Raw genomic sequence first — 60,948 nt, 5'->3', positions numbered from 1 at the left:
ATCTTGTTTTCCACCCTGGAATAATAATATAAAACAATAGCACAAAAACAACGTTAATATTAATAATAAGTGGTGGTTCAGTGGTAAAAACTTGGGATCAAAAGGTTTGTTCTCTTTGTGGTCTCAGGTTCGAGCTCTGTGGTTGCTCATATGATGGCCACTGGAGGCTTACATGGTTGTTAACTTCAGGGCCCGTGGGATTAGTCGAGGTGCGCGCAAACTATCCCGGATACCCACATTAAACTAAAAAAAAAAAAAAAAGGCAACAATACACATCGCTATCAAAGTTCCTGTCTGTCTGTCCTTTCTTTCTTCTGTTTTTTAACTTGATTTCATTATACATTTTATTTTATATTACTTCACTAGGGTTTCAAAAATTAGATTCGATCATATCGATCCTTTCTCGATCTTAACCCCCTTTCAAAATTTCTTGTTTTTGGAATTTTATTTCTATTCATTTTTCTAACCCCCTAGGGTTTCTATTTATTTCCCCCAATTTCCATTCCCATTGTGCGTGCGTAGATTTCAAAATCCCCTATCCGAAGCTTCTTTAGAGCTTCAATCCTGGTGAGTCTATTCTCTTTAATTTGAACAATTAGGGGTTTTCCGTACATTTGAGTTTGTTTAGGCAAGTTCTTAACTGGGTTGTTGCAAATTTTGATTTTTTTTTTTTGCTTTGCAGCGAATAAATTTCAAGGTGCATAATTTAGAAAATTTGCATCTTTTTTTGTTGTGAATTTTGGTATTTATTGAATTGGGTTGGGATTATTGTGTGCTTTGAGCATGGAATCTGTGAGAGAAGCTGGTGGTGGAGTTACTGGTGCCGTGTTAATGAGGTTTGTTTGGACTCATGGAGGTCGAAATGTATTTCTCAGTGGTTCTTTTAATAGGTGATGATACTCAATTTTAAATACTCTTTGTCCGAGGTTAATTGTTTTAGGAGCAACCCAATTTTCTTCATAGTGGTACTGATTGATAGGTTGTGTTTTTTGGGTTTTTGTGAAGATGGGGTGAGCTTATACCTATGTCGCCAGTTGAAGGTTGCCCTAATGTATTTCAGGCTATTTATGGTATTACACACGGAAATCACCAGGTAGGTTGGTTTTGTTGGGCTTTTGATCAATTTGAATTGTTGTACATGTAGTTCAATTTATTCTATTTAAAGAAATGTTTAGTAATTGTTCTAGGATGCACTAGTTTGGTCAACGATATGCTCATACTTGTGACATGCTTCTAGAGTTTACTACACATTGTGAGAGTGCTAAAAAAGAAAAGAAGAAAGAACAAGTCCAGGGTAGCACATAACTTTATACAAACTTCATTAGCAATGAACTCGTCTTGAAGGCTACTTATAATGGAGGCATTTTCTGTATACAATAATAACTATCATTAGCTTATTTTGTAATGACAGCCTTTTTGTTTTTCAAAGTATGCTCTTATATGATAGGGTTGAAGTACTTTGACTATCATTAGCTTATTTCCTACTTATAATGGAATTGTTTGGATTCAAGTGATCTCAGAAAGATTTAAAATTGACTAGGAAATGCTTTTATGAATATGTTCTGTGCCTGCGAATGGTTCTATGTCTGTACTGATATATATATATATATATATGGATATTGCAATTCATGCATTTGATATTTACATGCAGTACAAGTTTTTAGTTGATGGAGAATGGCGACATGATGAACTCCAACCTTACACAACAACCGAATATGGGATACTGAATACTATCCAGTTTAACATGGAAGCCAATTTTAATCCAGAGATGATTCCAGGATCTAGTATGGAATTGGATAATGAGGCCTTTACCCGTTTGGTGAGATACATACTACTTCTATAATAGACATCATGACTGCTGGAAATTGTTCTGTTTTGTTAACGTAATTTTCGTCATTCAGAAATTAAGATTTCTTCTCACTAGCTGCCAATTATATGCATTCTAAGGATCATGGATCTGGGGCTTTCTGTTCCATCATTTGAAAAACTTGAAGTGTCTTCGTATGAAAACATTTGTTTTTGGTTGCTTATATTTACGTGGCTGTCTTACCCTGTCTCACCTTACTGTTACAATATTCTAGTTTTCATCAATACTTTTCCCTTTTACAAGTTTTGGAATGTAACGAGGTTTTTATTTACAATGCAGGTCAGTGTATCAGATGGTACGTTGACTGGTGGCGTGCTAAGCATATCAGAGGCTGACTTACAGGTCTCTCGTCACCGGATTTCTGTGTTTTTAACTACACACACTGCATATGAGCTACTTCCCCAGTCAGGCAAGGTTTGGATCCTTTACCAATGGTCTTCATTGTGGCACTCATATTTTGGCTTTTTACTTGGATTTGAAATCAGCAAATCTATATTCTCCTAATTTAGAAAATGCAACTTACAGGTAGTTGCCTTGGATGTTGATTTACCGGTAAAGCAAGCCTTTCATATTTTGTTCGAGCAGGTATCAAACCTTTTTTTTTGTATGCCTTTACCGGTAAAGCAAGCCTTTCATATAATGTTACATGCCTTTGTGATGGAATGCATAATTGGCATGTTTTAGTTGTTGCTTTCATGATTCAGTTCATCATGTATTCTTACCTTTCGGTGCTGATTGTGAGTTTGTGACCATCATTTCTTCTTTTGAACTAGGTTTGTAATTTTTCTTGGTAGTTCCTTCACTTGTTTTGTTAGGATATCTAACTAGATCATCATAGAATTACTCGGATCCATGAGCAGATCAATAAGGCTTTAACTATACCACACCTTCCACACTTACTTCACCACCCACAGTAATCTCCGTATGTTAGCATAGATATTTATTTCCTTCGCATGTTGAAGCATCCATCTTTTATGACATTTCTAAAGGAATTTATCAGCCTGAAATAACAACAGCCAAAACTACTTAATTTCTTCCATGTTCTCCTTGCCAAACAGAAAGGCAGCCATCTCTGATATTGTACCCAGCTTGCCTGCTCCAGAATATCAACACCTGTGGTCAGCTTATTATGATTCCTCTTTTATAAAATGAATTTCCTTATTTAACCCTTCTCAGTGAGTAAGATATTGAGCACTGGATCAGGAAAAAGACATCTTACTCGGCAAGAAACAAATGTCAGTTGGGTGCCTAATTTTAGATACAAAGTAGATGTGGCTGTGATTACTTCAGTTCTCATTTATTGAACCCTTCTCAATGAGTAAGATATTGAGCACTGGATCAGGGAAAGACATCTTACTTAGCAAGAAACAAATGTCAACAGGGTGCCTAATTTTAGAATAAAAAGTATATGCAGCTGTGATTACTTCAGTACTCATTTATGGAAATCCAAGGTGTTAATTTCATATTTGTGCTGTTTGCAATGCAATGCATTTTCCAATCTAAAAGGAGAAGAAAATAAAAAGTCATGCTGCACATGTGCTAAAGTAAATAGTCAGTTTCAAGCTGGCTTAAGTCCTGCCTTCAGGCTTAGTCTGTTCCATGATATGAGCTTTGCATACTTATTATTTACAATTGTTGGTTGTTATGCATATTTACTTGTTGCTGATTAAGAGCTTGGGTATGTATGCCTTCTAAGTTAGCTGTTTCCAGGGAATCCCTATGGCTCCTCTTTGGGACTTCTCTAGGGGCCAGTTTGTTGGAGTGCTTAGTGCCCTGGACTTCATATTGATATTGAGAGAGGTATGTGCATCTAAAATCATGTCTTCTTTCAACAGTGAATCTTCTAAATACAAATATTTATTCGTTCATTGATTTTCGCTGTGCAAATTTATATGCATCAGAGATGCATATAGATAAACAATGCAACAACACAAGGTTCCTTTTCCTTTAGGGTAAAAGTAAACAAATTTTTATACAGCTTTGTTTTCCATATGGCATGATATCCATTTATCTTCTTTGAAGTTTGACCCCAAATGTTTGGGGATAGGTTTTGATTCGGGGACAAGAACCCAAATGTAATTGATGGCTTTTGGGATATTCATGGATATTGGGAGAAATTTACATGCTTTCTAAAACAGGCAACAAGCTTGAATAATTTATGTTTGGATGCTACTGTTCTTGATAAGAAGTCTTTGTGGACATAAATATACTGTTTGCATGTTTCTATAACACTGATTACTTTTACTTGCAGCTTGGAAATAACGGATCAGATTTTACGGAGGAAGAACTTGATACACACACGATATCCGCTTGGAAAGAGGGAAAATCATATCTGAATAGGCAGATAGATGGACATGTCCGGGCTCTACCTAGACATCTCATACATGTAAGTGATCTCTCAGGCATGCTTGTATCTGTAGCATGTAAACGACCCCCTAATTTGTTTTTCGCCATTCATGCATCAAGTGGAGTGTAATTATTCTTGGTGCTTCATTTTTGTGCGGCACTTATAGGAAGCATTCAAATGGCTTTATCTTGAGTTACTATATATATAACAAAAATGTTTGATGTGGCTCTTGTCCATTGATCTGGATTTTGGCTAATGTGCAGGCTGGGCCATATGACAACTTGAAAGAGGTTGCTTTGAGAATATTGCAGAATGAGGTGGCTACAGTTCCCATTATCCATTCATCATCAGAAGACGGCTCATTTCCTCAATTACTGCATCTTGCCTCACTCTCTGGAATACTGAAATGTAAGGCTTTTTGGTTAGCTTGCTAAGTAGCTACACATAGTTTATTACTAACCATAGGATGTTAATTTCCAGGTATTTGCAGGTACTTTAGACATTGTTCTGGCACTGTGCCCATGCTCCAACTGCCGATTGGTGCAATACCAATGGGTTCATGGGTTCCAAGTATTGGAGAGCCTAGTGGGCGCCCCTTGGCCATGTTGAGACCAAGTGCTTCTCTTAGTTCAGCTTTAAACTTGTTAATTCAAGGTATGTTTGTAATTTCTGTAAAGTGCAGACAGAAGGAAAATAAATTATCAACAGAAGAATTCGTGTATGTTTTGGAAGTAGAAGTTCAAATTCTTAGTGGCAAATATTTCTAGCAAACTACTTGAAACTGCTTTACATGTATTACACTTAAAAGTTACACGGAACTTTTGAAAATCTTATTGATTGGATGAGGTGCATATGAGTACACTATTTGATAAATTTCTTGAATTGCCAAAAATTGAAATAAAATTGACGAGGATCTATTTTATCAACTAATAAATTATTCATTTTTTGTGTCTCCTATTTTATGACTCACCTGAACCTCCCTCCTTTTGGATCTGATGGCTGGGCCCTGTGATTGGGTATTTCTCCTACTTAAACCCCTTACCACTGGTGTGCCTAAAATTGGATTCTATGTTTCTGGTATGATGCCCAGAGATTTCACTGGCTCAGGTAGTTATGTGGGGGATAGTTTAGTTGTTTGGACCAAATACATTGTTTCCTTTTGGGGTAGTTTTCTATGGTTTCAGCTAGACAAGAATATACTTCAGCTATACATCTTGATCTTCTTGTAATTTTAATCCCTGGTATTTTTTTTATCACCTTCTGTACTTGCAGCTCAAGTAAGTTCAATACCAATAGTTGATGAGAATGACTCGTTAATAGACATATATTGTCGGAGGTAACTTGTTCTTCTGGGTTTGATATTCTTAAAACCATATTTTGCAACTCTTCTTCGATTCCGAGGCTAATTATGTGTTATCATTTGTACAGTGACATAACAGCTTTGGCGAAGGACAAAATTTATACTCATATTAATCTTAATGAAATGACTATTAATCAGGTATCTTCTCTTTCTGTGCCCCCAGCCCTTCATTTTCCCTTGAACATGTTTTATGAAGCTACTTCGTGGTACTTATTAATTGGAAAGTAATGGCTTTAGTTTGTTGATATTTTTAATAGGATGGCATGAATGTCTTGATTTTTTTATCATTATTTATTTTTCATAATTTTGTTTATGAAAACTTTGTGTCATTGTGGGCATGAAGAGGATATTAACTCTGTTGTTGTAAGAATATTTGATACAAGATTGAGGGTTTGATGAGTAGATGGATAGATGGTGGGGCACCATTTGGTTTTAACTTTAAAGGATAAAGAGAGATGGGACATGGGGGCTGGATCTTTACAGAATGCTTTCTTGTTGAGATTTAAAAGACTAGCTGAAAATGGATGTAATGATGATAGTATAAACTCCTATATAATTTTCATTGGAATTGTGTTCAGTGTGGAAGTGACTCGTGATGTTATGGTCTTGAAGGTTACCTCTGGGTGTTATCTTGTTGCACTTGGACCAAGTGAATCCTTTTCACTTCACATGTGTCACATCAAAGTGTTAATCGCTTGCTTGGGCAGGCTACATAAAATTATTTGAAGTGTTTGACTTTGTTTAGTGTATATGTTGCCCCATTGTTTCAAAATGTAATTTATAATTTAAAAATGGTGCTTGACGTTTGCTGATCATGGTTTTTCTTAGGCTTTGCAACTGGGACAAGATGTCTATTCTTCTTATGATCTGAGAAGTCAAAGATGTCAGATGTGTTTGCGCTCTGATACATTGCATAAAGTGATGGAGCGATTGGCAAACCCTGGTAATCTGAATTTCTCTCCTTTACTGAGAATGAAGATCCTGTTAAATATCTTCCAATATGACTTTTTGGAGTGCCTGGTTGTTGAGTAGGTTGGAAATATTATTTTTGTAGTATGTGTTGGTCATTAGGATATTAGTTCTTTTGATTTACTTTCCTCGTGATCACCCAAACTGCAGTTCCCGTCCTTTGTCTTTGCTTCTTTCAAGCAGCCTGAGCTGTCATCCTTCAACTTTTGTTGAATAATTTATTTGTAATGTTAAAGTGCTTGGAGGACTTTTAAAGAACCAACAAAGCCTTTGCCAAAAAAAGATACTTTGGTTACAAACAGCCCTGTTAAATATGATTGTGGTTAAATTTTTTCCTGAAATGATGTCTCTGTTATTGTTGTTGTTTTCATAGAACTTTTGCATAAGCTCTTTTTTTTTTCTCTTCTGAAAATTCACGTGGCACATTTTTTAAAATTCGTTCGCCAAGTTTCACCAAGTTAATGGTCCTCAATCCCTGGGTTTTCAGGTGTTAGGCGTCTTGTCATTGTGGAGGCTGGCAGTAATCGTGTGGAAGGCATTGTGACACTGAGTGACATTTTCAGATTTCTACTTGGCTAGTTTGAAGCGGTAAGTTATTAATGGAAAGAGATGTATGGAGTGGTTTTGGACAACCTCCACCCATGTTATTGCAGTATCTACAGCCCTGTTCCAATGTTACTCCAGCACTTTCCATGGTCATATGACCCAGTGATTTGAAACCTACATTGGATTATTTGAAATCTCCAGCCTGCTTGGCCTCCTGTTTTAGAATTTTAGGCTAAAAAGAAAGGGCTAATTCCCAAATTTGTTAATTTCCTCCCTTCCATGTATTATGAATAACTTCAAGCTGTCGTAGATTCCATGTATATGAGGAGCATGGTATCTGTTATGTACTATGATGCCACTAACTGAGAAAGGAGATGGGGAGGAGGTGAATGCTTATTGTCTGCTACAGCTTCATTGAGCTGTGATTCCTCAGGAAAATCTGGTAAAGATGGCATTTGATTCATGTTGTTTCATTATTCTAGTTTAATACATGCAAGAGAAAATCTATTCAAGTTAAATGGGATTATTGTACCTGAGTCAGCAGATGGAGAACCCTTGATTGAGAATGACCATCCTAGAAAATCTGATACTTTTGGCTTATCGTTCTTTCTGCTTTTTCCCCCCCTCATCACCCTCCTCGTTCCCAACAACCCAGTTTTTTTTTTTCCCCTTTATCTTTCGTGTTCTTGTTTATGTTCTTTTACAGGAATCCGTCTAGGGTCTTCTTTATTAATCTGTATGCATCAGGTTAGCTCATCCTGGTGGACCATTAAAGACTAATAAAGCTGTAGCCTTGTCTAAATTTCTTGACAGAAAACTTCAAGACCCAAATGGGTTGGCTTCCATTGATCCTGGTATTCTTGAATTGGCTGCCAAGAATGCCAAAAGACACTGACTTACTAGTAATAGCTAGCTCTGTTTGCCTGTGCTCTGCTGCCGGTACGGATTCTAAGTGTTTTTATGTGTGTTTTTTAAAGTGTTAAAGCATAACCTGATCAAGTCAACCCAGTTGGAACCCAGTTTGATGCTACAAAAAATGTTCATGTGGTTGATGTTTAAAAACCTGTTTTTTTCTCAAAATTCTGAGATGCTGAGGTTATAGACTAATACAGGTCAACCTGTTAAATACAATATATAACTTATAAATCTCATTGTGATTAGTAACTTTGTTCTTTTAATATGAACATTAATTTAATTATTGCATTTGAATAAAATAAAATAAATTATATATTATGAAGGGTTAGTAAAAAATAGGGACTGCTAATATTTAAAAGAAAATGATATTATCTTATTGAAAAATAGAAAAAGTTACATTTTTAGATAATTTATAAAATGATATTATCATATTGAAAAATATTAAAAAGTGACATTTTTAGATAATTCATAAAAAAAACTAATTAATTTGTTTTAAAGAATTTTAATTAAAATTGAAGACAATGTTAGGGCGGGTATCCTAAACATATTTTTATTTAACTTATTGAATTTAATTTTAATTTAAAACTGAAAAACAAAAATAAAGTCGACCGGCTAGCAAGTCTAGACTTCTTGGTTTTTTTTTTTTTTTGGGCATTTCAAGGGGTGGATTGCATTCCCTGTGTCTAATTAGAGGTGGTTGAAAAATTAAACAAAGTTTTTTAAATCTTAGAAAATTATTTTTTAATTTATTTTAATCTAAAAATACTTTAAAAACACTCTCAGAATCTCAAGAAAATAATTTACCAAGTCAAAACACCTTTAAATTAATCCAAAAATACAAAATTAAATTGAAACAAAAGCTTCCCTCTCAATTTTAATCTACTTTTTATCTAAGACGAAAGCCGAAAAATCTCAATGGAATTCCTCTTGTTAAATGAAGTCATTGACACAAAAGAATAAGTATTTTTATGAGCTGGATAACCAATGATTCTCTTTCCCCTCTAGCATTTATCATCCATTGTTTCTCTCTCCTTTCCAACTAGGGATTTAAATGTAAACACCTTTTACTTTGAAAGCTATATGTTTCGATCCAAAACTTCATTTTGGATCAGAACATATAACCTTCAAAGTAAAAGGATTAAAATAGATTTTTGACAAAGTTAAAAGGCAACTTTTTTTTAAAGAAAAGCACAGATTAAATTGTGCTTAAAATATCATCCATGATGCTTTTCTTCGTTTCAATTTAAGTCTTTTTATTATTATTTTTCTGTAAACAGTTAAACGTTTATTTTTTAAACAAAATTGAATATCAAACAAATATCGGGATATTTTTTGACACCTCGAGATCCCCATACTAACCTAATTGAATCAAACTATCAAGTTGTATCTCAAATAAACTTAATGTTAAAGGATCAGAATAAATAAAAAATAAAGCTTAATGACTCAAAAATAAATTGGATTAATAGTGTTTTTTTTTTAAGTCTTTTTTTTCTCATTAGATTCAGTTTTAGTCCCCCATTTTGAATTATCCGCAAATTATTAAATTAAATTCTTTAAAGGATACTTGATGGTCCAAAACTAAATTAAAAAAAAAAAAAAAGAATCCAATTACAATAACAACTACAAAGATGGCTAACGAGACTCGAATAAGAAACCTCAACTTTTTTTTTTTTTTTTACGAGAACCATTGACCTATATAGGCTCATTGATAATTTGTCAAAATATTAAAGTGCATCAAATAAATGAAGTTCCATGAGATAATATTATGCTCTCCAACTTCAACATGCTCAAAGCATTACAAGTGCCTAGTAAACATGAAAACTAAGAGGAATTATAGCTTTCATAAAAGAAAAAATGCTCACAACTCCAAGCATCATGAACATCTAAGGCTCCTGCAATAAAGAAATCAAATGAATTTTAGATCATGACATTTGCATAAAAGTAATAATCTGCATAGCATTTAGGATCCTGAAAAGGATATTTTTAAACAGATATGGTGTTTGGAATATATGGTTACGAGATTAATAGGATAAACGTCCTGTTTGTTTTTGTATTTTAAAAGTATTTTTGATTTTTTTACTTCAAATTAATATTTTTTTTAGTGTTTTTATATAATTTTGATGTGCTATGTCAAAAATAATTTTTTAAAAATATATTATATCAATTTATTTTCAAGCAAAAAAACATTTTAAAAAATAACCATTATCACCCTCCCGAACACTCCCAGAATAAACATACATGCATACTAGAGGATAAAAGGCTTGATACTCATAAAGGAAACTCTATTGACTGTGTAAATGATAGAGAGTTCTGGTGAAGTTATAATCATTTGATGAATGTTTCAAGCCAGAGTTTTAACAGTTAATGCGAAAGAAACAAGGTTAGTGAAAGCATATCCTATACTCATAGAATGCAACATAATCAATTTATTTTATTTTTTTTTATTTTTTATCAATGCTTCGGCTATAGCTATCGGCAGAAAGGCAACGACAAAAATCATTTCTCTTAATGAACCCTAAGTAAGACGTGAGTTATTTGTAAGCAAATCTCAAGTTAAATATAAAATATATTATTACTCATCATTTTAAGAATCCATAACTTTCACAATCAGGTGGTTCGAGCCTTGTGATTGCTCATATGATGGTCACTGGAGGCTTACATGGTCGTTAACTTCAGGGCCCGTGGAATTAGTCGAAGTACACGCAAGCTGACCCGGACACCCACATTAAACTAAAAAAAAAAAAATTTTTAAAATGCGTATGCCTTGATTCGTATTAAGCCTTTTGACAAATAAGTAATTATTATGGTGGGATACAAATAACATCATTAAAAATTCTAGTCGGTCCAATAACAAGACTTGAAATTAAGAGGTTCAAAGAGATTCTCAATAGACTTCTTTAAAATACATGGAAATTGGTGAAATTTAAAAAAATATTAAATAATAAAGTAAAAGGCTTCATTAATTTAATTCATGTTAAAAAAGGAATTATAGGTGATCATTTAAATATTACAAAAGGATTGAAATGAGAAGATTTGAATCTGTCAATTTTGATATTTTACTACTATTTTGCTCATAACTATAACTACAAAAGAAATTTTAATGTGATGTCAGTTGTATTGGAAATTAGACATTCATATCTTTCTAATGATAGATGACACGCCTTATAATTCATCAATGTAAGAGAGAACTGTGCATTTAAAGTTGAATTTCAATTTTGCCAACAGATTATAAAAACAAATTTATTCTTATTTAAATTAGTTGGACTATTGTTTCATTTATTTTTTAGTTAGTATTATGTATTTTAGAGATATTAAGACATTTATTTAAATTTAGGTTCTTTGAATTATTATTATTTATTAAGTTTATCCATATTTATTAGGGATATCCTATTAGATTTAGAATTCTATCTAATATAAATACTTTTTATAGAGATTTTTTTAATAAAAAAAATCAACATTATTGTTATCTTTTACTAGGTTGAATAATTTCCAAATTAAATTTTTAATTAAATTTGTAAATTCTTGGAAGGATTGAAGTTCCTTTGATTAGGAGTATTGTGTCTCACTGTAATGTTAAATTCTTAGATATTTTTAAAAGATTTTGTGAGAAAAATTCAAAATAAAATTATTATTTTTTTGTATTTGTTATCCACAAACAAACAGATAATTAAATTGAATTAATTAATAGAATTTTATCTATTAAAAATTATCAATAAAAAAAATTAAAAAAACTAGAAATATTGTTCATTCATTTATTAAATTTACTTATAATAATAGCGTCCATTCTATTACTAATTATTTTTCTTTAGAAATTATATATCGTTTTAATCGCTTAACTCCTTAAAATTTGTTTTCTACATCTATTGATAAAAAAATTCGTCCTGATGATAATAGAAAATCTTATGCAGTAAAGGCTATGCATGAGAATAAATGGCTGGGAAACTTTAGGGTTTGGTTATAATTCCTTGAATGATGAATACAAGAATGTAAGATCCCTTGTTGCCACAAAACTAGTAAATACCATTCAAGTTTTCTCTCTAAGAACCAGTGTATGGAGAATAAACAACAAATCTGCTGGTTTCATGATTGGCGATGAATCTCAGCCAGCAGTTCACTTGGATGGTGGCCTTTACTGGCAAGACTGGCGATTTAAAGATAAAAGATGAGAAGTTGTTTGGCTCGATTCTGCGTTTTGATCTGGCAACAGTGATATTCAGTGAGATATCAGGTGTTTGAGAAGAGAAGCAGATGGCTGTTCACTTAGAAAACACGTGTGATAATTCTTAAATTAAGAGTTTTTTGTAATGATGTTTTAAAGATAATTTTTTTTTATATATATATATTTTGATTATGGAGTATTAAATTATTATTTTAAAAAATTGAAATTGGCTATAGTAATCGAAACTTAACTACTAATGCGGCCATCTATGCTCAAAAGTAAAGAAAAAAAAAGTTTTTTTTTTTTAAAGTTTCGCGGTTATAACCCCCAATTTTTCCATCTCCCATTATCGCGAGAGAAAAAAAAAAATCAACTTCTTCGTCTTGGTAGCCGCTTGATCGATCGATTTCTGCTCTTCTTCTTCTTCCTCTCTTCACAGCCAGTGAAGGATTTCATCACGATGAACTTACAATTAAATCGGTCAGTTGTTCAAATTTCACCCTTTCGTTTACTTAATTTCACCCTTTTCTTCTTCGAGAATTTCGTGAAATTGAGAATCGCTGCGTTGAATTCTCTCTCTTTTTTTTTGTTTTTTTTAAGGTAATTGAAGAAGTGAGTGATGGCTCCGTCGAGAAAAAGAAGTGTAAATAAGCGGTATTCAAACATTGATGAAGTCTCACCTAACAAAAATGCTGCAGAGATTGCTAATAAAAGCAGGCCGCGGGTGAGTTTTTTGCTTCTTCTTTTTTGTTTATTTTGTAGACGATTTAAATTATTATTGTGATGTTTGTTGGTGGATTATTATCTTATCTATGATTTAATTAAGTGATGTATAAGTTAAGGTACTTGATTTGAATCAGTGACCAGATAGTGATCTCTTTTCTTTTCTCTCTCTCTCTTTTTTTTTTAAATTATGTGCAGAAGAGGAAGTTATCTAAAATGTTAGGGCCACAATGGGGTAAGGAAGAACTAGAGCAGTTCTATAAGGCGTATCGGAAACATGGGAAAGATTGGGAGAAGGTTAGTTAGTGCATACCAGCGCCTGCTTGCCAACTTTGTTTGCTTTTCAGTTATGGTGGCATGTTCATTTTACTAGATTCAGTTTGCAAGGGGTAAATGGGCCTATATCGTATGAAAAGTAAAGTTTTGTGGGAGCAAGTGATCTGACATAATGTATTTGGAATCAAGCCTACTGCTGACATTGATCATTGCATCATTACCTTACCATGTTCTTCTTTTCTTTCCCCCTTTTGTTTCCCCACATTGGGGCTGATAGGTAGCTGCTGTGGTGCGGAACCGATCTGTGGGAATGGTAGAAGCCCTTTACACTATGAATAAGGTAAGTGTTGAATTCAATATCCAACAAATATTTGATCTTGATTTGAAAACCTTCTAGATTTTTTACTGCATGAAATTTGCTTGATCATTTCTGTCTTGTTACATTGAAGTGATATTTTTACCATCTTTATAACTGTGATTTTTGTCTTGTTACTGTGTGGCTCTCGTTTGTTGAAGTTGGTAATAGATATGTGCTGTATTTTCAGGCTTACTTATCTCTTCCAAAGGGCTTTGCTTCTGGTGCTGGACTAATTGCAATGATGACAGATCACTACTCTAATCTGGTAAGGTTGGGAAGGTTTTGTAGAATTCCATATGTATCTTAATTCTGGAGTGCGCTTTTGAGTAATGCTCAAAATGGATGCCACATTATTCTATCCAAAGTTCTGGGAGAGCAAATTGGTGATTGGAAGCCAGTCTAGCTTGTTGCAATCCATGAGCATTATAACACAACAACGATTCCGCTCCTTCCCTATCTGTTTCTTTAAACGTGCTGATTCTTTTCACTGGTCAATCACTCGGCTAAAATAAATTAGAACCCCTAGTTAAATGAGGCAAACTATTGACGGATAGATAATAAATGTAAAATAATAATTGAATAGAGGTAGAGGCATTCATTTGTTAATGCATATACATACAAAATGGAGTTAGGGCGGATTTTAGAGCATAAAAATATTGAAGTTCTTTATTTAGTCTCATTTATATGATTACATGATTCATAATAAGGATGCTTTTAAGTTTGTTTTTTGGATATTGGTGATTGTCTCTTTGTTTAAGTTCATTGATATGTATAGTGAGACAATGAGGTAAATTTCTTTCTACATGTGCTATTTTTATCTATTATGATTTTAACTCTCATGCTTATGGACAGGGAGAGAGTGACAGTGAGCTAGAAAGCAATGGGGGCACAGGACCCTCTCAAAAGCCTCAGAAGCGGGCTCGGGTAACCAAAGGATCAGAGGCACCGCCAGTTCTAGATCTTTTACAGTCCCAGCCAGCTGCATCAAATTATGGCTGCTTATCATTGTTAAAGAAAAGACGCTCTGGTAGAAAGATCTCCCCCCCAGAATCCCTGTCTTTGTATGCTTGCATGGATATAGTAGCTTACTACATATGTATACACCGCTCTTTCTTTTCTTTTAATGGGTAGTGCTTATGACATTGTATCATCGTTTTTCCATGCTTGAAATTGGTGGCAAATTTATGTGTTCCTTTTCTTCGCACTTTGGCTTATTCTTTTGTATGCTTGCTCATAAACTGCTTCTCCTTGAGACACATACAAGTGCAATGAGAAAAGCATTCCATTATGAATGTGTTGTTTAGAGTTCATTTTGTCCACTTATTTGGATTTCTTTTAGGAAGCAAGCCTTGGGCTGTTGGGAAAAGGACTCCTCGTGTACCTGTTACATATTCCCATGATAAAGATAATGAGAAGTATGTTTCACCAATTTGGCAAGGTATGAAAGTAAAGGCTGATGCTGTTGATGATGATGTTGCTCATGAGATAGCATTGGCCTTGACTGAGGCTTCACAAAGAGGTGGATCTCCCCAAGTTTCTCAAACTCCTAAGAGAAAAACAAAGACACCCTCACCTGCTCAGCATGATGAACTAATGGTATTTCATTTATTTGGTGGCTTCTATTATGTTTTCTGATTGCTATAGAATTTGTTAATTAATCGATTGTGGTATTCAGCATCCTGAATCAGAGATGATGAGTGCCAAGCTTCGTGGCAGTGAAATGGACGAGGTGGGTTGTGAATTAAGTTTAGGCAGCACAGATGCTTACGGTGGAGATTATGCAAGAGATAGAATCTTTTGGAAGGGAAGGAGATACCATGGAAGGAGGTCACTAGAAGTAGAAGAAAATTTAGACAATCATTTGGATGATGTAAGAGAAGCCTGCAGTGGGACAGAGGAAGGGCAGAAACTGGAAGCTGTTGAAGAAAAATTTGAAATGGAGGTTGCGTATTCAAAACTTGTGAGGTCCTCCAAGGGTTCAAGAAAGAGAAGTAAGAAGGTTCTGTTTGGGGAAGGTATGGTAGTGATTTTATCTAAACCAAGTTCCTCTGTCTGCTATCTGTTCTTCTTTCACTCTGATATCTAGGAAAGCTTTAATTTCCTTGAAAATGCCCATTCTGGCAGTTTTTAATCTTTCCTTTCTTTGGAATATCTCATAATTGTGCAGTTTAGCTGTTTATTCATTAACTTCCATTAACATCAGCTGTATGATTTTTTGTAGTCTTCATTTGGTTGAGCAGATAGAAGCTGTATTATTATCTGGAAGATGTTAATCTGCAATAACATATGTCATTGTACATAATTACTTTTTTTGAAGATTGTGTAAAAATATAGTCTTTATATTCTGGAAGCTACTGGAAACGGAACTAAGAAGAAAATTTCTGCTTTTGGCTGTAACATTATATGGGTTCAAGCCAGAGATGATGCCAAAGAAAGAAAGAAATTAGAAAATATATCATTTTGTGTGATCTCATATGGAAAGCAATACGGTGTCTTAAGATGATAATGAATCTCAAGGCATCTGGTCTCAAATCATGCATGCTTTAGCAGATATCCGCTTAATTATAATTCTATTTCAATCACAGATTCTGGTTTACTTCAGCAGATATCTATGAGAGTGTAATTGTTTCTAACTATAACTGTCTTTGACCAACCAAGTTTTGCATCAATTACTACCAAAAAAATTAAGCCTTGTCGCATCCTCCCACTGCAGAAAAATAGGAAAAATAAATAAATCTCAGGCTTTAATTACTTTTCTATAGAAGTCAATGAGATGTTCTGCACTTGCATCCTTTTCATATTTCCTCGTTACGTGTATAATATCCACTCTTATTGGATATGATTTTGATTATCTTCCTGAGTATTATAGCAAATGCATCAATTTTTTAAGCTAAACCGTTATGTTTGGCATGTTATTTCCAGGGTGTACTGGGAGATACTTAATGTTTATTTGGGAATGCAAAACTGAATCAAAATGACCTTTATGATAATACCATTAAATCCCATTCCTATAAAACTTATCATTTCACCCTTACGCATATAATCAATGGCATCTTAACGAGGAAATGCAAATTTGGAACACTTAAAATACTGAGTGGTGCCATATGTTCAGAATAATAGGAAAACTTGAAGGAAACATATACATCAAACAGTGATAATCCTTGAAAAGAGACAAATAAAAGAAATTTAGTGGGTGGGGGGGGGCATGGTCACCCTATCTCTGTTCTAGGCCATTGCTTAAGTTCGTGATGATCTATTTTTCTTTCTTTCTCTACTTTGATCGAGCTTCAATGTTGACCTACTACCCTCCTTTCTGTTGAATCATGCTATATCTGGCTTCATTTTTCTTGAATTCTCTGTGTAGTTGAAGACACCGACTTCGATGCCTTAGAAGCACTTGCTGATTTATCCTTGAGGTTGCCAGAAACATCTGTTGACACGGGTAAGACTCAAACATGTTTTGTATAAGATATTTAAGTTTCTTCACGTGAAGTCTGACTGAAACAGATGCTCCATGTTCTTGCTAGGCTGCCCCTTTTATTTTCATTTTTTTTTCTTTTAAGGTGCATATTCTTTGCTACAACTGAAACATGGATGTATTTTGAAGTTAGTTTGATGTTGCTACATGCAAATATTACATACTGACATATTGTAGCTAGCTAATACTATTTTGTTGAAGTTAGGACAAGGAGTTTAATTGGATGGTGTATCCCTATTGTTGAGTTACAGTTATAATGGTCCAGAATGATATCACTTTTCAGATTGCTTGGAAAATTTATGGGTTTGTGATATTTTAGTATAAGCCCAAAGCAATAGTCACAACACTCTGGCAAACAACACTGATTTACCATCCAAGAGATCAGGGTAATTTACTGGTTTACTCATGCATTATCTACCCATATATATCTGTAATATATGCTTATAAGCTTGTATGCTGATACAGCAGCTAATTTCACAATCTGAAAATAAAAATGTTCGCCATTGATTTCTACATTTTTATTCAAATTTACAAATGCTTTTTAGGTGTTCCTTTTTATGCTTTGTGATGTTTTCTTCATCAAAAACGAACTGACCAATCGTCAGACACAACTTTGTGGTGATTTTGACAATGCTTTTTTGCATAGATAGTTATCATGCATTTCCTTCTTTGTTTCTTCCTTGCTGGCATTAGTAAATGCAAGGCAGGCAACAATACAAACGTGATTCTCTTGATCATAGATAAAAATTTTATGCATTAAAAATCAACTATTCGAACCTGCCAATAACAAAACTTGTTAATTATTTTGCAATCTCTTCAGTAAGATGCTCCTCCTCTCGCATTCATGTGGGGCCCTCATGTAGTAACTCATTTGGCTCCACATGAATGTGAGAGAGGGATCATTATATTACATGCAATGAATAATATCTCTCAGACTGTTTTAACGTGAAAACAAATATTCTTACAATTCTCAAGCTCTTTGAAATCTTTCTTTATTTTCCTTGTTGAATGGTTAAATGCACAGGATTACATTCTATGTTATATCTCTGTTTTCGGTGAATTTCCAATCCAACTTTTTGTTATCATGTGTCAGGGCTGTCTGCTCTTGTTGAGGAAGAAAAGACCGGGATCGTTGCCAAGTCTAAGCTGAAAGGGAATCGTTCTTCTCCTGGTGTAAAACCTATCTCCTTCAAGAACACTAAACACGGAAAAGTATTCACTCATAACGTTACTTCTATTCCAGAAGTAAAGGAAGCACCCTATCAGATCAGTCCTGTGATGCGGAAAAGAAGACAAAAGCCCTCGCCATCTAAAGTAAGGATCTTTGTAACCATGGCTGATGCTATTTTTCTTGTTTTTACTTTACTTGCTAGATTTTTATACTTCATGAGTTTACCAATCTGCAAGTTGCTTACAACTTGCAGATTTCAGAAAATGAAAAGCATGCTGATTCTCATCTGGGTGAATCTCAAAAGGTTGAGGTGTGTAGTTCTTTTCCATTTTAATCAGCAACTGCTATGAGTTATTTCAATGCTTCATGCTATGGATTACAATCTTTTGGATAATAACATTATGCATCTGGCACCTTGACATAATGTTCTTGTGACAAATTCAACCCATTTATAGAGGATGTGTATTTTGCAATTTATGAATCTGGAACCTGCATTCAGTTCTGAAGTTTTATCATGACTTGTATTATTATAGTTGTACTGTAATTATTTGGATTATTCTCGTAGACAATATTGTTATAATTGTTGCTGCTGCTACTTTGTTATTTGTATTCTTATTCTTTCAGTAACGGAAGTGACACTCAGCATGTGTCTTAAATTAGGGACCTTACTTCTGCTAGGTCCTACCAAAACTATTTGTGGAACAAGGAGAGCACTAAGAATTGCATTTTACGCACTTATCTTCCTACTTGCTTACCTATATTTATTTGTAGGAGGAAATCCATTAGAATAGATAATCATCACCTTTTCAAAAAAATATTATGTTAGTGGTTGTCAATAATTAATTTTCTGTCTTTCACCTGGGCTCTTATTTTTTGCAATTGATAATTGGAAAACTGGATACTGGTTCTTTGTTTTTTATGACTCCCTATAGTTATCATTATATTCATGTTGTATCTCACAACAATCATATGTTTCTAATGCATCTTGGAGGGACCTTTTAAGTTTTAAGGGTGGTCCTTTCCGTTTCTTTTCATTTCTTTCTTTCTTCCTTTTTTTTTTATCCTGCTGTGTGTAAGTACTGATTTTGGATTACAAATATCATTTGATGCAGCGTATAGCGAAGATCAAATTAGGGTTCTCAAACCTTAAGCTTACAGACCTAACTGTAGAGAATTCTCTAGTATTTTTATTAAATTTGAATAATAGTATAAATCTCCATAAAATAAACTAGAAATTCTTATTTATATTAGTCCTAAAATTCTTTATAGAAAAAGATTCATAATTAAAACTTGCCTAATTAATAGACTTAATCTAGCATTAAGATTTTTAAATAGTAAAATACTAATTAAATTAAAATTTCTAAGCTAAGTAGGAAACAAATGAGTAAAATCCAAAATTAATTAGGAAAATAATTAAAATAGAAAAAACTTAGGCTTCATATCAGATGCTTTCGAGTTTCTTTGTGGACTTCTTTTTAGGCTTGGCCTTGTCAATCTGATCCACGAACTCTTGAGATAATTGTTTTATATCAGTTTCCTCCACTTGAGAAAAACTCGTCCTCTGAGTTAAGTTCAGTATCTTGTAGATACCATATTTCTTCATCGTCAGCTTATTATAGGTGCCTACTGAAAACCTCTCCTTGCGTAAGAAAATCATGACCACATCTCCTCTTTGAAACAATTTAACTCGTTTATGCTTGTCTAATGTGTGCTTATTTTTGGAAGCTAATTCTTCCAGTTTCCTTGTGATCTCTTGATCCACAGCTTGTACTTGTTCAACTAAATTCTCTGGTGACTTGCTAAACCCAACAACTTTGGACAGTGGATGTAGATCAAGTACATAATTTGGAGGTTTCATGTACACAATCTGAAATTGTGTCTTGCTAGTAGCACTATGCTTGGAATTGTTATAAGCAAACTTTGCATGAGTCAATGCAACATCCCACTTTTTAGGCTTGTCTCTACAAACACTATGAATTAGATTGCCTAAAGTTCTGCTTAGAGACTTTGTTTGGCCATTAGTTTGTGGATGAGTAGTACAACTAAATTTTAAAGAGGAATTAAACATCTTTCACAAAGGTAGTCATAAGTGACTAAGGAACCTAATATATCTATAAGACGTGATGGATTTTGGAACACCATGCAACCTCACTATTTGAAGCAGTGTATAGCGAAGAAAAAACTAAGGTTCTGAAGCCCTAAGATTACATGCCAAACTGTAAAGAAAACTAAAGAAAATTCTCTAGTATTCTATTGAATATGAATAAGTCTTTTTTCTCCATAAAATATACTAGACATTCTTGTTTATATTCGTCCTAAATCCATTATAGGAAAGGATTTCTAATTAAAACTTACCTAATTAATAGAATCCATCTATCATTAGGATTCTTAAATAGTAAAATATTAAGATTAGAAGTTCTAAGCTAAGTAGAAAACAAATAATTAAAATCCAAAATTAACTAGAAAAATAATTAAAACACGAAAACAATTCCTTCAGGCTTGACCTCGTCAATTTGGTCCATAAACTCTTCGGATAATTATCCTATGTTAGTCTCCCCCACTTGAGAAAAACTTGTCCTCGAGTTATCCGTTAGAAATCGAACCATTCCACTCCAAATAAACAACTACTTTTAATATAATCTTGTAGCTATCTTATTCACATAGTAGCATATCTTTGACATGTGAACTTTAAAATTTAATTTATAGTGCGTGTATAACAAAGGAAAATCAATATCTGATGTTATACTCTGTTTCTATGAAGTCCACTTGTAGTTCCTTTCTACATTTTTCTACTTCAAACTTGAGTTTATCATCATCTATATCCTCCAATACTGCGACCGTTGTATTTAAAAGAACACTAAAATAATATTCCATAATATCTCCAGAAGACTTGTCATAAATTATTAAGTCCTTCATTCATGTCCTTGTTTGCAAGATCTTCACCATTATATAAATCCTCTTCATCATCTCCATCAGGTTCGAATAAAACATCTGTCATTGAAAGGTTCTTGCTCATACTGACATTCAATCACATTGATTGATTTTTTTCTCTCTGGTTATGGTTGTTTGTCTTGATCTGACAAGGTCCCACAATCACCATTAAGTACATTTTCACCAACACCTTTTACATAGACAAGTGATCGTCCAAGTGGAATTTCAGACTAAGATAAGTTTCTAAGCATGTTTTTCTTCTCTTTGCGATTCCTGTTTGTGCCTCCCATTAGCCAAAATAGATATTCTCTATTAGATGAATACCTATAGTTATACTAACCACGGGGATTTTCGTGAACTGGTCCAATCAGGTTGGTCGCAGGCTTCATCCTCGTTGTGTGCCTCTCTTCTTTCCCGGTTCATGTTTGTGCACAACCCTAGTGTCTTAAGTGTGGTTATAAGGTCATCAAATCTAGCATTGATGTTGCCAAACCCAGTTTGCGTTCACCCTTTAAAGCTGCTATCGCTATTGAATAACGATCTAGCTAATCCCAGACAACCTGCATCCCCCGATCACCATCATGAGAATGGTTGCCACCAACTACTCTATGATTCTTTTCATGGTTCACCATTGATTTGGATGTTGACTTGCTCTGATACCTCTTGACGCAGCGTATAACGAAGATAAAACTAGGGTTTTCAAACCCTATGGTAATATACTGAACTGTAGAAAAATCTAGAGAAAACTCTGGTATTTTATTAAATATGAATAATAGTCTTTTTTTTTTCCATAAAATAAATTGGATATCCTTATTTATATTAGTTCTAAATCCTTTATAGGAAAAGATTTTTAATTAAAACTTACCTAATTAATAAAATCCATCTAGCACTAGGATTCTTAAATAGTAAAATACTAATTAAATTAAAAGTTTGAAGCTAAGCAGAAAAGAAATAATTAAAATCCAAATTAACTAGGAAAATAATTAAAGCAGGAAAAGAATTAAAACATGAAAACAGTAACTTCAGGCTTGACCTTGTTAATTTGGTCCATAAACTCTTGGGATAATTGTTTTACGTCACTATCTCTTGAAAAAATAGCCTAGCCACATTGATTGTATCCATAGTCTTTTTGCTAAGTATAAAGTGTGTCATCGTTGAATATTTGTCCACAACATCAAAAATGTAATTCATTCTTGTTGAGTTCGTGGAATACTTAACACGAAATTCATGGAAATATTTTCCCAGATATGTTTAGGTATAGGTAAAGGCATGTATAAACCAATGTTTTGTGATTTCCCTTTAGCTATTTGACAAGTAAAATGGCATGGACTAAATTTATTTACATCACACTCGAGCTGAGGCCAATAATACTTATCCTCCAAAGCTGATATTGTTTTGTCTCTTCCTTCATGACCTTTTAATCCGCCACCATGCAAGTCTTGAATTAATTTCTTGTTTAGGGATTTGCGATGGATACACAATCGGATTACCTTTCATTAAGTAACCATTATGTATATGGAAATATGCATAAGTTTAGAACACTTTTCTCATATCATCTAAACACCAACATCTTTAGCTTCCAACTCCTTTAGACACTCAAAACCCAAAATATTGCTATGAAAAGTGATTAGTCAAGCAATTCGTCTACTCAATGCATCAATTACTTTGTTCTAAACTTTGGCTTTGTGTGTTAGACTAAAACTGAACTTTTGAAGGATGTAATCCACCTGGCCATCATATCTGTACTAATTTTCTTCTGAATATTCAGAGTTTTTAGAGATTCATGATTTGAATATAAGATAAAATCTGTATTGATCAAATAATGCTCCGAAATTTTCAAAGTCTTTACCACAACATAAAGTTTTTTATTCATTCAACTTTTCACTGAAAAAGGCTATAAGACAATTCTCCTGGGAAAGAACTTCGCCAATATTCACTCCACAAGTATCACATTCAACCTCAAACAACTTGTCAAAGTTGGGTAAAGCAAGCACTAGAGCATTGTATAACTTCTTCTTTATCAAGGCAAAACTTTGTTCTTCTTCCTCACCCCACTTAAATTTCCCCTTCTTTAAACATTTAGTGATCGGTGCCACAATACTACCAAAATTCTTAATAAATCTCCTATAGAAAGTAGTCAAGCCATTAAAACTATAAACATTGCTAACTGTCTTGGGCATGGGCCAATCATGACGTTCCCTCCATCACTTTCTCCTCATCAACTTCAACTCCATCAGTGTTTACTAGAAAACCCAAGAATAACAACTTTCTGGTCATGAAGCTACACTTATTCAGATTCATATACAAGTTGTTTTTCAACAACACCTTTAGAACACTCAAGTGCTTAATATGGTATGCTTCATTATGACTAAACACAAGGATATCATCAAAATAAACCACAACGAATTTATTTATGAAAGGTCACAAAACCTTATTCATCAGCTGTATGAATGTGCTCGATGCATTTATTAACCCAAATAACATGACTAACCACTCATACAACTCATCTTTTGTCTTGAAAGCCGTTTCCACTCATCCCCTAGTCGAATCCAAATCTGATAGTACCAACTTCTCAAGTCAATCCTTGAAAAGACTGTTGCCCCACACAACTGATTTAGCATGTCATTCAATTGTGGAATTGAAAACTTGTATCCCATAATGATTTTGTTGATGGCGTGACTATCAACATATATACACCAATTACCATCATTCTTTGATGTTAGTAAAACAAGGATAGCACATGGACTTAAGCTCTCTTGAATCAACCATTTCTTCAACAATTATTTTATTTTCTCCCCTATGATCTCCCCCTTTTTTGGCTTATTTTGTAATGAGGCAAATTTAGAAGACTAGCCCTTGGTATCAAGTCAATCCGGTGTTGGATATCACACATAGGAGGTAACTCATCTGGTAGCTCATTTGGAATAATTTCCTAAAACTCCTGCAATAGAGAATAGCTTCAGGTACCTCTATTGCCTTATCAGTTTCTTCGGACAACATGGACTTCACAATTAAAGCATGTACTTCTTCATCTCCTTTAAATCTCTCTTAATTTCTAACAAAGATTGGGTAATAGTAAGGAATCCTTTTCCTCCAGCCTTCCGAGCTTTTGGTTGGGAATTCCCCTTTAGAGGCATCAAAATAAAATTAACATTATCCTTAGCAAATCTATAGATGTTTTCTCGCCCCCCATGCCATGTATTTACTTCATATTGTCATAGCCTACCAAACAACAAGTTACAAGTATTTATGTCAATTACATCACAATAAACTTCATCCCTATACTTGCCTATGAAAAAAAGAACTTTTAATCTTTCAATTGTTGTTACTTTTGGTGCCTCTTTAATCTAACCTAATGTTTAAGGTTCATCATGTTTCTCCATATTCAAACCCAATTTAACAACGGTTTCTCTACCAATAATATTCTTGCAGCTACCGCTATTAGTAATAAGGTAAAAAATTTGTTGGTTTACCGTGCACCCGGTATGAAAAAGCTTGTGATGTCATGTCTCATCAACTTTTGGTGTCCCTAATAATCGTCTCACCATATACGTCTGACTAACATACTCACTCTCACCATCAAATTCACAACACTCCTTTGGATACAATTTTGTATATTTTGTACACTTTTCATCCTCATGTTCAATCACGCTCACAAGCCTCCTCTGAGGAGATACAATGGATCTATGCCTTTTTAGATCGCATCTATAACACTTTATTGAAGGCGGCTTGGCATAAGGATTATATCTCTTCTGGTTATCCTTGTCAGAAATTGTTTGGGGCCTATTCTTATCAGTCAGAGCTAACAGTAGCTTGCTTGGATGGATTGATTGTCTATGGCAGTTTACTCTTCTCAACAGGTGTAAATCAAGGCTCTATGGTAGGAACCCTAATTTGATGATCAAATCTCGTATTGGTTCTATCCTACATCAACATCTTTGCCCTTAAAAGCCATATTTCGTGCATCAATAACATTTAGCAGCATCTAAAGCTCGATTCTATCTCTAATGGCAGGTTTCAATCCTTTTACATATCTAGCAACCCATTGCCCATCAGTTTCACGCAAATTATTTCGCTCAGCTTGGTGTAAAAATTTCGTTGTATATTCATGCACAGTTTAGGAACTTTGGGAATACCTCTGATACTTATGGAACAGAAGTTGATCATAATCAAGGGGCAAAAATCTACCTCTCAATAATTGCTTCATCCGCTCCCAAGTTTCAATAGGTCTTTTACCCTCTCGCCTCCAATAGCTTATCCCACCAAACTAAGGCCATGTGCTTCAATTTAAACCCAACAGTTTTTACCATTTCTCGAATATGAAATTCACTTATACTCATAAAATCAATCACACTCAGCTAACCAATCAAATAACTCCTAAATCACCACAAAAAAAAAATTATACAAAAGTCTTGATAATACCTATTATTTCTAGCAACCTTACCTCGATCTTCATCAGATGAATATCCGTATTCATATTGACCACAAGGATTTGCACAAGCTGATTTAGGGATAGGTTGGTTGCAGGCGTCATCCCTGACGCGTGCCTTTTTTCTTCCTCAATTCTTGTTTGCAAGCAACCATATTGCCTCAAGCCTGATTGTAAGGTCATTAAATCTGGTGTTGATGTCACCAAATCGCTTCTGAATGACAATCTAACTAATCCCAAATAGCCTTCATCCCTTAATCACCGTCACAAAGATACGGTTGTGCTCCACAATTCTCTTCTCGGTTTGCCATTAATCCGAATGCTGACCCACTCTAATGTCACCTGACATAGCGTATAGTGAAGATAAAATTAAGGTTCTCAAGCCTTAAGGTTACAATCTAACTGTAGAGAAATCTAGAGAAAATTGTCTAATATCTTTATCAAATCTGAATCATAATCTAAATCTCCATAAAATAAATTAGACATCTCTATTTATATTAGTCCTAAAATCCTTTACAAAAAATGATTCTTAATTAAATTTTATCTAATTAATAGAATTCATATAGCATTAGGATTACTAAATAGTAAAATACTAATTAAATTAAAATTCCTAAGTTAATAGGAAACAAATAATTAAAATCCAAAATTAACTAGAAAAATAATTAAAATAGAAAAACAATAACTTTAGGCATCATATTAGATGCTTTTGGGTTTCTTTGCAGACTTTTTTTCAGGCTTGACCTTGTCAATCTAGTCTATAAACTCTTAGGATAATTGTTCTACATCATCGTTCATCCATAGTATTGATCCTCTATTATATTAGTCTGCATTTTGACGCATCTGCCCAATGTCACTTAAGTTCACTATCAATGTGCTTTCTACATAGAAACTTTTATTTCTAGGACCTATTAAATGATGTTATTCTTATATCTCTGTGCTCGATGTAGATTACAAAAGATGATGATAACTTTGTGAGTAAAGGAAAATGCTCGCAGGATGCCCCATGCTTTAAAGAAGGGAAATTGATGAAACCTGCAGAACGTACTTCTTCTAGTAATAATCATGGAAGGGAATTGAATGATTTTGCTCCAACTACCATCCGGGTTTTATCTGCCAACCAATTCAACATGCCTACTAAAGTGAGGAGTAGCCGTAAGCTAAACACTCCGAAGCTCTTGGTCGAGAAAGATTCCAAGTCTTCAGAGAATATTGTAAATAGCCAATCTAATACTGTCATTCCTTCATTCCAGGACAGAGTTCCTAGTCTTAAGGTTAGATATGTGCTAATTATTTACATATCCATGAGTTAACTTCCTGAATATCTAGTTATCTTTTTCATATGTATATTTCATAATTGCAGGGAAAGCTTTCTAATTGCCTTTCCCGGTATCTAGTCCGAAGATGGTGTGTTTTTGAATGGTTCAATAGTGCAATAGATTATCCATGGTTTGCTAAAAGGGAATTTGTTGAATACCTGGAGCATGTTGGATTGGCTCATATCCCAAGACTAACTCGTGTTGAATGGGGTGTCATTCGGAGGTCTGTGGCTTCCAATTTTATCTTGCATGTGTGTTCGATGCTATCTTTGACATATCCTTGAAGTCTTAGCTAGAGAATTTGATTTGGATTATCTCATCAATGCAGTTCCCTTGGTAAACCACGAAGATTTTCAGAGCAATTTTTGAAGGAAGAGAAAGAGAAGCTTTACCAATATCGAGAATCTGTTAGAGAACATTATGCAGAACTCCGTGCTGGAACTATGGATGGACTACCAACTGATTTAGCCCGACCTTTATCAGTTGGTCAACGCATTCTTGCTCTTCATCCAAGGACAAGTGAGATTCATGATGGAAGTATATTAACTGTTGATCATAGTCGCTGCTGTGTTCAGTTTGACCGACCTGAACTAGGGGTTGAATTTGTCATGGTAAGTTATTTGTCTTTATTGAGTTGTTTTATGAAAATAAGACATTTTCATTTGATGATTGACTTTCAGTATGCTTGTGCTTTATAGTTTGTTGCATTGCACCTGGTTAACTAAATTGTGGTAAGTTTATCTTGCAGTTATGGTGAATATGATCTAAATATAAGTAACTAGCAGTGATAGTTCACAAACTAAGGATATTGGATCTGTTTTTCTTACCAAAGTTAAAATATTTCTTTTTTTCCTTGCAATTCACGAACTAAGAATCTAATTGCAAAATACAGAAAAATTAGGCAAGGCAAATGAACTCTAAAAACTGTTTTCTTCCACTGTCTTAATCTGCAAGGAGATAGCTTACCATCAGCAGTGAACAGCACCGATGCATTTAAGTTTTAATACACTTCTACACAACCGCCTATTATACTAGAAACATCACCTTCACATGTCAGTGACTTGGATACCTGAATATCAAGCTGGTTGTGTATTCTGGATGCTTACAATTGTTCCAGTAAGTAGGTGTTAGAAAATGTAGTGAATATACTTTACCAACATATGAAGTGAGTATACTTTCCACTTCTGTCTCAAGGAAAAATAGATTGTGACTTCAGGACATGCTGCAAATATCTTTTATGCCCTCCGTTCACTTTGTTTTGCATTCAAGAGCCAATAGTCCAATTTATCTTATTTCAGCACTCTTCAATCAGTATATTTATCCTGTTTCAAGTCTTCTTTTTTACTGCAGGATGTCCATTGCATGCCTTTGAATCCATTGGAAAACATGCCTGCATCTATGATTGGGCACAATATTGCCTTGAATAGATACATTAAGAACTTAAATGAGCTCAAAATCAATGTGCGACCAGCAGAGAAGATGGAAGAATTCAAATTTTCACCATGTGAGAACCTGGAGGGTGCCAGTGCTCTTCCACATACTTCCCCATTGACTTATCCTAGTAGCGATTTATTACAGCAGCCAAAGGTGCGCAGTCCTAGGAATTTAAATTCAGCCATATGCTTATCACATTTGATCAGTTTTGAAGTCTTCCTAAATGTTAGATGTGCTAAGCAATTAAAATCTGTTTTCTGCTGAAAAATGGAGGATCTTTTTGCATTTAAACTGCAGTGTGGTTTTTTTATATTGGCTCTATATTCATGAAGGGCACAGTTCACTACTGAGACAAGCCACCTCTTGTATGTCCTGTCAAATTTCTGAGTAATTGCCTAAGAGTACTTAGTGTGGGGTCATGTTGTCAATGACTTTATTCACGTAGTAACTTATGCTTTGGGGTTTAAATGTTTAACTAAGCCTCGTATGGATGTTCTTAAGAGTTTTCATGTCAGATGCTAAAACACATTTAGGATCTAATATGGCACTTTGTAGGGATATTTTATGTTTCAACTAGTTTAATGACCCAAGTTCTCAGAGTACAATTTAATGAGATTCAAGAACATTGCCTAATCTTTTTTAGGTAATGGATGAACTAAAATAGTATCCATTGAATTTTTAATTGGATCGTCCTTATTGAAGTTGTGCTATATCAACCGTGAATAACTCCACAGCCTTATGGTTCCATTGATGTTGCCAAGTATTTCGTGTAAATATTATATCATTATTCATTTATCGAAGAAGAATTGTCTTTACCAGGGGGGTTTGTTAGGTTCTAACACACAAGTCAATATTGGAGGTGAAACTGTTGGTGCCCAGCCTTCTTTTTGTGCACAGATCCAAGCTAAGGAAGCTGATATCCATGCTCTTTCTGAATTAACTCAAGCTCTTGACAAAAAGGTTGTATTTCATACTGCTAATTATGCCTAAACTGTTTATGTTTTCACTTTGATATATTTCACTAGTTTACTAAATCAAGGATTGATGCATCACTTGTGATGATCTCTTTACATTTATGGGCTCTCGATTTCATATTTAGTGTTATATACCATTATTTGCATAACTACACGTTTCATGTACTTTGAGTACTATTTAAATTAGCTTTGCATCGGTTAATCATTAATGTAGAAAGTTTATTATTTATGTTTCACATGGTATCTGCTCTTGTCACTCGTATAGAAAACCTTTTGAATGATTCTGATGACAATGGTGTTTGAAAAAAAGCTTATGGATATTTAAACCTGCAGGAGGCTGTCGTGTCTGAGTTGAAGCACATGAATGATGAGGTGTTGGAAAGCCAAAAACATGGAGATTACTCTCTCAAGGATTCGGAAGTTTTTAAAAAGCACTATGCTGCAGTACTCCTACAGTTAAATGAGGTCAATGAGCTGGTATGAGACATGGACAATTTTCAGATTCAATTCCTTTCCTTTATCATGCAAGCACCAATTGCTTGTCTTTCTTCATGCAGGTTTCTTCTGCTCTCTTTTGCTTGAGGGAACGTAACACATACCAAGGGAACATCCCTCATGTGTTGCTGAAGCCTGGAGCCAATATAGATGAGCCAGCATGCCATAGCAGCTCCTTCGATTCTTCTACGGATGATACTCAAGAATCTGGATCTCATGTGGTGGAAATTGTTGAAAGTTCAAGAACGAAAGCCCAGACAATGGTTGATGCAGCTATGCAGGTATGAGAAACAATTCTCCTGCATCTGTCAGCAAATTTTGCTATTTTATAGACCAATATTAATCTTCCACCAATTGTATTTCTCTTTCTAAGGGGACCATATAGTTAGAACTCTATGCTCATAAGTTGTCTGGAAGAAAAATTAGGGCTATTAGCATGTCTTTGATGGCGAGCCCTGCATTGTAGTCAACTGTTTATACTGCATCTTTTATGACCTTAACTATTTCAGGCAATGTTATCCTTGAAGAAGGAAGGAAGCAGCATTGATAGTATTGAGGACGCCATAGATTTTGTAAATAATAAGCTTTCAGCAGATGATTTAAGTGTGCCAGCCATTAGATCTTCTATCCCTGCAATTTCAGCTCAAGGTACTCTGGCTTCTCAGGATCATTTAAGTTCCTGTGCAGCAAATCCAGAGGCAATTAACGATGCACCTGATGCAAAGTTTAACAATTTGTCCACCCAAAATGAAGTACAAATCCCTACAGAGCTTATTTCACACTGTGTAGCTACTTTACTAATGATTCAGGCAAGTATTGTTAGGATGTGTAATATACTTTCCTTTTCTCCTACAAAAATAGTCTTTCTCATTGATTGATTGTTGTTGAGAACAATCCCTAATTGTCTTAAGAAAACAAATTGCAGAGATGTACAGAAAGACAATTTCCACCGAGTGACGTAGCCGTGGTACTGGATTCTGCAGTTACAAGTTTGAAGCCATGTTGTTCAACAAACCTTCCCATTTATGCAGAGATACAGAAATGCATGGGCATTATTAGGAATCAGATATTAGCACTGATACCTACGTAGCTCGAAGTCATTTCCTTTTTTTTTTTTTTTTTACAATATCTGAGTAAAATCTGTGATAATCAGAAGTGTTTTGCCCTCGATCATTTCTTTATCCCTTTTTCCAATTTCAAACAGAAATCAAATACATGTGCTGAAGAACTCGGTGGTTCTATGCTCGCTATAAGCTCAATAGTATTGTCGTTCATTGCATAATGTATCTTTTTTTTTTATTATTATTATTAATGCGAGTGTTCGGGTCAGCTTGCGTGTACCTTAACTAATTTCACGGGTCCTGAAGTTAACGACTATTTAAGCCTCTAGTGGTCCTGAGAGGACTTGAACTTGTGACCATTAGAGCAAACTCAAAATCTGACCAGTTGAGTTATTCCTCGTGATTAATTATACAAGGTTAATTGCATAATGTTTCTTGATTTTACTGGTTAAGGCTTACTTTAATTATTCACTATCATAATTAAGATGTTTGGCAGTGTAATTCAAAATGGAAAAAGGATAAAAGAAAAAGATTAAAAAGGGATAATAACCTTGATTAAATAATATTTTTACCAGTCTTGAGACTAATATGGTAAATTTATAAAATAATATTAAAAAAACATGTAGATTTTATTTGATATATAAATTAATAATATTTATATGTATTAAAATTATATAAATCCATGATTGAAAGAGGTCTTTGGAAAATATAACTTTAATAATTCCTCTAAGCTATGGTTTGGTGTTCTTATATTGCTAAAGTTCTTATATTGCAAAAAAAAAAAAAAAAAAAAAAAAGAAAACAATGTAACGTGATTCTTGCTTTGAGAGCATCTTTTTTTTGATATAAAACTATCATCTTCAACTTTATTTTCTGTCATTTTTCATCATGTTTTTAATAATTTGTTTATCATTTAATAACTTTAAAATCACCTTGATTTTTCTTTAGTAGTTCAAAAGATACTTAATTTTTATTTTTAAAAAATATAATTTTTGAAAAGAACTATAGAATAATGATAATTTGTAATCAATAATTAGATAATATTCATATAATCACAATATATATATAATATGTTTATTTTTTTGAGAAAAATAAAGAATACCTTGATAATTTTTTTTATTAATAATGTATACATTAATAAATTATTGATTTATTGATTAAGTAATATCTTAATTAATTAATAAACTTTCATGCTCTTAAGAAAAATACCTGAGAACGTTATTTAACAGTTTATGGTAATGGATATTTTAGTCATGATGATAAAAATAAAAAAAACTAATGTACTTTTAAAATATAATTGCTCATTTTTATTAGGTTTCTTCAATTTCTTTGTTATAAATTAAATGGATAATTTACACAAACACACATGTACTTTGTAAGATTAGGTATTGAAATTAACTAATTTAATAATTTTTAGTGAAGCCATTACATTTAATTAATATGAACATAAAAATGTGTTAAAAAAATTTAAAAAGTGAAAAATTTGTTGGTTTAGTATTAAAACAATAATAACATCTAAGGGATGTGAATTAGGTATTTCACTAATAATAACAAATATTGTAATTGAATCAATTAAACACAATTAACTAACAGTATAATGTAATTAAAGTGCTTAAAGTAAAGAGTATAGGAATGGAAATTGCAAACTCAGTTTTTAATGTGGTTTAACAAGCTTACATCCACATCTCAAGTACTAAATCGATCTTGAGTATTGTATTCTTTACTAATCAAAGCCAAAGATTACAATGTCCTTGATGAATTCTCACCAAGATCTTTTTCATCATTGGAAGAAATACTCTCTTTAAAATTCTTCACCTTAGTGATAATGACATAGAGTTTTTCACTTAAATTTTTGAAGGATTATAAATGTTTGAAATGTAACAACACTCTCATAAAGAGTAGATAATACAATTAAAAGTTCTAATATCTCTATATCTCACAAGATAGCACTTAATGGATTGGAAAGTGTTCAAGTGTTGTGAGAATGAGAATGTATAATTTTGTGCAAGATTATAAAGGTTTTAATGCACTAATATGAGTATAATTAGGGATTAATGATTTTGAAGTGTTTTTTCTTTTAAGATAACATGTATATGATATATGGTTTGATTCTTTATGTAATCATATATATATATATATATATATATATATATAGTTGTTTTATAGTCGTTATTGTTCTTCTGACAGATAAAATGGTCGACCAGTTTATATTAGTTAGGACGATCAATCGACTAGTTCCTGTAGATTTCCAGGTATTCATCCTTGATGAACAAGTGGTCGACCAGTTCACTTAGTATAACTAAATGGTTGACTGGTTCATGCAGAATACCAATTTTAACAGTATTAAACCTGGTGAAACTTGAACAGACTAATCTAGATTTTATCAAATCATGTATCAATCATGTAATGCATGCAATGTAAAATGTGTGATTTCATTTTAATTGTGCTATCAAGCAAAATTTTTTTATACATTTAGCACTAAAATGAATACTTAAAAAAAATAAGTCTTTACTTGCTTTGCATCTTGGACTTATTGATTGATTTCTTCATTCAATTCTGCATGCTTGTTGATGTGATTTTCATATAAACCTGTTTAAACTTATTTTCAATCAAGCATATTATTAGTTCATTTTTCAATTATTTTTATCATCAAAATATATAAAAATATTAATATGTCATCCACGGGTCAACAATTTCTCTCTCTCTCTGTTTTTTTTAAGATAACAATTAATAGATAACTTAGATATGAAAAAAATATCTTTCCCTATCTCTTGCAATGCAATACATAGGAAACTTTAATCATAGTAACATGATCTAAGTGATTCTACAACAATTTCATGTTAAAAAATGACATGCATTTTAGGAAAACAAAATTCCCCCCTAAATATATGCGTATGTTATTTATTACATTTTTCCCGTTTTTATGTTATCTATCATATTTCTCTCCCTTTTTGTCATCAACAAAAATATATATAATAAAGAGGTAAATAGATAAACAAATAAGATAATGTAAATTACAGAAAGGAATGAAAGCATACATTGCATAATTTCCAAAAGTACAATATTCATTACAAATTAAAAAGTAAAACCATAGAAGCATAAGAAACAATATATGGCTGGTATAAGAGATCTATAATGGTGGATAGCGAGAGAACATATTAGCCATCATGTTGTTGTTTTTTCTTTGATAGGTCATCAATAATACAAGTTTGAATGTCACGTAGATAGCGCACATCCCCTCGCATATGTTACACCTCGGTCTCAATATGCTGTAGTTGATCTTCCACCTTAAATATCCAAGTAGCCATCATGTTCATGTGAGGAAGGAGTTGGTGGTGTCTTAAACATGACTTCAAATTCATCACTGCTACTGCCATGTTGTTCATCATCCTCAACATGTATGCCTATTTGAATCCTAGAAACTCATGCATCATCCTCATTCAATACAAATTTCATTTTGGTCAGAGTTCTATTATTTATTTGTATTGTTGCGAATATAATTTCCTATTTGTACCTGTTAACAAAATATCATAATGCTCAAATATGCATGTCAAGACTTAACCATAGAGAATAGACTTTTGCTTCTGATCATAAGCCATGATTATATTGCGAATAATAATATATGGAAGATTAATAGGCCTATTTCAAATCATACAATAAATCAAGCACATACCCATGAATGTGTCCTCATCATAATGTCTCTTTTTAGGCAGAATATTATGTGTTATGATCATATGCAATAATCTAGGCCAAAAAAGCAGGTCTTGGCTTTTAATCTTTGCTCTATGAGCAAAATCATTCCTATCAGTATGCAAAATCATTGTTTCATCATATATAAACCCTTAAATTGTAGGAATTATCTTGATTTCAAAAACCCTAGGACCTTCATTTGAAATTCCTAAAATATCCGTAAGTATTTGACAATCGAATTCAATATGTTTATCTTGCAGACTACTTACAATCCTAGACTCAACATTAATCCTCATATTTATTAAAAAAACATTCTAATAAGCTTAGGGTAGTTAGGTTTCTTTAAAAAAATAAACTACTCCAACCTATGGATGCATATATTCCATTAATGCTGAAAGCATGAAAATCAATTCCTAATCCTCTTTCAATGGCTATTGACCTTTTTGCAAAACAACTAAGAAATCTTTGAAAACTATCACCTTGGTATGATGTAAGGACATTAACCTATTTGCTCCTTGATTCCACATTCCTTTAGCGTTTCACACAAACCTCAAGATTTGTTTAGTTTCTCTATCGAACATGTTTTTTGAGTCTATATACACCTTTTTGTCCAACTTGTAGACAAACCCAACTCAAATCTAAAAAATTTAATGTTCACACAGTAGCGGTGCTCTGTTTCTCTGTTTCAACCGATCAATCAGTTGAACCGGTATAACGAACCAATTGATTTGTTCGTCCCAGGTCTATATTGTTAGTGAATTTTGCAACAACATAGATTTTTCATGTTAAAAGAGTATACATCTTATCACTTAAACATGTCCAACTTATTTTCAGTAATATATACACGCAAAAATAAAACCTTAAATATCATTAGCATGATTAAAGCCTAAGGTCCTTGTTATTTCACAAATGTGATCCTTACCTAAAAGCTTTGAAAAAATATCAGATAGTTGATGTTTTGTGCTTCATTTCGACCCGATGTATAATTTGAGATATATGTCCAAACTCGTACAACTAGTTAGCAAACATTTTAAGGTCAAATTTAGATCTGATTTTGTTCATATAAGTGGATGTAATGAGAGTAGGCATCACTCTATGAATGTAAGTATTCATTTTCTAAGTTATTGAGTTTACTTTACATTCAAATTGTTTTAATATTTGGTTGCTTCTTTAGTTGAACTACTGTTTGTTTGGAGTGGATTTGATCATATTGATACTCGTATAACTCTATAATATAAATTTGAAATTACTTGAGTATATCTAAAACTAAATCTAGAGTTCAAACCAGTTAACTTAGAACTTTAAAGTTCAAACAAGTTAACTTCCAACTTCAATTTTAAATTACAAAGTCCTTTTAATTGAGACAAATATAAAAAAACATACATCAAATATCTTTCTATTTATATATTTTCTCTGATATTCATATCTTATTAGTTTTATAAGTGCAAACCAACAATTAATCTATTACTTATATAATAATTTAAATTAAATATATTTAGACAATATTGCTTAATTTTTCTCATTGATTAAATTTACTAGTACTTTTATGACAGTAATAACAATTATAATTGTCTTATTCATAGTATTTAAAATGTCTAACAAAATCGTTTAGCTTTACTCAAATAAAATATTATTTAAATAAAACTATATTATTTAAATAAAACTACAATGTTTATTATTAGTAGTATTAAAAATAAATTGTAAAATTAAATAATTTTTTTTTAATTAGACATGATATGATTCTACTCTTTGCCTCATTCAAGTTTCAAATTAAATCGTATTGAAGTTACCTTAATGTGATTTTATTGACTTGACGATCCCAAAGTAAAAAAAAAAAAAAAAAAACAAAGAACAAAACAAATGATTAACAAAAGACAAGACAAGCTGGTCTAAATGTAACCTAAATAACCAATAAAAAATGGTAGACTTAAAAAGAAAAATTAAGAATATATCTTTTAAAAAAAATTAAAACGATGACAAATTAAATTGACTCAGGTCAACCCGAGTTATGAATAGAAAATAAAAAGATAAAAAAAATCAATAAAAAACCAATATTAAAAAATAAAAAAATGGTCTAGGTGGCCAGCATGCTAGGTGTAACACCCCTCAATCTTAATGATTATAAAGCTATATTTAGCCTTAAACTCAAGAAAACAGAGTAAATTCTTCTTCTTCTTCTTCTTTTACAATAAACACATTTCATTTAACATAATGTTAGTTTTTCAATATTAACTTGTGATCTACTAAAATTTCTACTAGAATTTTAGTAAAATTTTTTCTATATTTAAAACATTTCAAGTTATTTACATCTACATTCTCAATAAAATTTAAATCTATCCTTCATTCAATATTTTTTGTTGTAACCTTATTTTTTACTATTAATTTTTTTTTATATTTTGAAAAAAAATAAAAAAAATATTCTTTTTCAATAATTTTAACTATTTCATTATTTCTATTATTTTTGTATGTCAAAATAATAATAATAATAAAAATCATAAAATATTGCAAATATACAACCTTAACCTATACACACAATTTTCAACCACTTAGAACCACTGTTATTAAACCCGGCCTGGCCCGGCGGGTCGACCTGGTGGCTGGACCGGTCCGGGTTTAATAAAAGACCGGCTGTGGCAACGGCCTGGTCAAACCCGGGCGACCCGGCGGGTCGACCCGGAACCCGGGTGACCCGGGCGAACCCGGACGAGACCCGATTTTTTTTTTTTTTTTCAAATGTGGGATTTGAAACCCATTAGTATATATACTCTATGTTCCCATGAAAGAAATCATGTTTTTTCAATGTGGGATAAAAACCTCTTAGTTTAAATATTTCAACTTAAAAGGATAACATGGTATCTTTTCAATGTGGGATTTGAAGCCCTTTCATATATATACTCTATGTTCCCATGAAAAAAACCATGTTTTTTCAATGTGGGATTTGAAACCCATTAGTATATATACTCTATGTTCCCAAGAAAAAAATCATGTTTTTTCAATGTGGGATAAAAAACCTTTTGGTTTAAATACTTCAACTTAAAAGGATAATATATTATCTTTTCAATGTGGGATTTGAAACCCTTTCATATATATATATACTCTATGTTCCCATGAAAAAAGTTATGTTTTTTCAATGTGGGATTTGAAACTCATTAGTATATATACTCTATGTTTTCAAGAAAAAAATTATATTTTTTCAATGTGGGATAAAAAACTTTTTTAGTTTAAATACTTTAACTTAAAAGCTTAACATAATATCTTTTTAATGTAGGATAAAAAACTTTTTAAAATATTCTTTTAAACTTCATAATATGTATAATCTATATTTACATGGATTTTAATAACTATGCTTAGAACCATCAAACCAATCTCTCTCACTGTTTCTCTCAAAACCGAGACCAATCTCCACCCTTTACTGAACCGGCCACAACACCATTTTTTTTCTGTCAAAAAACTATCTCAATCTAATAGTTTAAATTATTAGGTGAGGTCTCATGATATGATTTATATAATTTTCTAATACATTTCCTCGAGTGAAAGCCTTTTAGGCTTGAAATTTACACAAACTTACACTATTTTGTGCTTAGTTTTTATCAAATAAATAGTGATGATGAGATTCAAACTCGTGACAGCTTGGACATCAAAGTTTTGATGCCATGTTAAAAAACCATCTCAATATAACAATTTAAATTATTAAGTAAAGTACTAAGGTATAGTTTATATGACTCTCTGGCAGTTTACGGTAGCCTCACCCTGACCGCCTTCTCTGCCCAAACCAACAGCCACAGACTCCCTGGGTTGGTCTATTTCCTTCCATTCTCTCAACCCGAGACCAACAGTGCCACTTCCAAGTTTCAGTTCCTTCGCCATCAACAACCCAGCAAATGTGCAAACTTTATCACCATCATTAGACACCCCACCACACCATCACAGTGCAGCCTCTCCACCGCGCACAACAGTCGACCACCACTGGAGCCAGCCGCCTGTGACAGTAGCCCTGCAATAGACACACACACAGACTTCTCCCCTCCCAAAAAAAAAAAAGAACCATAATGACTCAGTCTTCCACCAACCAAGAAACCACAGCAGCAGCTCCCCTCACCAGCCCCCTTAACCTGAAATCACCATAAAAATCCGCCACTGTCCAGAATTTAAAACCCAAAACTTCACCCCAAAACGAACCCAGCCAGCTTACCACAGAAACCACCATTATTAGGCAACCACCTACACCAACAAGGCCGAACCCAGCACCTCCACCTTTAACAACACCAAACCTTTTACCCGAGACCACCACCCGCACCCTGACTGTTAACCCTCCTCATCACAGTACTCGAGAACCACCCAAGAAGCCAAAAGAGAGAAATAAACCCGGGAGCAGAAGAAGAAAAGGAGCGGCCACTTGAATTTGTGGAAATAAACTGGGAGGAAGAAAGCGCAGTAGAGAGGGAGATGAAAGAATCAAATCTATTTGATATCTTTTTTTCTCTCTCTCTTGCATGTGCATTTTAATTGATGCGTGTAAAAGCCACGCACGCAGATTTTAAAGATAGTCAGCTAACTAGCGCGTTAACCACACGATTCTTCAAGCCCATTCCTGCATACTGGCCAGCGCGAGATTCTCCCGCCACGTGTTCCAGTAATATTTTACAGTGATTTCTGGTGTTTTCTCCCCCAAGGTCAATTTTAAACCTCAAATAAATGCTTTTGTTATCTTTGCGTTTAAATCTTATGTATTTTGATATTTTTTTTGTAAGAATCTGAATTTTATTTTAGTGATATTCTCATATAATAAAAATAAATAAAAAACTTATAAAAAAATAATATAAAAAAAACCAACAAAAATATATGGGTCGAAGTTCAATCTCTTCAAGGCTCATGGAGTTAATAGTTAGATCCAAAGCCCAACTTGCATCATCAATACAGGTTCAAAGCCTAATTTTTTTAATCCATATGGGTTCAACGCTCATTCTTAGCAACTTTGATGTAATCTTTCTTTTAGAATTAAACATCATTTTTAGCACGTCTCTTATTATGAGGATCGATGCCAAAGTCTTGCAAAAGATAAGCCACCTTTAAAGGGACTAATGACTATTTGTTTTTTAAATAAATAAATAATCAAAACAACAAGTCTCTTTCTAAAAGGGATTGATATTAAGATTTGAATTTTTTTTAAAACCAAATCGACGTGTTTTCTATTTTTAGAGATTGACGTAAAATATTTTCCACAAAAACAATTAGAAATTAAAAATAAAAATAAGCTAAAAACAATTAGGATAATTAAAGGCAATTACAAAGATAAATTTAGGAGAAAATACATAATAAAGGTAACATTTCGTAAGAAGAGATGCTGTAAGGGTGGCGCCATTCTTCTCTTAAGCATAACTAGCCCTTTACTTGAATCTCCAGAACCCGTGCTAATTTTTAGAGTCCCTAGTTTGTTTTAATTACTAGGTGGCGACTCCTAATTTTTCATGATATACATATTTAGTCCTGACCAACATCCACTGAGGTGCAACAGAATGACAACTCCACTAGAGACTTTAGGGTTGAGCCTATTGCTTGAGTATTCTCTCTTAATTTCTCTTTTTGGTTGTTATGCTATCTGCATGTGAATTTTATTTTTCTGTAAATATTCTTATTTATTGCTATTTATTTTTAGCATTGTTTATTATATCATATTATTGTTGCATGCACATGCCTATACAAGTTGAACTCGAATATTTTATGAATTAGATCTTATCTTTTAAGATAGACCATTCACAAGACATGGACAATAACATGCCATGTCATATATCTTCTATGATTTTATTAGATCTGCATCGATCCTTTTAAGAAGTGTTAGAAGGTGGATACATTACTATTAAGGATACAAGGACTAATACGAAGAGGAAATAATTGTTTTCCCAAATCGGTCGGAGTCCCTGTGGGTTTGGAGTCCTCAATGAGAGTTTTCCAAGAAAAAGTCGATTTAGTCCTTCACACATCTTTTTTTTTTACAAATTACATACATGTATAATTAATCGTGCATTTTCATCAATTTATTTATGCACTTTATTAATTTGAAGGAGAAATAAAGGTCACTTAAATTTAATTTTTCCATAAAGTTTGAGATTTAGAAGAAAAAAAAAGAGCTGCTATAAGGAACCATTGTCGTGGATTTATTCAAGCAAACAAAACCTCTACTTTACCATTGACCCAGCTCGCAACCTATGCCCAAATATTGTCTATAAAATCTTAACATTTGCTCAATGAAGACTATGATGAGGTCTAAGTTTCTTTCCAATGAATGCAACAAGCTCATATATGAGTCAATGTTGAAAGTCATAGATGTTTAAGTTGGGATATCTGATGTGAAGGTGAGATATGTGCCATCTCATTGCTTTGCTAGTTAAATTTTGTGAACGAGGTTTTTGAGACCATCTTTTCTGTATTTTGCTTTTCACATGTTTTGGGAACTATGATTAGTACTTAAACGTGCATTCTCATTAAGGCTTTATATCATCATATTGCACTAAAGTATCATTAAATTCCATAACTAAAACATGTTTTATAATAACAAGTTTGATAATATAATATATCTTTAATTTATGGTAAATGCTTGTTTTGAATGCAGGTATGTCTCACAATTCAAAGGATTGATTGATGTGATTAACTATTGAAATTAAGAAGACAAAGAAAGGGCTAAGAGAAGAGATGCTGGTTCAAACTGGAACACCATTCGGTTATTGGATCATAATTGGAGTTGTAGACCTTGAATTTAGGTCTGCTTTATATGGATGGAAAGCTAAGACATAGACTTAAAATTTTCATGAGGAGTCCAAGAATCAATTCTGCCGTTTTCAAGTTCAAATTTTAGCAACAACATAGAAGTCGGAATCTGTCATGCAGCTCAAACACTATTCGATTTTCAGTTCATATCTTGAGTTCTAGAAGTCCAAATGAGCTCTGGTTTTTTTTGTTGGAAATCTAAGAAAATTGTCCACAGCTTTCATAGAATAAATGACTCAAATTTTGATGTTAGCAATGACGTTTTGGCCAGCCAACAATATCAATAACCAACCAACAATGTCAATAACCAGCAGCCAACAATGTCAAAAACCAGCCACCAAATCAATGGTTGGCCACCAACCAAATAGTTTGTCAACCAATCAAAAGTTCTAAATTTTAGCCTATAAAAGGAGGCATTTGCCATGTATTTAATCATCTTGGTTTTCAGATCAAAATCATGTTCTTGCTTTCTTTCTTTATATTTTGTAATGCTTAAGTTTTGCTTTCATTAATCTCTTGTTTATGCTTTTCATCATAACTATGTTCTTATCTAGTTTATTTATGTTCTTCTTCTTCATTATGTTTAGCTAAGTTAATTATGTTAAGGTGAAAAAGTTTCTCTAATGGTGTTAGAATATGTATAATATAAACTTAACATGGACTTTAATGTTTATATCCAAGAAAGATTGTTATTAACATGTTTTATCTTTTTATCTTACTAATTCTTAATGCCTTGCTTGTTAAATGGTTAATCTAGATTTGTGTTGTATAACACTTTGTACATCAAATGCTTAATCCTTCATAGTCTTTGGCCGATATCGTTATTATGATAGGAACTTGATTTGTTGTTAACATAAGCTCGCAACATGAATGCCTAATGATATTTATAAGTATGGTGTTACTTAGATAAGATGATTAATATGATCATGTTAATAATTTATAAAGAGCTAATAACGATAAATCATCCGATTGGAACCTCCTTACATCAATATCACATCCCATAACTCTTTTCAACTCCTTTTATGTTATTATTCTCTTCAAATCTTTTTCTTTATTTGTAATTTATATAGTTGACCTCCCTGTGGTTCGACCCCGGTCTTGCCGGGTTATTTATTACTTCGACACTCCTGCATTTGGGATAAGACATCAACTCTTTGATCGTGTCAAACTACATTGCACTTTTAATAAAGTATATTTTCTTAATCTTATTATTGCTTTGAAATTCCTAGATGTTCTTTTGAATTTACGTTGACATTTTATTCTTATCTATGATCAGATAATTAAAATAGAAAAATTACTAAAATTTAGTCGAACTCCAAAATAAATCATGCAAATATTAGGGCGCAATCCCTACCTTCTTTGGTACAAAAAAAAAAAGAGAAATAAAACCCCTTTCCATCTTTGATAAATATAAGAAGACAAAGCTTCATGTTTCACACTTATCCTTATCAAAAATTATAAAATACATTCCATTTTTATGTGAACCTTACAAAGAGAAAATCTTGCTTCTAAAACTTTGATATTTCAATGACATGAATGGTGCACATTTAGGTTATGGACCCACCATCCCACCACATCTTCCTCGAGGTTAAGCAACAGGTTTTCCTAAAAAAAAAAGCTAACATTTATCAACGTAGACAAGTTTGGATTTGAAATGAAAAAAAATATCATCTTTCAGAATCCCTTCACAAGTCTAGAAATCATCCATTGTTATTCTCATTTGAGCCATAAAAAAAAATTTCTTGAATAATAACCCCTTGACTAGGATTACTCCCACACTGAGGGGTAATTTTCAGAATTCTCAAAGAAGGACATAAATATCAATAAAAAATTCTTAAAGAAAAGATTGTGATCCAAAACATGCCAGAAAAATTCATTTGCATTTATGTATAATGATGCATAGAAAGTTCAAGAAGTCATAAATTCACATCAAGGAATTCTCTGTTAAGTCCGAACAAATCACATCGACCAAGATCAATGTTTATCGGTCCAAAATAATTTGCATTTGAAATGAAGAAAGACCTTCTTTACCTTCTTATTTATAAACAAAATATATCCCTTGCTAGTTCTCTTTTGAGCCTGAAAAGTTTGTTCTCAAGAAAACACAACCAAGATCACACCCCATACCGGGGGCAAAAAGAAATCACTAAAAAATCTCTGAAAATCTCTAAGGCAACCATAATTCATAAAAGTATGTGAAGTAAAATATTCAAAAGGCATATTAAAAACAAAAAGTCAAGGCAAAGTTAAAGCCAAAAAGATGCCTCGTCAAGACAAATTCTCAAAAAAAGAGAAATCATGCAGCATGATTGACATGTTAAAAAATGTATTGAAGTGATCCTAGGTCATCTAAACCTTTTAAACACCTTTAAGACTAAGAAATCCTTTTTTTTCATAGCCTAGAACTATAGCCAATGCTACGTGTTTGCAAAAGTCATTTCTAATAAAAAAACAGACTTTTAGGAAGGATAAGTAACGATCTCAAATAATATAGAGAATTATTTGAAAGTGATTAATATTTTCTTAAGATTTTATTCATTATTATCATGATGTTAAAAATAGGTGGCAGTCCCTCAAATGTCTTTTTTTTATATAAAAAATTTGTACAAGTCAAAATGTGCTAAAGTAAGGTACCAATCTCTGACTACCTAAACACCACTCTTCACTTTACAAGGCATATTTTAGTTGTCAATTTGATTGAGAGACAAATGTTAAAAGAAAAAATAAAATAAAGAATTGATATCATAATGACATTGATTATAAAAAACAATTAAAATCTATGAGGCAAACCCGGAAGATCTCTACAAGTGATCCTATGTCCTTTGACCCTTATACACCATTTGAGCCTCATAACTATCCATTCTTTTATAGTCGTGAGCTATAGCCTACATTAAATGCCTTTAAATTCTTTTTTGATAAAAAATAGCTTGTTTACATTGAAAGGTGCTAGCCTCTACAAAGAGAAACAAAATTATAACCAAAATGTGCACAACAAGTCATTTTCATGTCATCGAATCATCCGGTTTTTATCAATAAATGGACAAGCTTAATGCAATATAAGCAAGATGTTTTCCTTGTTGAAAACCTAAGATTACTTATGAACCTTTAAATGCTAATTTTTCCACGCATTCAAGATTCATTTGATCTAGATCATTTTTTTTCACGAGCCTAGTTAACATTTAGCCTATATATCAAAGTGCATCCTATCATTGAATGATATGTTTTGGGTTCTTGACCAAATAAGTTTAATCTTAATGAAAATACTTTCAAATTTACATCTCGATGATTTCTTTTCAGAAAAAAATACATTTCAAATTTGTGGTCTATTCCCATGATAAGAAAATGATTTACAAAAATGATGGTCCTTGACCGAGTTTGCAAAATTCTTTGGCAAAGATGATATTGATGCATGAGAAGTTCATATAGCCTACTAGGAAAACAAGCGGCAAGGTTGTCTACAAAGATGAACAATGATGATGGACACGAGCCACCTTAGTCAGGGGGCAATGCTATTTGTGGCCAAATCAACTAAGGGCAATTTTATGAGGATAATAGGAAGCATAATCAATTGATAGTAATGTGGATCAAAACAATCCTTGGAATAGGTTACATGTTGAATTCTTTAAAAAAGAAAAGGAGAAAATTAAGCATCGACTCTCTATCAAGGCAAACAATGAGCGTGAGATGACGCACAAATTCCACACTTGGGGTGCACCATCCGACTAAAGGCAGTATCACAACTAAGACAATTTATCACTTCTTAAAGAATGGTCAATTGAACAAAAGCTTTACATAACACACATAAGAGAGCAATATTTATGGCATAAGGTCTAGGCTGCATAACGTAGTGGCAGTCAAACACATTAATCACGTGAGCAAGAATCAAATGGGCTAAGGAGTCAAATGATCAAGAAGACTTGTCTTAGAAATTGCAAATCTAAGCCACCAAGCAAGAGAAATGGTGAAGAAAATAGGGGACCTATATTTCAAACCAAGTAAGGGTGCATACATATCATTCGACCCCAAAGCATTGCATAATGTTTTTTGTAGAAAAATTTACAAAACAAAATCCCTGATAAGGCTACAATGAGTCCAAATCAACAAAGAAGTTATCTTTGAGCCATGATACCAAGGGAAATTTTGACCCTGCAATTAGAAAGTGTCAGGAAATCCTATAGCCAGGCAAGTCATTTCTACACCTTGAGGCAAGTCATCTCTCTAAATGACCCTTTTCATATTGTTCATCTCTTGGGTAAGTCACCAATTACAATGAGACTATTTATTTTGTATTTTTTACATCTTGGGTATGTCACCCATAAGAATGAGACTAGATTGAGAGGTCACCCATGAAAAGGAGACCATCTTGGACAAGTCATCTATGAGAATGAGATCAAATTAGACAAGTCACCCATGTGAATGAGATTATATTGGGAGGCCACCCATGAGAATGAGACCAACTTGGGTAAGTCACCCATGAAAATGAGACCAAACTTGGGTAGGTCACACATAAGAATGAGACCATTTTGGATAGGTCACCCATATGAATAAGAGTATTATGTGATTTCTGAGGGTGTCAGATCCCTTGGTCGCAATGTAAAGGTGTCAGATTCTTTTCGTTTCAAACATCGTGTTTCTTTTTAAAACTTACTTTACAGAGCCTTTTACAAGATTTTGTATCGTAAATATTGTAAAGAGAGTGCAACTATTGTAATCCAATTTCTTACCTCCATTTTTGTATAAATTTTGAAAAAAAATAGAAAAATCCAAAAATATATGTCTTCAATAATTTTAGTAAATTTTAACAATTTTGTTATTTTCTTCATTTTTATGTGTAAAAAAATCTTGAAATCATAAAAAAAAAAAAGCAAAATTGCAAAAAAATACAAATGGGGTTGAAATAGGATCGATAATTGAGTATCACGAGCATAAATGAAGTTTGGGAGTTTTGGGGCTATAATTGAGGTTTCAATTGGAGAGGAAATTTAGAAAAAAAGCTTAATTTGATGTAATTTGGCTAAAAGTGAAAGAAATTTGAAGTTTAATGATGATTTTGAAACAAATAGCCAAGTTAGAAGTCAATTAGGGGCATAGTTGAAAAAGTAATTTGAAATTGGGAATCAATTTAGTTTAAAATAAAGATTGGAAGAACCAATGATTATTTTGCAACAAATGATTAAATCTGGAGGAATAAATTGATTCAATTAGAGACACAATTGAAAAGAAAAATGAGGTTAAGGGATTTCTATATACAATTCTCTCTCTAATCCTCGTGCATGCCACTCTAATCAACCTTTAACTATTTTGTCCCTTTTCTTTTAAAAGGTTAATCTCCTCTTCCTTTAGGGAAGTTTCATATGTCATTCCTCTTTGTCTTTTTTTGAATTCAACTGTAATCTCACCCTTATTACATACAACCACCAATATATTTCCAATATTAATTCTTCTGACATCCTTAGTCATCCTTAGTCCTTTTCAATTGTCATAATTAGTATTTATCACTCAACGACTCACAACAAATTTGAATGTTGACATATTGAACCTTCTATGACGCTTGCATAACCATTCAAGGTAATCTTCTTTCAACTATTATACTAGGAAATAAACCCCTTTTAATAATCCTTTTCTTTTTCCATTATTGGCAATCAAATCTTTAAACTCCAACCACGTGGGCAACATGGGAAACATAATTATGTTGATATCAGCTACATTGATATCATTAGCCTCCATTCAAATAGACGACTAATCAAGATAATATTAATAACGATTCCAATTGATATCATTAACGACTAATCAAGATCATACCATATCAATCACATTGGTATCATTAGCCTCCATATTCTTGGATGACTAATTAAGTTTAATTTATCTATTTCCTTTTCATTTCATTCAAGTAAATGCCAATACCAATTTAACCACATTGATATCATTAGCCTCCATCACTTAAAACGACTAATCAAGTCAAGTTCAAGATAATGTCAATATCAATGTAACCATATTGATATCACTAGCTTCCAATACCTAGACAACTAATCAAGTTCAAGAAAACGATGATATCACTGTTACCACACTGATATCATTATCTTTCAATACCTAGACAACTAATCAAGTTCAAGAAAACGATGATATCACTGTAACCACACTGATATCATTATCTTTCAAGACCTGGAAAACTAATCAAGTTCAACAAAATACTGTGTCATAACCCATTTTTGGGTTATTCCCCAAATGTGTTTCAATCACTGTTAAAAAAAAAAAGCAGGACACGGTGCCGTTTTAAACGGCACTGTGCATGTTCTTCTTCCCTGCGCATGCAGAGGCAGTGAAGAAGAAGATTTTAAAAATCCTTTTCCCGCTCAACTTCTCCTTCTCTACCAACCCACTTGCCCAATAAACCCGGCACTACCCATACCCACCATACCCTGCCACCACGATGAAGGAAGAGGAAGGCCATGCCCTGCAGCGGCTATACAGGAGCCATCCCACGCCACCATTCCCTGCACTTGGACAGGGTATGGTGAACCTCTCCCCCGGTTGCCTATAAATACAGGGGAAAAGAAGAATTGCAGGGGGGAAGGTTTTGAAAAGAGAAAAAATGGGAACATTTGAAAACAGAGAAGGAATGAGAGATTTGAGAAAGAACTGGAGAGTAGAAAAGAACTGAGGGAAGGAAAAAGATTTAAAAAAAAAACACAAAGAGGAATATAGAAGGGGGGAAGACGGATAAGATTTGAAAACATAGAGGAGTTTGTTTTAAAACAGGGGAAGAACACTCGTTGGTGGCCATCATTTTTCTCCCTACTAGGAACCGCTGCCATTCTCCCTCACCACCGCCACCAGCACTGCCAATGTCATTGCCATTCTTCCTCAGCCTCTCAACATCTTCCTCCCCCTGCTGCAACACCCGTGAAGAAAAAGAAGAAGCCTACGCCTCTGCACAAACAAGAAGAACAGCAGCAGCACCACCAACGCCATTGTCAAGTCTTGGAAGTGAAAACAAAGAAGGAGAGAAAGGAGGAAGAACCATCGGCTGCTGTCCGCATAGCAGCCACCATAGCCACCGCCAGCTGCCACCGTCCTCCCCGTCATTGATAATAGCCCTTGCACCGTGAGAAATAGAAGAAGAAGCAAAAACAGAGACAGACAGAGGAAAAGCAGAAACAGAGGAGAAAAGAGGCGAAGCCGCCTACTGGAACCACCATATGCAGCAACATTCGGCCACAACCGTCACCACCACCACCGTGAGCAACAACAGTTGCTACCACAGAAACAGAAGAATGACCAGAGAGAGGGAGAAGGAATAAAACAGGGAAGGAGAGGAAGAACAAAGCAGAAAAAAACACAGAGAAGAAGAAGAAGGCCGACCGCCGTCCAAGCCATTCTCCGGTCAGCAACCGCCAGCAGCACCGCAGGTCCGCCCCTCTTCCTTCTTCTTCTTCCTCCACTGTTCACGCTGCAGTGTGAATAGTGGAGAGTGAATTAATTCACTCTCCACTGTTCACTGGGCTGGACAAGTCCGGCCCAGCCCAAAATGAATGGGCCGGGTCTGGCCCAGTCAAAAAAATATTTAAAAAAGATATTCGGAAAAATTTATGACTTTCCCGCGTATTTTTCTACTGAATTTTGCTTAATATTGGTTTATATTTTCATACCGTAAAAATACAAATCCGGTATTAAAATACCCGGTTTTCATCAAAACATTGAAAAATTAAACAAAAAAATGTTTTTGTTTTCATGCATACGGCCAAGTCTCTCAAAATTAAAAAAAAAACAATCATATTGTATTTTCATACAACAAATAAAACTTTTTAAAAAAATGTTTTAGCATGTATTTTGGCTTTAATAACCAGTTTATTAAAGTCACGAGAACTTGGCCAATATTTCAAAAAAATCCAAAAAAATATTTTGTTTTGTTTTAATGTCTGGGATTACGAATTTATACGTAAAACGTATTCTTGATATTCAAATGGTAGTTCTTTTATAGACATTAGAACGGTTAGGCTTTACCCGATAAGATAAGGACCTCCTTACCAAGGAGGACTTTTCTTAAACCGTAGATAGACCAACAATTAGAATTACAATGAAACCTTAGCATTTATTAGACAATTAAACAATGCAGCTTACCTTAGGTAAGACGTATTTTGGATGCTAATACATTCCCTTTACGCAACCAGTCTCCGTACCTGATCTCTAAGACCAGTTAGGGTTCCTAATGACCAAAATACTAGGTGGCGACTCTCATTTCATTTTTCACTAATAAGAGACAAGAATTCCTTGTCTCCCTATATTTTCCAGATACATACCGATGAGTGCGGAGGACGATTACCGCGATGCCGCACACGTGCGACATACTGATATCAATGTAACCGTACTAATATCATTAGCTTACAATACTTGGACAACTAATCAAGTTCTTTTCAACTTATCTCCTTATTTACTGGGTTAATACCGATGTCAGCCTAATGGACATCATTAGCCTTCATTGTATGGACAACTAATCAAATCAAATCATTTCTTTTCTTTTCCCCTTTTTTTTTTCTCATCATTCTTATTACAGTAATTATAAAAACACAAAATTAAACCATCGATTATAAAAAATTCTACAATCTACTTAATATAGGTGTCAGACACCTATTTAGGGCTTGTGCTCGTGGTGCTGCCCTCTGCTATCGTGGTCCAAGTCTAGCAACCTCTCCTATACAAACATAAACACAACCATTATAAACAAATTAACCATTATTGGAGTTCTATTCCAATTCACACTCAACCCAGGTTTCCAAATTCAATAACAATGGAGAATTTTAGAGTTTCATACATACTTATACTTTCCATAACTTTATTTATCTCTAAGGATCAACCTATTTAATTTCTCAATTCAATAACAATTCTACATGCTTTTAGTCCATGCACCAATATATGAAATTTTAGCCAAATAGCCTTTTTTGGGAAACCAACTGTTGTCCTTTACTTATTTATTTTTTGACCTTGTCAACCCTTTTTAATTATAACTAGACACATATTTACACATTTAAAATCATGGTTCATTAAGCTCATTCTTTTCATTTCATTTTAATCGAAACTTCAAGGATTAATTCCTTGAATTTCTGCACAAGTTTCTGGATAATTTAACCACACACACATATTATATAATCCCATTTTAACACAATTTCCTCATCAATTCAAATTAAGCCACCCAACCATCTTATTCCAACATGTTCCCAAAACCACTTTAACATGGAACACGTATTTTTCTACTACTTTTTCTTTAATATTTTTATCACTCGTCCATTTTACATCTCATGCAACACAAAATGATCCAATAATCATAACAACTAAATCAATAAGGTGTATTCACTTTTTTGTTAGTTTAGGCCAAAGGTTCATATCAATAGGAACACAAGTCCTCCTTTAAATTTTTACAAAATTTACTTCATTCCCCATTATTAAACACATCATAATACACAACTAAAAATGGATTTCATATCAATTTTAAACTAACTAATTCAAATCTTCCAACACTAGTTGGATTGAATTTTACATGTGTCGCGGTGTCGCGCCGCGACATCGTCTGGCAATGGCAGAGGCTTTTGTCATGCCTCCCGTGTGAGGTGTTGTGTGTGGGGAAGGGTTTTTGGATTTAATCATAAAATTATGATTAATGTTTAGGAGTCGCCACCTAGTATTATGGTCACTAGGAACCTATGGTCTGCGAGAGTCTGGGTAAGGGACTAGTTGTGCAAGGGGAAGATGCATCACTCCTAGTGCACCCTACCTAAGGTAAGCTGCATTGTTGTTTGATTGTTTTTTCTAAGTCGGGTTTCTATTCGTTGGTCTTTTCTAAGGTTCAAGACAGATCTCTCTTCATGAGAGAGTCTCTACCTTATCGAGTTAAATCATAACCATTGTAAAGTCTGAATTTTAGCATCGCATTTATTTACACCTTGTATCTTTTATACCTGAGGGTGTACTTTATCGTGTAATTTTACACCCCACAAATATTAAAGTCTACATCTTTAAACTGTATCTAAAAGAACATTGGAAAAAGGTTTTTGATATTTTGGCCAAACCGTAATAGATTATCATAAACTGGTTATGATATCCATTTTTTGGATGTTCAAAACATGAGAAAGATACAAATTTTTAATGAAAATATGCTTTGAAAATTTTTAGGATTTGGTCGTATGCATGAAAACAAAACATTTTCTTTTGTTTTTTAAAATGGAAATTAATTTAAAAGTTTTTGAGATTTGTTTTTGAATTTTTTTTGAAAATTTTTAAGAAAAGTTTCGGAGGAAACCGAGCATTAAATACCTGATTTGTATCTTACAGTGTAAGTATACAAACCTGATATTATGCAAAATTTGTGGGAAAATATGTAAGAAAATAACAAATATTTTTCAAAGGATTTTTGAATTTTTTTTTTGGAATGTTTTTGTTTTTTTATATATAATATATAATATATTATATTAACTAAATATTATTAAAACATGTGGGCTGGGCCGACCTAGATAAATGGGCCAAGCTCAGCCCAAGGAAAAGGTGGGCCGATATCGACCTAAAATGGTTGGGCCGATATGGGCCCAATATATTTTTTCTTCTCTTTTTGGTGGGGCCGAATCAGGTCCGGCCCACATCCAAAGTAAATTATTTCGCAGAAACGTGAACAGTTACTGTTCACGTTCTGCATGCAACCAAATGGTTGTAGACAGGCGGAGGAGAAGACTACCAGGGGCAGGGGTCACGGCCGTGATCAAGAGGTTGAGCAGATAATTCGGGCGGCGTCGCTGCGAGGAACGGTGGGGGGAGTTGGCGGTCGGTGGTAGCGGAAGGAAGAGAAAAAGAAAATCTGCAGAGGAGAGAGAGAGAGCGAGCATCGGTGGCTCCTGGTGGCCGGAAGGTGGTTGTGTTGGCTTCCTGTGGTGGAGTTGGTGGCTGAAAATCTGATGGTGATGACAGTGGTGGCTGGGATGGTGGAGAGAAGAGAGAGAGTGAAGATAGACGGCAGAAAAGGAAAAATTCTAGGGAGGAAGGCTGGTTTTCGGCCGACTTTGGACCCGATTTCCCCTCTTTCAGGTCATGAAATGCACCCCTATTTATAGGAGGTGGAAGAGAGACATTTTGTCTTTAATGGTGCCAAATCGTGGCCTTTGGTTTGGCTGGGAAGGATCTCAACCGTTGGTTCAAAGTGTGCATCGTGAGTTGTCAAATCTGTAGGAAAAGACTGTCTGAGTTGGCTTTTTTAGGCTGGCGCCGGGGCCGGTGTCATGTTAATAGGCCTGAACGGACCATACTCGGGGATATAGAGATGTCAGGTGACCATTTTGGTGCATGTGTTGTCAATTTTGGTGGACATATGAGGCATTAAATGCACCCTAAAAGTAGCTCATAAGTTGTCATTTCGGGTTGAAAAATGAAGAAGATAATGAATATTGAGCAGAAGACGCATGTTTTTTTTTTTAATATTCAAAACGGCGTCGTTTTGGGCTGAATTAGGGATTGTTTGCCGATCTTCAATTTAATCCTCCAGCTTACACTGTTGTGCAATAGTACCCCTAATTAACCCTAAACTTTTGATTTAATGCAATTAAGACCATGATGAATTACTGTTTGAGTCCTAGATTTACGCGCCTTTTGCAATATGGTCCTTGGTCTCGGATTTATTGAATTGAACCTTTCATTTACCATTAAACTTTTAATTTCTTCAATTTTGCCCCTGATTTCAATCAATTAACTTGAAAAAAATTAAATTTAGTCTCTTAAAATTCTAATCTTCTCAATTAAGACTAAATTGGGCTCCCAAATTTAATTTTTCACCAATTAAGCCCCAAATAAAATTAATTTGACCCATTTAAAGTATAATTAAGTCCTTGCACTTAATTAAATCCTTCAATTGGACCCAAATTAGTTCTTAAACATAATTAAAATTCAATTTAGCCCATGATTAAATCAAATTTGCCTATTAAAAATTTAATTATGTCCTCAAACTTAATTTTTATGCAAATTCATCCAATAATCATTTAATTTGACATTGAATTTGTATTTTCTCTCTATTTTGGGGTATAATGGGGTACAATTAGGTCTTTAATTTTCTTAAAAAATTACAGCTTGATTTTTCTATATTTTTATAGTTCTCCTTGATCTGTTTTCTCCACATTGCCAAACTTTATTTTATTTTTTTGATTTTGATTTTTTAAAAAATAAAATTTCGAGAATAACCCAGAATTGGGTTATAACAACATGCATGGAAGACATGGATTTTCTTCAAAAATTCTTTTCAATTTCATATTAACCATTTATTTTATAGTTGACTAAACATAATTAAATTCAAATTTCATATTAATTAAATCAACCCAACTCAATCTCTCTACCTATCCTTAGGCCGAATCTCACTTTCAAAAGAGAGGTGTTTTTTTCTTTTAATTTTCTTCCATTCTCACATTACCTACTCTTATTTCATACATAAGAACATAGCTATAACACAAAATAATCATTTCAAGCAACAATTCATTCAAACTCAACATTCTATAGTCTATTCATCATATAAAAATATCTCAATTCATGGCATAAACTTATACCAAGCTTTAAACAAGGTTTCTTACCTCTTCATAATAAATCATGAAGAATTAGACAAAGAAAACAAGCTTTTCCTTCACCTCCTCTTATTCGTCACGCTAACCTTCAAACCATTTTCAAGCTTTATAATCTACCAGAAATTTTTTATTTTTATCTCTTAAAACCCCTTTTGAACTCTTAATATAAGGTTTTTAAGTGATTTCTATAAAAGTTTATATATATATATAAAATTTTATCGACCAATTTTCTTGTTATTTATAATTTTTTCTTCGTTTAACGTCCCTTGTATATTTCGCGTAAACTACCTAGCTACCGACCTAAATTGTAAGGCCTTCTTGAATTTTGATTAATCTGATTTTTTTTAAAGTAGAAAAATATTTAAGGAGACTCATTAAAAAATTTCAACCCCATCTGATGGTCGGATTGAAAATTCTACATGCTAGCATAAAACTGGTCAATAAGTGATTTTCCATGAAATTTTGATTTTTCTTGTTCAATCTTTGCATAATAATATAAATTATTTTACAAAATCCTCGAGAATATTTTCTTAATCTAAAATATATATATATATATATATATATATATATATATATTTATCATTTATTCTTTTTACGAACTTATTATTATCTTATAATAATATTACCGATTTTTAACTGGTATTTATATGATCACTTTATTATTTTCCTTTATACCATTCTTTCTCATAGTTTATTCCTTAATATTAATTTCAAAGGATCATTTTTTCATTTCAAATAAACACAATGTTAAAAGAAAAAATTAGAAAAAAAAATCAAAAAACAAAATGTAAAAAGCCAAAGGATAAAAAAATAATAATATTGTGAATACCATTACAATCCATTATACTCTCTTTTATTTTTTTTAATGAATTAGTCACACCTTTTAATTTTTTTTTAATCTTAATTGTAATGATAATATTTTATTTTTAAAAGTTCTTAAGACGTTTTTTTCACACATATTTTTATATATATAACATAGCCATATTAATTATTTAATTGAAGATATAGTTTTTAAAATGCCTCCAAAAACCCTAATCCCTCAAAATATCCCATCCTCACCGTCAGCTGCTCTCCCTCTCTCTCTCTCTCTCTCTCTCTCTCTGGCTCAGGACAATAAGAAGAGACTGAGACTATCCCTAAAATCAATCCTCCAAAATCCACATTCCTTCCTTCCTTTCTAGATCCTATCGTAGGTATTCTCTCTCTCTCTGCCCTTCCCCCACCCTTCCCTCTCTGTTTTCGGCAGCAAACAAAACCAACAATGAACTGTTGCTTAAACCGTTACCACTGCTCTCACTCCCTCTCTTTCATCCACCAAAACAAAGCTTCCTCCTCCTCCTCCTCCTCCTTTTCTCTCTCAAAACCCAATCGTTTCCGCCTCTTCTTTTCGCAAACTAACTACCCGAGAAGAATCACCTCTTCTTCCTCCATTCGCTGCTGCAGCAGCATCGTCCGCCAAGAAACAGAGAAGAGGAGCGTGAAAACAGGGGCTGGAAAGCGCACCGACTTGAAGAAAATCTTGATTCTTGGTGCTGGACCCATTGTGATTGGTCAAGCATGCGAGTTCGATTACTCCGGTACTCAAGCATGCAAGGCTTTGCGAGAGGAAGGGTATGATGTTATTTTGATAAACTCCAACCCTGCCACTATCATGACTGACCCGGACTTGGCTGACCGCACTTATGTTGCGCCATTGACGCCGGAGGTCGTTGAACAGGTGGTGGCTAAAGAACGTCCCGATGCCATTTTGCCCACCATGGGAGGCCAGACAGCGTTGAATCTTGCTGTGGCTTTAGCGGCAAATGGGGTTTTAGAGAAATATAATGTTGAATTGATTGGAGCTAAACTGAATGCCATTAAAAAAGCTGAAGATAGAGATCTTTTCAAGCAGGCTATGGAGAATATAGGACTCAAAACTCCGCCTTCTGGCATTGGGAGCACGCTTGAGGAGTGCATTCGCATATCGGAGGAAGTTATTGGGGAGTTTCCACTTATTATTCGGCCTGCTTTTACGTTGGGTGGCTCTGGAGGTGGGATTGCTTACAATAAAGAGGAGTTCGAGGCTATTTGTAAGGCAGGGTTAGCTGCTAGTTTAACCTCACAGGTTTTGGTGGAGAAGTCACTCTTGGGGTGGAAAGAGTACGAGTTAGAAGTAATGCGCGATTTGTCTGATAATGTTGTTATCATTTGCTCCATTGAGAATATTGATCCAATGGGTGTGCATACAGGGGATTCAATTACTGTTGCTCCTGCACAGACTCTGACTGACAAGGAGTACCAGAGGTTGAGAGATTATTCTATTAAGATTATAAGGGAGATTGGAGTGGAGTGTGGAGGATCTAATGTGCAGTTTGCTGTTAATCCTGTGGATGGTGAGGTTATGGTGATTGAGATGAATCCTAGGGTGTCCAGGTCTTCTGCTCTGGCTTCCAAGGCTACTGGTTTTCCCATAGCCAAGATGGCTGCTAAGTTGTCGGTGGGGTATTCATTGGACCAGATTCCTAATGATATCACAAAGAAGACCCCTGCGAGTTTCGAGCCTTCTATTGACTATGTGGTGACTAAGGCAAGTAGTAGTTGTAATTTTTATATGCTCAATTATGCTTTATTGTCTTTGTTGAGTAGGATGACTTGGGTTGTTTGCTATCACTTTTGTTACCGAGATTCATTAGACCATTCTATGTTAGGTTTTATATATATATATATATATATATATATATATATATATATATATATATATCATTTGACTGGATATATCATTTGACTGGTGTGTTTCGAGTAATGTTAAGTGCAACTGTTCCTGCATTGCCTGTCTGCTTCTCCATGCAAAATATTTTCTAAATTGAGATGGTTTTGTGGATTTCTAAATCTAAGCTTTCTTTTGTAGTACCAGTACGCTCGGTTTGTACATTTTTCCGATTGTCCTTATTATCGTTGTTTCATAACTTATTTATTTGTCATTCCGGCACTTCATCTACTACCCCACATTTGTTTTTCCTACATCTTTCTAATTATTTTTGCTATGTACATCTAGATCCCCCGATTTGCATTTGAGAAGTTCCCCGGTTCTCAGCCAACCCTTCATCTACTACCCCACATTTGTTTTTCCTACATCTTTCTAATTATTTTTGCTATGTACATCTAGATCCCCCGATTTGCATTTGAGAAGTTCCCCGGTTCTCAGCCAACCCTTACAACCCAGATGAAATCTGTTGGTGAGTCCATGGCATTAGGCCGAACATTTCAAGAATCATTTCAAAAAGCTGTTCGATCATTGGAGTGTGGATACTCAGGATGGGGATGTGCGCAAGTTGCCGAACTTGACTGGGACTTGGAACAATTGAAGTACAACCTCCGAGTTCCAAATCCTGATCGCATTCATGCCATTTATGCAGCAATGAAAAGGGGTATGAAAGTTGATGAAATCCATGAACTGAGCTTTGTGGATAAATGGTTCCTCACTCAGCTTAAAGAGCTGGTAGATGTGGAACAATATCTTATGACTAGGAGTTTGTCTCATCTGACAAAGGATGACTTCATCGAGGTCAAAAAGCATGGCTACAGTGATAAGCAGATAGCATTTGCTATTAAATCAACAGAGAAGGAAGTCCGGTCACAACGGATTTCTTTTGGAGTTACTCCGTCGTATAAAAGGGTTGATACTTGTGCTGCAGAGTTTGAGGCCAATACTCCTTACATGTACTCCTCCTATGATGCAGAGTGTGAATCAGCTCCCACCAAAAAGAAGAAGGTTTTGATTTTAGGTGGAGGACCCAACCGTATAGGTCAGGGAATTGAGTTTGATTACTGTTGTTGCCATGCATCTTTTTCCCTGCAGGTATGTGTTTATTATAATCTTTGTATTATTTATGTTCCCCTGTCTTCCTAGGCAATTTCTTCAAAAGACTGTTATTAATGCATATTGGCATAACCTACTTTGCTATTTTGTTGATAATGTGAGATTGCAGCTGTAAGTCAACACAACACAACTTTTAACTCCTTTTCTTGTTTATTAGTTTTTTTGTTTGGCTAATCTTTAATCATGAAGCATCAATGTTGTACTGTTTATCGTTTATGCTATTAATCACAGCACTCTGCCTGTTATATTGTTTTTCTTTCAATCAAAATTAACTTGTAAAACATCGATCGTGTCTTTTTATCAATTGAATAAACTTGGATTGATGTTGAAAGTAATGAGTAATATGGAATTGTTAAAATGTGCCTAAATTTCTTTAATTGCTTGTATACTTTGAAAATTTAGTAATATCTATGTTTTTGGTGTTTTTTCTGTTGGAACTAGTACTGCATGAAAAAGAGCATCCAGGTATGTGAGCTAGAGGAACATAAACAATGATGAAATGAATCAAGCACTTTGTAAACTCAAGCAAATATCCATATGCAGCTGTTTGTGGTTAGAAGTCATGTAAATGTGCTGAATCTATATATGACTGTGCCCTGATTTAGTTTAGCAATAAAATTTCATGCATTCAATAACGGACCTGATAGTGTTTTTTAGTTGTGTAGTTAAATAATATGTTGGAATAAGTGTAAAGGAACCTGCTTTTGTATGACTTGGTACTTGAAGATGGTTACCATTTGGGTACATCATTTTTTAATTTGGAAGCTTTTCCGCTTTGCAGAGTGCAGGATATGAGACAATTATGATGAATTCAAATCCTGAGACAGTGTCCACAGATTATGACACAAGCGATCGTCTCTACTTTGAACCCTTGACAGTTGAAGATGTTCTGAATGTAATTGAATTGGAAAGACCTGATGGGATCATTATACAGTTTGGAGGTCAAACACCCCTGAAGCTGGCTCTGCCCATCCAGCATTATTTGGACAAGCATAAGCCTCTTAGTGCCAGCGGAGCTGGGCATGTACGCATATGGGGCACATCACCTGATTCTATTGATGCTGCTGAGGACAGAGAAAGGTTCAATGTGATTATAAAAGAGTTAAACATTGAACAACCAAAAGGAGGCATTGCTAAGAGTGAGGCTGATGCTTTAGCCATTGCAGCAGACATAGGTTACCCAGTTGTTGTCCGTCCTTCTTATGTCTTAGGTGGCCGGGCAATGGAGATAGTATATAGTGATGACAAGCTTGTGAAGTATCTTGAAAATGCTGTTGAGGTGGACCCACAACGCCCTGTGTTGATAGATAAATATTTATCTGATGCTGTTGAGATTGATGTGGATGCACTTGCAGACTCACATGGTGATGTGGTGATTGGTGGGGTAATGGAGCACATTGAGCAGGCTGGGGTCCATTCAGGTGACTCAGCTTGCATCCTTCCCACACAAACTATCTCATCTTCCTGCTTGAACACAATTCAGTTATGGACTACAAAGTTGGCAAAGAGTCTGAATGTTTGCGGTCTCATGAACTGCCAATACGCGATCACCATGGGTGGGGATGTTTTTCTGCTTGAGGCAAATCCTCGTGCTTCTCGTACCATTCCATTTGTCTCAAAGGCAATTGGCCATCCACTAGCTAAATATGCCGCTCTTGTTATGTCCGGAAAGTCACTTAATGAGATAGGTTTCACAAAAGAGGTAATCCCAGCGCATGTTGCCGTCAAGGAAGCAGTTCTTCCATTTGATAAGTTCCCAGGCTGTGATGTGCTGTTAGGGCCTGAGATGAGGAGTACTGGTGAGGTAATGGGTATAGATTATCTGGTTGCGATTGCATTTGCCAAGGCTCAAATTGCTGCTGGGCAGAAGCTACCACTTTCTGGCACTGTGTTCCTTAGCTTAAATGACTTGACAAAATCCCATCTCGAACGGCTGGCAAAGGCCTTTTTAGGACTTGGCTTCAGGATTGTTTCGACTTCTGGAACAGCTCACTTTCTTGAATTGAAAGGCATCTCAGTGGATAGAGTGCTGAAGATGCACGAGGGACGGCCACATGCTGGTGATATTCTTGCTAATGGGCAAATTCAATTGATGGTGATCACTAGTTCTGGTGATTCACTTGATCAAATTGATGGCCGGCAATTGAGGAGGATGGCACTTGCTTATAAAATTCCTATAATAACGACAGTTTCTGGTGCTTTGGCAACAGCAAATGCAATTGAGAAATTAAAAACCTGCAAAATTGAAGTGATGGCCCTTCAAGACTTTTTTAATGTTGAGCCACAGAAAGATGATAGTAAAAGTTTGCAGCCAGCATCTTCTTCTCTATGATTGAGGGGGCAATTCCAGTAAGTGCTCCAGTTTATTATGTTTCCTGTTAGATCTGGTTTGTTGTTGCTATTGTTTGGGGTGGATTTTCCTTTCAGTTACATGTCCTTGTAAAATTTTGTCTGCCAATCTTTTTGACTTCCGTGAGCTAATTAATAATATCCTCGTAATGTGTGTTAGGGAATTTTTGAGCATCGGAAGTGTAATATTTATCTATAGTTTGAAAATTGGCCCGGCCAGAAACTCAGTTCAGGCATAGCAAATGAGTAATCTGTTGCCAGAAACTTAGTTTAGGTATAGCAAATGAATTGTCTGTTTTAATGTCTGCATGTCCAACAACAATTTGAAAAATCATTTTTTTGCTCACCCTATCTCTTTCCAAAGACATGTTTGAGTGAACCAAACATGTAATAGAAAAATGAGCTAGATTGTTGTAACTTGTGTTATCAGGAATGATCATGGTATTGGTTCTCGTTTCTTAGTTATGCAGCTTGGCATGGGAAATGATTGGTCTTTATCAAGTGAAAGGGCAAAATACTAGTGAGAAAATAGAGGGTTTTTTTTTTAAAATAAAAATAAAAATAAAGTGTGCAGGATACCAGGTTTTATTAACAGTCTTTTTCAGAGGCTGAGTTAAGGCTCCTTTGTATTTTGTACTTTCTTTGCGCTGCTAGAAACTTACCTATCCTAATCAAATTTTAAGGTTAGTTAGGATAAACTACCTATTTTTACCACAACTTTTTGTTCAAGTGTATGTTGTGCGTTCATTCACTTTCTGCTATGTGTTTGGTTTGTTATGTTGATGTTTTTTCCCTACTGAAAACAGGTTAAAAAAAATCTATCGAACTTTATTCGCCCTCTGGGAATGATGATGATACATAGAGGGATTAGCGGGGCCATGTGTATGCC

General features: G+C 33.9%; 3 protein-coding genes across 4 annotated transcripts in view; all 3 read left to right on the top strand.

Moving 5' to 3' along the window:
• Positions 1-289: 289 nt before the first annotated feature.
• On the top strand, positions 290-7,607 carry LOC7475962 (sucrose nonfermenting 4-like protein). Its single transcript, XM_024611131.2, has 14 exons — positions 290-567; positions 683-890; positions 1,006-1,093; positions 1,652-1,819; positions 2,147-2,281; positions 2,393-2,452; positions 3,578-3,667; positions 4,119-4,253; positions 4,478-4,622; positions 4,695-4,868; positions 5,487-5,550; positions 5,643-5,712; positions 6,403-6,517; positions 7,031-7,607. Exons 2-14 carry the CDS (start codon positions 784-786, stop codon positions 7,120-7,122), a joined length of 1,443 nt encoding a protein of 480 aa, XP_024466899.2. The 5' UTR covers positions 290-567; positions 683-783; the 3' UTR covers positions 7,123-7,607.
• A 4,321-nt stretch (positions 7,608-11,928) lies between these two features.
• Positions 11,929-31,030, top strand: LOC7475371 (protein ALWAYS EARLY 3). Of its 2 annotated transcripts, XM_024610431.2 has the most exons (20): positions 11,930-12,643; positions 12,764-12,887; positions 13,085-13,183; positions 13,440-13,502; positions 13,708-13,785; positions 14,373-14,547; positions 14,860-15,116; positions 15,196-15,535; positions 16,885-16,962; positions 18,092-18,312; positions 18,423-18,479; positions 26,477-26,800; positions 26,890-27,068; positions 27,174-27,456; positions 28,196-28,432; positions 29,099-29,239; positions 29,587-29,730; positions 29,811-30,029; positions 30,258-30,557; positions 30,674-31,030. In XM_024610431.2, the coding sequence occupies exons 2-20, from the start codon at positions 12,783-12,785 to the stop codon at positions 30,836-30,838; spliced, it is 3,465 nt and encodes a 1,154-aa protein (XP_024466199.2). In that variant the 5' UTR covers positions 11,930-12,643; positions 12,764-12,782; the 3' UTR covers positions 30,839-31,030. The 2 variants fall into 2 exon arrangements, with proteins under 2 accessions (XP_006378110.3, XP_024466199.2); XM_006378048.3 differs by lacking the exon at positions 18,423-18,479 and having other exon boundaries at positions 11,929-12,643.
• Positions 31,031-54,888: 23,858 nt separating this feature from the next.
• LOC7475373 (carbamoyl-phosphate synthase large chain, chloroplastic) overlaps positions 54,889-60,948 on the top strand; it is a 6,333-nt gene continuing 273 nt past the window's right edge. The window contains exons 1-4 of the mRNA XM_052456273.1: positions 54,889-56,417; positions 56,997-57,689; positions 58,492-60,059; positions 60,866-60,948. The exon at positions 60,866-60,948 is cut by the window's right edge and continues 273 nt beyond it. Of these exons, the coding sequence (XP_052312233.1) occupies positions 55,113-56,417; positions 56,997-57,689; positions 58,492-60,042 (3,549 nt within the window). The 5' untranslated portion in view covers positions 54,889-55,112 and the 3' untranslated portion in view covers positions 60,043-60,059; positions 60,866-60,948. The remainder of the gene's footprint in view (positions 56,418-56,996; positions 57,690-58,491; positions 60,060-60,865) is intronic.

Source organism: Populus trichocarpa, chromosome 10, assembly GCF_000002775.5.
Source record: "Populus trichocarpa isolate Nisqually-1 chromosome 10, P.trichocarpa_v4.1, whole genome shotgun sequence".
NCBI lineage: Eukaryota > Viridiplantae > Streptophyta > Magnoliopsida > Malpighiales > Salicaceae > Populus > Populus trichocarpa.
The sequence above is the reverse complement of the archived record's forward strand: the minus strand, read 5'-3'. Positions and strand labels throughout refer to the sequence as shown.

Coding starts and splice junctions, on each gene's coding strand:
- LOC7475962 (XM_024611131.2), top strand. CDS start 784: ATGGAATCTGTGAGAGAAGCTGGTGGTGGAGTTACTGGTGCCGTGTTA. Junction 2,453..3,577: donor TTCATATTTTGTTCGAGCAG/GTATCAAACCTT, acceptor AGCTGTTTCCAG/GGAATCCCTATGGCTCCTCT. Junction 6,518..7,030: donor GGAGCGATTGGCAAACCCTG/GTAATCTGAATT, acceptor CTGGGTTTTCAG/GTGTTAGGCGTCTTGTCATT.
- LOC7475371 (XM_024610431.2), top strand. CDS start 12,783: ATGGCTCCGTCGAGAAAAAGAAGTGTAAATAAGCGGTATTCAAACATT. Junction 13,184..13,439: donor ATGGGAAAGATTGGGAGAAG/GTTAGTTAGTGC, acceptor TGGGGCTGATAG/GTAGCTGCTGTGGTGCGGAA. Junction 18,313..18,422: donor AAAAGCCCTCGCCATCTAAA/GTAAGGATCTTT, acceptor TACAACTTGCAG/ATTTCAGAAAATGAAAAGCA.